Source organism: Pavona decussata, unplaced genomic scaffold (genome assembly GCF_977016875.1).
Source record: "Pavona decussata unplaced genomic scaffold, jaPavDecu1.1 SCAFFOLD_59, whole genome shotgun sequence".
In the NCBI taxonomy this organism is placed as follows: domain Eukaryota; kingdom Metazoa; phylum Cnidaria; class Anthozoa; order Scleractinia; family Agariciidae; genus Pavona; species Pavona decussata.
The window spans coordinates 893,647-959,016 of NW_028145481.1; the positions used below are offsets into that span (position 1 = coordinate 893,647).

Consider the following 65,370-nt stretch of genomic DNA (forward strand, 5'->3'; position numbering starts at 1 on the left):
CCTTGTCGCACCATGTGCCACATTGGACACATAAGAAAGATCTCAATTCTGGTCTGCTTTTAGCTACATGTAGCTGTGCAGCAATTCAGCATCTCCACCCACAACTCATTCTCATCACTCATAATGCATATCATGTTTTCCAAATAGCTGATGTATTAAAGACTTGAAGATATAGTTGTTATTAATTTTGATATGAGCACTCAAATACAATACAATACAATATTTATTTTGCCATATACAACAATTACATATGGGAAAAAAATGATGAAAATTGACGAAAGAAAATAAATGGCGAGAAAACCTGAAAGAAACCACGAGGCTTATAAAGTCAGGCTTCCTCACTTTTAAAAAATAGCTATCTTATATTAGAATTACAATATGGACTTATGATAATTAACTTTGACCGCGCACACGTACACACACACACGCACACACATATTAAGTAAGTTAGTTAAGTACCGTACCTGTGTTAGCATAAACAGCAATAATTACACATTCTTATTTAGATGTCTACTTCAAACTTCCAACATGTATCTAATTCTTTTATAATTATTTCCTTTTCATCTATGACTATTTTGATCATATGCAAGCGATCACTACCTTTGTTCTAGTACCACCATTAATTCTAATAAAATGAATCTAAAAATCAATGCTTTAAAATACTAAACTATCTTCACATTTATTTGACTCTTTTCTTCTGTATTAAATATTTCAGCCCAAGTACATCTTTTTAATATCCCAGTACACCCCACGTTATGCATGGTCTCAAAAGTTTGAACTTACACAGCCACAATAGCAAAACTATAACACCAAAATACCCAAAACAAATAATAATTTTTTTACATTGTTACCTATTTGTTTATGTATTTATTCAGGACCTCTCTGAAAACCACATCTAGTGACAAGGGTATCCTGACTAAATACAATAACAAACTTAAAATGGCCCTTCTAAGGACACTTTTGAACCAAAATATTAAAAAAGTTATTTAGGTTCAAAGTTGCCGTGGGCATTATACCCTCTCCCCCTCGGTCTACATAGGGTTAAAATGTGAGCCATTTCCAAAAGAGTAATCTTTTGAAGCTCACTAAGGTTGACAGAGCCTGGGATCCTCTCCATGTATTTATCCAGCCCCCTTTTGATGATGCCAAGTGCTGCTATAACAACTGGTACAGTCTCGTCTACAGCCCCCACATTGTGGCTATTATTAACAATTATTCACCGAAGTGGAGGTGAATAGTGATGGATATTTACTGAGCTGCGAAGCGGTGAGGTAAACATCCATCACTTTCACCGACACTGAGGTGAATAATTGTTTTAGTATATACCACACAAGCTGAATAACTAGCGGGCCAAAAAATTATTTTATTTCTGACAATATACCGACAAATGGTATGAAGTTTTAAAATCTTGCGCGCCAAGCGGTAAGCGATTTCTTATTGTAGAAAGTTCCGTCTCGCTTTCTTGAAGACAAATAAAACTTTTGGAGACACTTCTTTAGTTCCTACAGTGTCAATTTTTCTGTGAAATTCGTCTTGTTGTTGAAACCATGCTGAAAAATATTAGATGTTTCATTGTAATTTTAGTGCTCGGCAGTCTTCGTAATTATAAACAAGCTAGGGATGATATTTTCATTTTTTGCCTTAGAATATGTGGTTGAAAAGTTTAAATAACTTACCATTTAATCCCGTCAAACCAAACTTTGTTGCCATTTTGTATATTTTTTTTAACAGCCTTGATTATTGAAACAATTTCCTCTTAAGTAACCGTGGTGCAACGGGAAGCCATCTTGTTTCTCTTCGGCTGCTCGGAGGTGAATAGTACTTGGCTAATCACCTCCGAGCCAGCCAATCAGCGCATGCGAAAAGTACTATTCACCGTCTTGTGTGGTATATACTAATTATTATTATTGTGGTAGTATAAAATGTCTGGATACCTAGTTATTAAGTTGGGGTGCAAATGTAACCAACTTTGAGGTAACAATAGTTCTAAAAACAGAACACTAATAAAATCCCATCACCTATTAAAACTAAGGTGTAATATATAGGGTTAGTCGAATGTGAATGTGTTGGATATGTGTAACCATGTATTAAGTTAATACTAAAAGTATAATTAAATGGGAATAAATCATAATTATACTATTGAATAGTGATTAATCAATGTTAAACAAAAAAATGTTCTTGGAGTTGCTATTATTTAAAATTTTTAATTGCTCCTTATGTTATATTTTTACAGTATGATAGTTTTAAACTAGCTTTTTAATTTTATCCTTTTGTAACGCCACCTTTGGATGCCGCTTTGGATAATGGCACATTGTTATAGTTATTATTATCATTATCATTATTAAGGGCAGAGAACAGAGGGCCAGTGTTTCATTAGCATCATCTGTTAAGTGTCTCTGTCCATATTATTAAAGTCGTGATCATCATCATCATTGATGTTGTTGTGACTTTCTGCTAGTATGTAAATTGAATACTTTGATACTTAATTTATTTCTACACGTATGAATTATTATAATTATCATTATCATTGTCATCATTATTATTATTGCCAAGTACCTTCAGTTTTCCAAGTTTGAATATCTCTGGATTAAATTTGTACAGAAATTATTGTTATTAGATTGCCATACAATCACTGCATTTTGAACCACATTTATATTACATTGCAACGAACACAACTGGGGCCAATGAAAAAACCGACACTTTGAAATGTTCTTGTTTTTGATTGGTTTACAAACTACCAAGGCCAGACAACTTTGTTGTAAATGTGACCTGTGATTGGCTGATCAATGTTGGGTGGCAACGGTTGAGTTCATTGCACTCTAACTACATGTACAATTCAGAATGGTGGCCAATTCACACATAGTGGTTTATTGTAAATTATAAAAAACTGGCTCATGGTACAGTATGATGCAATTCTGGGGATTTGATTGGCTTAGCAGCCATGATAAAGGAGCCATTATACCATGCCCGAGAAAAAGAGACCATTAAATTGTCGGCAAATTGGCAAAATCAAGCAATGATTCTTGATTGTTTCTAATAAAACAATTATAATAATAAAAATTATTCCACTCATGCTTGCTGAATATGAGATGATTATAGCCAACTCGGCGCTATGCCCCTTGTTGGCTATCTATCATCTCACATCCAATGCGCTCTTGTGGAATAATTACAAATGTATTGTTACCGGGTAAATATTTTTAGCAAACAATGTGTTTTTCTTTTAACTATTTTTTTCCTGGTTTGCTTGTATTGTTTTAACTGACCATCTTGTATAATGTACATGACTGTATGTTATATGATTCAAATTTGCTTTTGCTTTGAAAATGTTATTTTCCTTTATCTTAAAACATTACCATAACCTGGAACAAAGGAAAACACAATTTCAAAGTGGTTTGAAAAGTAACACAAAAAACCACATACCGGAATTACAAATAGTTAACAATTAACGTTTGAAATTGCGCATTATAATTGCCTGATACTTGGCCGACGAGGCTGTAGGCCGAGTTGGCTAAAATCAGGGGATATAATTTCCGCAGGATAATTGTTTTATTATTCAACACATTGATAACAAAGCACAGTTTTAAATTTACAGAAAAGTTGGAGACGATCTCTTTATTTTGCCATTTTTCTACCCAACACACAAAATTATGACATTCCAGAGCTCTATCTGTTGACTTAACAGATGGCGGATATTCAATGCTCCATGATCATATTTGGGCCGTGTTACAATGTGTTGAATAATACATTCCAATATACCCATCCCTTTCTCTTTCAGTTCCCTGTGAACCTTTGTTCCTTGATTCCCAAACCATGCAGCTGCTCCTTGACTACACAGTGCTGCAGACTCGGCAACTGAGTTCTTGTATATACATGCAAATATTGGGGGAATACAAGGTTTAGTTGAGCTTCTTGCTTTCTTCCAGCTGAGGGCTTGCCACACCATTTGCTACAGCTTCACCATTTGCCTTACTTGGTTCCTGTTTTGTGTACCTCTTGGCAAAATAAGCGTGGATGTAGAAATTTGAAAACAGGACAAGGAAAGAAACCATGTACCCAATGAGAGAATACTGCATCCAAAGAGGGTAGTCACACTTGACGTAAAGGGACACAACACCATGACACAGAAGAAGGCAAAACTGTGCCTAAAATGTGACGTAAGATTAAACAAATTAAAACATTACTTATGGCATGTTCAAGATTTTAAATTATTATTGTATGTACACTGTAGCTGATGATTCACTTACAGCAACTGTCTGAATATAGCACAAGATTCAATAGCAAACATTTTATTCAAAGAGCTCTTGATAATCATCTTGCCACAAGAAAACATTTACTTTAAATAAAAGGTCTGACTGACATCTAAATTGGGTCAGCAAACGTTTTGACCTGTAGGGTTTAATACAGGAAAAAAAAATCTCAATTGTTGATGATGAAAAAACATAATATTATTTAATATACAGTGGAACCTCGATTTAACGAACCTCTATTTAACGAAGTCCTCGATATAATGAACGATATTCTATGTCCCGGCCAAAGTTACAGTGAAATGTATGGAATAGAACCTCGATATAGCGAACCTCGATATACATGTAATGAATTCTTCGATATAACGAACATAATCCGGAAGCCCAAACGTAAAATCTACCTCGATATAACGAATTACAAAGTCAACATGCGACAGAAGTTAAACGCTGAACAGATAAATAGTCAACAAATCCTTTAATCCTTACGGTAATTAGACAGCAACCTTTCAGTCAACGGCTTATTATATGTCATAGACTTTGGCACTATAGTATTTCGACATTAATTAACTTCTGCTCTATCTTCTTTGTCTCTTATTAGTTCTATTAACTTCTTCACTTTGGAAGGCTTCTTGTGATAAAACGAATACGTAGCCGGAACTTCTAGTCCATTATGCCCTCGTTTCTCCATTTGCCAGTCACTTCCACTTCTGGTTGACAGAAGTCACCTGTGTTACAAATCAATCATTAACTATGACCTCGATATAACAAACATTTTGGTCGTTTCCCCTCAAGTTCGTTATATCGAGGTTTTCGATATAACGAACCCTCGATTTAACGAACAACTTTGGCCAATCCCCAGCGCCTTCGTTAAATCGAGGTTCCACTGAATACAAGTTTTACTGCTTCAGTGTTTAAAAAATGACTATCCTACTGTAGCTCTAAATCCTTTCACACATTCACTGGAATCAATGAGCAGTCAACTTAGTCATCCTAGCTTATTAAATCGTCAAATCATATAACTTGAGCACTGTTTCTTGCAAAAGCAGAAAGTGAATAACCCTTCTCTGGATTATGAATTCACATTACTCAAAGCAAACATACCAACTGAAACTGCGTGAGATGTTTCTTCCACCAGAGATACTTCCTTAAATGTGGCACAGCTGACATACCGTAGTATGTGTACATGATGACATGTACAAATGAGTTAACCATTGCACTCAAAAATGCTGTTCAAGCAGAAAGAAAGCATTTATAGTTAACTTTTTATCATGTTGATTAATAGACAAATTTGTTGGTTTAATTTGCATGTCTAGTGGAAATTTTCAATTGGAGTGAATAAGCAATGAGAGAGATACCGACCTCTAGAGATATGAAATCTGGAGGTTAATTTCTTAAAGGGGAAGTGTCATGGTGTTTTTGACCTCTTTTCTAAAAAATAATAATAATTTTAGAACAACCACAGGAAAGAAATCAACTCAGTTCTTGAAACGAAGATCTCTTGATCTGTTCTAGTGCATTTTGGAAACAAAAATGTGAGAACTTGAAAAACGTTAGCATAACGTTTTTCAAGTTTCAATCCATTCCGACCTACTCTGTCTCTGACTAAAGGCACTAATCGATAGTTTTGTTTCACTGGGGTGATAATCTACATGTATAACAACACTAGACAACAAATATTATTTTCTTGTTTCTGTTGACAGACAAATGTTTTGGGTTTTCAAATGACATCAAATTCTCGTGATACTTCCCTTTTAAGTGCCAATCCCCCATCATCAAACCACATTGACAACAGATAAGGTGAAAGATACATGTACATGTAGTTGGAGATGATCCCCCTCCCCAGTGCCAACCCTTTTCACATAAAAAAAAGGTGCTGGTCTCTTAGTAATTGCCTTACTACCCCCCCCCCCCCAAACACCTTTATTGTACAGTCCCCAACTCTATCACAGGTGAAAACTAGGGAAAGTATCCAATCATACCCTATGCCTTTTTTCTGTCTACATGAGCTTGATGCATACAGTAAATTTTATCTGAGGCTTTTCAGATACAGTGCGTAGGTGGCAACTTGAATAACGCCCCAGTCCCTACCAAAGTACATCCTTCTTGTCTGAGTACCATAAAACCTCTCAAATCAGCCTCACCCTCCGTGGCTTATCTGAGTGCATGGCTTTTTTGCTTATTTGTGTTCATGGTACACATGTGGTGACCGCTTCAGTGTTAACGGAAATTCAAATGTAATGAACAACTGGAAAGTATTGGCCAAATTATTTTTAGAGAGAAAAACAGCAAAATGTACAACTGTACGCTAGTACTGTACATGAACATGCATGATTGACTTACACTGTCCACCAGCCACCCACTTAATACCAATCCACCACAGGCAAACCATAGATGTGTGATGATAGACATGCAGGAATGATACCTGACTATTCTTCTTACGAAGCAGGAAAAACATCTGTTAAGCAAGGAACAGGCCGTATTAGTAAGTTTCTGTTCTGTGAGCAGTCCAGAACATGGTTGTTCAAAGAATGGATAACTCTGTTCAGTGAATAGATCACTATCCAGCAGATAAAATTAATGTACTTCAACCAAAACATTTTTACCTGCAGGATAAAGTTATCTGCTCTTTGAATAACTAGGGCTAAGACTATGTAATTGAATTACAGCTCCAGTATATATATATATGTGCAGATTCTCTTCACTGCTCCTCATTTTTCTCTTGTTAACCAGTTGGGAGAATTCCTTTGAGTGTTAACACGTTAAATTTGTTTTTAAAATGGAACGAATGGCAGCTGTGCTATTAGAATTTTTGTCAAAATAAGAATGAGTCCAGTCACAAACTTAAATGGAAAAAATATAGACTGTATGCTTTAGATACTTCATAACGGTACAGGGCTCTCGTTTTTCTTGCTTAGTGAGAATCCGTAGAAAACTATGTATTTTTCTAAATACATGAAAATTATATGTGTTAGAAAAATGACTAGCATAACCAACAAAAGTGTTCTGTTTTAAAGTTAGTATTGTAAGTAACGTTACTATATTGTAAAATAGTTAAATGTAATTATATGAAACATATATTTGAACTCCAGATGAAAGATCAAAATAGAAGAAAGATCCTTGCAGTTACTACGCAACTTAAACAGTTGCAAAGAAATTTGCCTGAAAAAAAATTCAGGCTTGAACAGGATTTGAACCCATAACTTCTGCAATGCTGGTGCACTGTGCTCTACCAACTGAGCTATTAAGCCAACTGGGAGCTGGTCATATTGTGAGTTCGTAATATACCCGTGAAGGATGAATAAATAAATGTAAATATATGAAACATGTATTTGAACTGCGGATGAAAGATCAAATTTTTTTGAAAGATCCTTGCAGTTACGACGCAACTTAAGCAGCTGCAAAGAAATTTGCCTGAAAAAAAATTCAGGCTTGAACAGGATTCAAACCCATGACCTCTACGATGCTGGTGCAGTGCTCTACCAACTGAGCTATTCAGCCAACTGGGAGCTGGTCATATTGTGAGTTCGTGATATACCCGTAAAGGATGAATAAATAAATGTAAATATATGAAACATATATTTGAACTGTGGATGAAGGATCAAATTTTTTGAAAGATCCTTGCAGTTACAGCGCAACTTAAGCAGTTGCAAAGAAATTTGCTTGAAAAAAAATTCAGGCTTGAACAGGATTCAAACCCATGACCTCTACGATGCTAGTGCAGTGCTCTACCAACTGAGCTATTCAGCCGACTGGAAGCTGGTCATATTGTGAGTCCGTAATATACCCGTGAAGGATGAATAAATAAATGTAAATATATGAAACATATATTTGAACTGTGGATGAAAGATCAAATTGTTTGAAAGATCCTCTTGGGTATTATGCAACTTAAGCAGTTGCAAAGAAAGGCCTGGAAAAAATTCAGGCTTGAACGGGATTCGAACCTGCATCACAAAGGTCATAGGTTTGAATCCCGTTCAAGCCTGAATTTTTTTTCAGGCCTTTCTTTGCAACTGCTTAAGTTGCATAGTACCCAAGAAGATCTTTCAAAAAATTTGATCTTTCATCCACAGTTCAAATATATGTTTCATATATTTACATTTATTTATTCATCCTTCACGGGTACATGTATATTACAAACTTACAATATGACCAGCTCCCAGTTGGCTTAATAGTTCAGTTGGTAGAGCACTGCACCAGCATCGCAGAGGTCATGGGTTTGAATCCTGTTCAAGCCTGAATTTTTTTCAGGCAAATTTCTTTGCAACTGCTCAAGTTGCGTAGTAACTGCGAGGATCTTTCTTCTATTTGATTGTAAATAGTGTTACGTAATCTATTGCTTTCAGAAATTTAGTTAAAAATTATAAATAATGTTTACTTAGTATCTGAAATGAATGTGATGGTATATTTCCAGCCTGGTAAGTGAATGAGACTGATGTATTATTGTAGAAAGTAATTTTTATTCTAGAAAGTAATTTTTTTTCCGAGTATGCCTGTGTCACTTTCTAGAATAATACATCATTCTCAATGTTAGTATTGTAAGCAGAATTAGTGTTGTAAGTAATGTGTGTACTTAAATAAAGTAAAAAAAAACATTAAAAAAAATTAGAAATTTTGTTGACACCATAAGTGCAGGCATAAAACAGCAAGCTGGACCAACTACCCTGAACCTTACAAAAGATTGGCACAGTCAACTTATTTTTTATCCCCAACCATAAACATTTAGAACCCTAATTTTGCTATGAGGTCTCCAGCACTCCATTTGTCCCTTATATTGCCTAAAGGCTAATATTTTAGTGAGGGTGGCAACATCACAAACACACCATTTCAAGGTTTGCTTCACGCTTGGCTTGAGAGTATACTACATGTATATGGACCTTGGTCCATGAGGTGTGGTTCACAGGGAAGATCTACAGTCAACTCTCGCCTAACAATTTTATCGTTTTGTCACTCCATAAAGCGGACACCATGAACTCCGCATTTAATAAGTACATAAATTGCAGTCTGATGTTCATCATTTGTCAAAACACACTTCAAAAGATTTCTGGAATGTTTACTTTCGCACCGATCTCTTTAGTGGCTGTACAACAGACTCTGCGGTTTCACTTCAGCTTATGCCATTTCCTTACAGACTCTTTAGGAGAGACCAAACTCTCATCCTCCATTCTCAATGACTGCTTATCAGATTCACTACTGTTGATAAGCTTGTCAAGTCTTACAAGATATTTTGGGTCGCCATGTAACTCATAAATAACTGGAATCTCAAGCCCAAGGTGGCTCTGTTGATCCTCACACCCCGCTATTACAGACTCTCGCTATTATGGACACTAAACGACGTCCTGAGGGTGTCCGCTACAACAAGGGTTGACTGTATTATGAAAATGTGCCCACAGAAACTCCTTGGCTGTAAAATGTGGGGTACACTTGATGTCTTGTGTGCACACAAGGGTGTTCCATTTTTTTTTAGACTCTCATCAAGAACATCTTCTTGTAAATGAAGAATGTTTGATAAAGGCATGACGATTAACTTGTTTAATACTTTGATTTTAAAACATGAAAGAGGTTTATATACTTACAGTGTCAAACAATTCCACAATTTTGGAGAAATAGAACCACCACAATACACAGGCAATCTAGGAAGAAGAGTCACATGTATGTGTAAAAATAAAGTTTCGACTTAATGCCCTGCAACTATCAATAAGGAGTTAGAAAAGCTGCAATATTATTTTGTGGCACTGTAGGTTAGAGCTCCTATCGATGTCATATGTTTCCTAACTAAAATTATAATGTCAGACCTAAGGTTTACATCCACAGTACACTGCTGGGCTCACAAAGTTGAGTTTGAAATAAATGCCCTCACCATTAATTTGAGATGTACTGGCATTTATATTTTGAAGTCCATCATATAAGGTGAACTCTCCTTGAAAAAAGTAGATGATTGTGCATTTTTTCAACTTAATGTCAATGACTGTTACATAGTGTACCTGTTAGATCAGCTACAGTCAATGTCAATACCTTATACTAACTGAGTTCGATATCCATACTGTAAGTTATGGACCAACTTTTTTCCTGTTGATTTACGTGCCATCAATCAACAAGAAAAAACTAGGATCCATAACTTACAGTAAGGACCGAGAAAGCAAGGTTAGTAAGATATTGATTGTAATTATCTCTGAGGTTAATCCGGGGCATGGGAAAGGAAACTAGTTAAAGTCTAGTGAACCGTACAGTGAAATACGGCCCACAAAATTTGCCAAAAACATCGCACATACTAACTGAGAGATCATTATAATAAAACAATATATCAACCACATAAATTATCTGTAGTATTTGATTTATTTAGTACTTGCTACAATGTATGTCTGATGGGAACAGGAATTACACAGATAATGCAGAATACAAAACAACAAAATTAACGTAATTGCATCAAATGAATATGTCATAACTATAATAATAAACAAGTATTGAATAAGTGATGATTATTTTTAACTGAGATGTACAGCATCAAGCAGTATTGACCCGGAACATTTCTCAAAATGGAAGAACCATTATACTTTAATAAATACATGTATGTGCAGCCTAATGTGCGACGAAATGCTTTGATTAAACCCACAGCCTAATTTGTAGCTGTTTCTGTTGAGACTATAATAATATACATGTAGCTTACCCTAAATTCCTTGGGCTCATAGCTCATGTTCAGCTCCTGACAAGAATAACTATATCGAGCAGCAGTAGTGGAGATAAAAACCTAGTAACAGACAACAATTTAAACCAATTAACAAACATACAACACATGACAAGGCTGCTGCCTAATAAAAATTTGAAGGATTGTCCACAGGGCCAAAATATTAACTAAAGGCACTCAAAGCAATTTCTTGGGGTCACACCAGGCACCATGGGGAGGGGGGTCTCTCCCTTGTTAAAGGGACTGGGTTGATTGTTGCACCTTTAAGGGGTTAAATTCGTGGTTTGGTACCCTGTAGGGTGCTTAAGTCTAAAATGAATTCTGTCAGAGGTATGGTGGTACCTTGACAGCAAATTAATGTCCCTCAACCAATTTTAATTTTTGTCTCATTCGTAACTCCCTCTTAGGGGTTAAAATTTGTTTGGACCACAACCACACAACAGACTCACAAAACCAGCAACTCAACTTGTACCATGAATTGACAACAAGCATTAATTAATACTACTACAGTACAGTGACTTGATCCCTCCTGTATGGGATGCAAGTTGGACCATTGCAGCGTTGTACACTGTACATTCAGGTTTTCTTATAGTGGTCTGGTGCCTGTTAACCAGCATACACTTGGATGTTAAGAGAGAAAAAGTAATTAAGGTGAAAAAAAGTTCACTGTCTAAAGAAATAACATAGAGATTCTGACAGACCAGACTACTGCCATCCAACCAAACCATCAACCATCTAACCCAAATTCTGATACACTTCATCCTGGTTTGACATTGTATATCATTCTTGTCTTACAAATTATGTAGGACAGAACATTAGGTTACAACAAGGACCTGAATCACTAATTGACTTACATGTAATTCAGTATTAAATCATACATGATCAGCGCTGGTTGCACAGTGTGCTATAAAGCCACCGTTACACGTTGAAACTTTTAGCTGAAACTTGTGTGCAACGGCAAACAAGACAAGTTTCACGAAGTGGTGTTACACGGTGAAACTCTTGTTTTTTTTACCACTGCGACCGTTACGAGCCGTTGCAGAAGTAGAAAGTGGTTCTACTTTTCGTGAAACTTGTCTCGCAACGGAAGTTCGAAAAAGTTTCACGAAACCGACCATGTTACATGGCGCAACGCCTGCTGAAACTTGTTTCGCAGCGCCGTTGCACCCAAGTTTCAGCTAAAAGTTTCAACGTGTAACGGCGGCTTAACAGTGTAACAATCTGAGCATTCAAAAAGTCCTACAAAATCATTATGAGGAGATGATGACAATGATGATGGCAGATGATGATGATGATGATGATGATGATGATCTGATAAAGGTAATAGTAATGATGGTGATGATGACGATGACGATGATGACTTCCTTGGTAGGGCTGAATTGAAACAAAGTGAATGAAAATTGATTAAAATATTGCTGATCAATGACTTTATCACTGACCTATTATTTTGGATAATAAGAGTTTATCGCATTTTTGTATCCTAAATAAACTAAACTAACCTCAACGCATATGTACAAATTCAGAAGTGTCATAGCAGCATTGTATATAACTAGCAAGCTCGTCAACTGGAATGGCTCTCTATGTCTCATGACTCGTGGTAACAGGCATACTAGTAGCAAGTAAGTTACTACAATCGTAACAGGTGGGAGAATGGATGGCACAAATAACCATTTTGTAGTTCTTGGATCTGAAAAGCAATATATTAAATACATAATGTAGGTCACTGATGTTAATACAACAGGTGTGTAGTTGGTATACAACATTAGCAGTAAATGGTGCTACATCGTACATGAATCCAACAGGTTCAATTCTGTTATTTTTATTATTAAGTTATTTTTATCAATAGAGTGTTTCTGTCCAGAGATCATTGGCCAATAGTTGCCCCATGGAAATTTAATATTCTTGAAACAAAATTTATATTAGCCTGACAAAGTCAAGCTTTGAGGGTAATATGCTAGCTTTAAGAATGTCACATTTTTCAGAGGCAACTATTATGAAAACCAATCGTCTGAGACACTTTGTTGTTTTTATTGTTTACCAATACATTTTCTTCCCAAAAAAGTCACTAAAAATGACAGTTCAATAATTTGAACTTTAGGGCAAAAGACCTAATGAAAAACGTGTCAGTTTGTTAGTGAATTAGAAAAGTAATTATTGGTGGTTGGGGACCTTGAGAGCCAATCCTTGCAGATCAACTAACCAAATGTCCTGCTGTATGAATGCCAACCCCCCATTGCCAGGCTCATAACCCCTGCTGTATCTTAACACTTAACAATCATCAATGCATTGATCAATTCAAAACTTCAACATCCCTCACCACTCCCAGGCATTTGTATTTTTGAAGATTGGCTAATATTCAAATTCCCACCTGCGTTGATCCAAAAGCCATGCATTCAAATGCTCAGTACCCTTAACTGTTTTAACACCTCTCTTCAAGGGCAAATTTTTAGCTTCAATCATTCACTGTTCATGCTTTGCTGATAGGGATACATTAATGAAACCTTCAAAAACTATTTTGAAGCCCTTTTGAACCACCCATTCACTCACAATGGCGATTTAATCCTGTCCTTTATCAATATTATAATACAGTCGACTCCCGATAACTCAAACCCAATGCTAACTCGAACCTCGCGCTAACTCAAACCAATTTTCCTTTCCCTTCAGGTCATTTTCTATATGATTTTACCCTCGATAACTCAAACTCCTGATAACTCGAACCTTTTTCAATTTCCCTTGAAGGTCTGAGTTACATGTATTGGGAGTCGACTGTACATGTACATTTGTGGTGGTTGTAAGAAAAAACGATAAATTATTATATACCCAGTCCAATTAGTCCGTAAGTCCATGTTTTATACCTAAGTCTGTAGGCTGCACGCAGTCCATGTTTTACATGTAAATACTGACCGGTTTCAAGCAAAATATGGCAGGTGCATATTTGGACATATGCTTTTGTCACTGTTTAAGAGCTACAGTAGTCACCTTTTACTGTTATCCAGGGATCATGTAATGTTTCAAGGAAGGACTTTGAAAGTCTCTGACAAGTATAATAATTTTTTTTTCCATCAAGACTGGTTTGAACTGTTTGCCTTTTCAGTATAGTAGTATCAAAATAAAGATTTATTGGCAAAAAACATTCATACATGTATCATTGAAAACAATCTACAACAGAAGTTGAACGTTATCATAACACTTGCTTAACGAATTTTAAATTTTCTATGTACAGAATTATTTGGTCCTTAAATTTCCGTTTTCCGTTCATCTGCATGTTTGCAATTAAGACTTATACGGATGGAATCAGAGCTGCAACGGGTGAGTACCTCTACAATTGAAATGTTCATATTGTTCCTGTACTGACCCAGTCAATACATAAAAACAAACATCAAACTCTACTCAAAACACAACTCACCGCTGATAGAATCTGCCCAGTTGTAAAATTCGTGCAAATCTTTGACCCACTGCAACGCCATGTTTAACAGCCTGTCACGAAAGACAGATATATGCTTCAAAGAGTGCTTTACAAGGAAAACAATCACCTGTTGTAACCATGCCGGCTCGATCGCCGGCTCTCAACAGGGTCACGCAGACACGCATGTATATGATTAACTTTTCAAACTCTATAAACGCACCAGCTGCATTTTGACTTCTCATATCATCATGATCATAAGTGCATGAAATACCATTTCGAATTTTATTAGTAAAAGGTTAAAACAAATACAAATTTTTACGCTCCAGTTTCTAAATCTCTCACGTTTTAAATCTAAAATCTAAAACCAGCTATCTGCAGAGCATAAAAGTCCCAAGCCCGCTTCACTCTCACCTGTCAGTTAATATCCTCCTGCAAATTATAGGACTAAGAAACAGACAAAATCACTTCCTTTATCCTTTCGGGGGCAAAGTCTGAAGATAAAATGGGAGGGAAATGGGAAACGTGCCTTTTGAAGAGTCAAAAATTACTGCATTGACGATTTCACAACCATCGAGTTGTGTCCCACGTGCCTCCGTGCAAGATGTCAAAGTTCATTCGCGCCGAAAAACAACGAGAAGGTAGCCGCAGGGCTGGAAATGTCAAAACAGCTACAAGAACGATCCTGAGTTCTCCTGTGGAACAAATGTTTAAATTTAAGTTGCTAGTGCTTGCATTTTGTGCTAATCGTGAAGCAAAACGGGCAATTGCACGACGAATAATTAATCCGTTGAAATCGTGAATTCGAAGCTAGCGCGCGAGAGTTTCCGGTAAAGGCCGATATCGATATCATGTATACTAGGTCTTCTTTAAACATATCGATTCTTGCAAGAAATATCGGCCATTTTGACCCCTTTCGATACTGCGCACCATTTTATTAACGTTGTATGTGCTGTTGCATTGTACTTGAAGGAAGTATCACAAAAATTAAATTTGAAAAACTATTACGCTGTTGCTATGGCTGTGTGTTCTTTTTGTTCGATGTTTACCGATAACAAACATCACAGAAAGTCTTGGATGATACATCACAATATCGGCATCGAAGTTCATATCGAAAAAATGCCAAATATCGGTAAATATCGCTTTCGTATCGGATCGATTGATAAAGCTGTTATCGGCCCACCTTTTGTACCTGCTGACAAGGGAATTAATGCCGTCGCACCACTGTGAACCAACCAATCACATTTTAGCAACAAATTTATCTTGGGCTCCGTCCACCCGGGCTTTCTCATTCCACTTTCAAAGTTCGAGCGCGGGACTCGCTAGCCAGGGCCCGACTTGTTCTCCGGCAAAGCTTCTTGATAGTTCAGTCTGCAAAGTGGTGAGTCTAAAATTTAATCACTTCAAATTGTGCGGTTTTTAATATTTTAGACTGTCGGTTCATTTTCAGCTGATGGAATGAGTGAAATGCTGTAAACATGGGTCTCGTAAAGAAACATCTGATCTCCTCCTGATAGCTCTGATTTCAAATTCACGGCTGATTTCAAATTCGCAAATAATAACAATTTGTATTCTTACGGTTATATAAACTTCATTTGCAAAACTTTTGCAGCGGTATAACTCGAGTTCGCGAAAATCGAACAACAAATCAAATGAACGCTTTCACTCTAGTAACGAAAGTTGTGTTACGCAATTCATTAATGCTGTAAAGGTTATTCAAGGTTACGTTCTTTTGTCAGGCTTTTCTCACACGACATGCCATTCTACTTAAGGACTCATTGAATTTAATCTTTTCTGCAACGATTTAGTGCACAGTCAAACTTGTACATAATTTTTTTTGTACACTAAACTGAAGTATCGCTTATTAAGTGCGTTTGTTATTGAAAGCCTTCAATTCGATCGAGTTGATCTTCATGTCAGTACAACGTGCTTTCAGTTGTGGATAAAGTACGTATTGAACAGAAGAATTTTAATGAATCTCTTTTCTTTTTAGCGATTGATTACAAATTTCCTCCCAAAATAAGATCTTCAACAACATAATTTTGGAAGTCTTCTTTTGTCGATCTTGATCTAATTGGTGTTTCTGTTTTTCAATCAAATCGTGTATGCATAAATTAGTTTGGACTGCATATTTTTTTCAGAAACCTTTGAATAACGTCTAAACGTTTCTAAGACACGGGATTTTTACCACATATCAACTTTGAACTGAGTCCAATGTCAGAAAGACATTCTTAGTTGAACGGTGATGGATCAGTCAAGTATACAGTATATCCAATTTTGTTGTGTGACATTAAATTGATTAAAAATACACCTGTTCATCAATATCACTTCCTTTTCGTTGGGACCAGGCGTGCGTTTCTCAAAACTCCCAAGATTTATTTGTATAACAGATGCTTTGTTTTCTTATTTCGTTGAAGTGATGATTATCGTTAAAAAGTTCTGAAAAACCTTGTACAGAATGAATGTCTAGCTACCGCATGTAAAATCAACATTGTTTTGATTTACATGTAGCACCCTCACTGAGCTCCTCCTTTCAATTAAATAAGTCCATATATCCTTGGAGTGTTGTGTTGTTAGTGCCCCTAATGCTGTAAAGATGGGTCTTCCAGAAAGGACTGTAATGGCTTGTACGAGGGGCCCACATTATATAAAAGAGATACCTCCTCCCTCGTTTGCAATAATCACTGCTTCCTCACCTCATTAACGATTGTGAGTATAATTTGAGAAAGGATGCAAATGGGGTGGAATTGGTATTCCAAGGAACAGGGCCAAGGCAATTGTCTTTTGTTAGTTCTTAGTTCATTACACTTTGCTGAATAGCTTTTGCTAATACCAGAAGGACCTTTTTTGAAAACAACAAGATACAATGACGTGTGAACAATCACTTGGATCAAATCATTATGGACTATTCATAGGATAAAGTCACTTAATAATTAAATTTATGCGTAAATTTTCTTGAACATTCAACTTGGTCATGGTGACAACTTGTTAGCACTCGAACCTATGTCAACTTATGGTGACTAAGAATAATTATTTTTGGGGGATGTGATTATTTAAGTTTAGGAAGATGGTGATCATCAAAATTTTCACAGAAATATTTACCCATGTGGTTAATTACTGCACTAGTATTTGAACAACTGTTCAAAGTACAAAGTATTGCTTTGGGCAGTTAGCTTAAACATAGGAATATCTCATGATCTTTAGCATAGAAGTTTACTTGCATATCCTGTTGAATTCAAGTGAAGTTTACTGTGGAATGAGTTAACCCAATTTCGAGTGAGTTCTGCATTGATTTTGGGTTCAAAGATTTTGGCGCTTATTTTATTTAGTTGGCTTGCTTTGCTTTAGTTTGGGCATTGAACCAGCAAACCATGGCGACTGCCTTCAGATTGGACAAGTTATATCTCTCTAGCTAACAATTTAGGGAGGCATAATTTAGTATAACTGTAGTGCAGTGCTAGATTAATTCTAAGCAGCATTGCAAACTTATGGTTCAAACAGTGAACACAATCTCAGCCCAGTAGTTAGGTGAAAATTTAATTTAGACTTTGCTGTGTGAAAAATGGGTCATACAAGGAAAATGCTTCGAGTAATTTTTATATTTTTCCCATTGAAAAAGCAAAAGCTCAACATACTGCTGGGCCATAAGTTTAGCTCTGAAGGATGGTCCGAATTCAGTAGTCATAAAGTGTTGGCCTAATTAGCAGCTGGGCTGTCCCATTGAACACAATTACATGGCAAATTTTCAGCCTGGCTATTAAGTCCCTATAAGCAGTATATACTAATCCGCCCTGGTAAGATCTTGGCAAACTGACGGATAAGGGGGTTGGTTTCTAAAGAAACTGTGGTCCTACATGGGTGGGGAGTACAAGTAGAAAGAAATGTTTGTTTTTTCAACAGAGTTGATAACCAGAGGTACGTGTAAATTGGCTGCTGTAAAGAGATTCGAATGCTGACGTTTTAAGAGTTAGTCCAGTTCATCAGAGCTAATTGACGAGGGGCTAACGCTCGAAACGTCAGCACTTATTAACTCTGTTGATAAACCAAACATTCATTCTTGACAAACTGATCGAGCCTGGCTTACTGCATGGGCCATCCTGGCTCATGCAATCAGCCCTTCAGAACAAAGTCCATTACTGCAAATCCAGTGAGACTATAGGGGATATCCAAGGTGTTGAGTTTTGCACATTGAGTTATAGTCAGTTACACAACTCCCTTATCTCTGTATCATACGTGCCCTGAGCACTCCCTAATGTTCCAACGTTCACAGAAAAACTTTAGACTTCTGATAAGGTCACTTCAGGTCCTGACAGGCCCTTAGCGGATACACAGGGTAAGTCTTATCAGGGTTTCTAAGTATTGTACATTGTTTCAGAATAAATTAGATATACACTGTTAAACTCGGAAAGGCAATCTAAGCAAAACTTATTTGTCATTTTCCTCCCTTGCCTAGCTTATAAGTTATGTAAGAATTGTAAAGCTTAAAACATAAGGTTGTAATAGTGGGAGCCCAAATTGTAGGGGAGAGGTGTAGCAGACATTGAAAACTGAGAAATGTCGGAAAAAGGAATTGGTTTGATTTGGCGCCCCTACTCGTTTCTACACATAGTTACTTGATTACTGGTCATTAATTGCATGGTAAATTCGGAGACGAAATACAACGAGGCCGAGGAAACAAGCCCAGGCACGAAACGCGCGGGTGTAAATTGCGCGCCGCGCGGAAGTTCGAGTTCGCGCACGACGACTGTTCATATGAATACGCTTTCCATCCTACTATCTTGAAAAGCCTCATAGCGTTTGTCCCCAAACGATTCAAGAATTGAGGCGCGTGGCTTTGAATTTTGAACAGCATGTGAATTTTCTTTCTGCCTGAATGAAAAGGTCTGAAAACAAATTGTCACGTTTTCTAGCATATTGTAGAAGCGGCTCGATCTGAGGATTGATGGTGTTTGTTTTGTGTGGGTGGAAGGCGTCCGAACTCGAAATATTTTGGCTGCTTAAGATGGAAATAAGACGCAGACTGTCCGTTTTGTGCATTTTTGGCAGTGAATACTCTGCTTCTTGCAAATTACAGGTCAAACCTGTCACATTTAAAAACACCTGTGTTTATGTGACTTCTAATTGGCTCAATTTTGTAAACCATTCACGAGACGACTCTTCTCCAAATTAGACGGTCCCAGCGTGAAATTCAGTAAATTATCGGGAGCTGCCTGTGACTCTATAACGACCATAATTGATCAGGAGGCTTCCGGCCGGCTGGCGGGTTTTTTTTTTTTCATCGTTAGGAAAGTTACGGCGCGCATTCAAGCTTTAAGTTGTTGCAGGGCTTTGGTGAAGGTTTGATTTTATTGCTTTTCTTTCTAATGTATATATATACCATCGATAAAAATACGTAAATATTTTGGAAGAATTTCACGATACATTTTTAATTTACTTTTGCGCGTATGTGTTGGTTTATAAAGCTTTTGTCAAAGGATAATTAGTTCAGTATTAAAAATTCCTCTCGTTTGTCGTTGAAAATCGATCGTTTAGTTGTTACTTCAATTTTGGCCGTCATGTTTCGTTTCTTAGTTTGTTTACTGAAGTTTGACCAATTTCTTTCAAGCTAGCTATAGGGCGTGGTATGTCAAAATGCGTGAAATGCCAGGTGGAAATTCTAAATTGTCATTCATTTAATTCAGTTTTTCCATTCTAACTGAATATTTCTCTGTGATATGTGTTGCTTTAAATTGTAGGGTTTTTGATAGTGAGCACGAAACATCGCAGCATAGACACGTTTTACGGTTTTTTCACAAAGTGGTTATCTTGAAAATTTATTTAGTCACCGTCGATGCTTACTTGTTATTCGTTGCTGGAGAAGGTTACGGTCGCGTTGTTTTGAGATGGCGATACGTCAACGTCACGCAATATATAAATGTCACGTTTTTGTTGGACAGGAGCTAAATTCCCGGTCGAAACTACAAAGAAATGCATGGAAATAACTCTCTCATTACGGACATCAGTTCCTTCACGAGGTCCCAGACTAACATTTGTATTCAATATTGTTCTACTTTCGTTACAACAGACATCTTGGACTTGTTGAATGACATTTTTATATTCTTCTGTTGATCATTTTTTCACGACAGAAATGATGGCAAACAGAAAAATATCACTCTGTCATTCAATGCATCCAAGGTGTCCCGTTCCGATCTTCAAAATACTTCCTCTATACATTACTTTCATGGTATTTTAGTTGTTTCAGTTTTTCAATTCAATGTTCTTGACAGACTTACACCTTCATATAGATTCAGCAGTTCATATTTCTTTTTCTTCTTTGACTCATAACATTATAGTGACATGAAGTAAATGTGATGGTATATTTCCAGCTTGGTGAATGAATAAGAATGATGTATTATTCCAGAAAGTGACACAGACATACTCGAAAAACAGGAATCCGATTGCTCCCATCAGGAGTCGAACCTAAGACCTTCCGATTACTAGTTCGAATGTTCTACCACTGAGCTACAGGAGACTCGTGGGAGCTAAGGCCATTAAACTAGGTTCATGGGACAAATATCCTGCATACTGCTAGGGTTTGAATGTCGAACGTGTGGTATATGAAATAAATGTGATGATATATTGTGCAACTTGTGATAATTTCATCGTACCCTTCTATTGCCACCCATCTCAACAAAATTCGCACCGCCCAAAACAAATGTGTAAAAAATATATTCTTCGCTCACAAAAGAGAAAATGCCACTGTTTACTTCAATCTACTGGGAATTCTAACCATTGACAATGCATTCAAACTCAAGGTTGCCATTTTCACGTTCAAAATAATAAATGATCAAATATGTCATGTTTTTGCAAACTCTATTTCCACAGCATCCTCTCGGCACTCGTACAATACCCGATTTTCATCTCGACAAAATTTTAGCAGACCAAAAATACGTACTAACTACGGTAAACACACTTTTCAATTCGCAGCATCACAAATATGGGAAACAATAGACTGTAACATTAAGCAATCAAACTCCGCTTCTTCGTTTAAAACCAAATACAGGAAAAAATTGCTTATAAACCAAAAGTAATGTAGAGTTCTTCACCGTCGTCCGTTCGCTAAACACGCTCTTTTTCTTTTTCAAACCTTTCCAAATACACCGAAATAATTTTCTCTTCCATCGTAAGCAGTGCCCAACTCGAAAGCAGCATGCTACTTTGGGCACTGCTCACACTAAACCAAACAAATTTATTCTAATTCTTTTTAATCCTCCTTTGTAATATAAATGTTTATTGTTTTTTATGTAATGTATTGAATCTCGTTGAACCTGTGAAAAATAAAATTGAATTGAATTGAATTGCGGACTCTCGATAATTAATTCGGACACCAAAACTTTCCCTTGTTTGTCACCCAACGTTAACACCGCAGTTTTTAAAAATCTTTTTTTTTTCAGCCTGTGTTGTAGAAATGCGCACTGCTCAAATGAATTTTCGACTCAATCGATGTCCTATTTTTTGTTCTCACCGGTAGGTACAGCAGTGTATTTTAAAGAAAAAAATGACAACTACTGCGCAACGCTTAGTGGATTACTACCAGTGGGTTATTGAGAACGGTGGTAAGTATACGGATCTTTTACACCCTTACCTTTCCCAAAGTAGCCTGTGCAGTGTGCACACGTCTCTTTAAATTTTTTTACTTCTGAAGCAAAGTTAAGCAAGTGGAAGAAGTGCGCACGCAGGCTATTCCAAAGTCGCTCGATTGATCTATCTATCGATCCGTTCCTTCCTTTCTGGATTAAACTCCATTATACGTCACTAGTTTGGAAGATCAATAGAAAACAACCGAATTCGTGTTATCCAAATTCAATCAATCGATCGATCAAAAATGGGTTCGTAACGTTCTAGGGCAATTTTATGTACCCCACAGTAAAACGTAACAGCCGTATAGGTATACGATCACATAGTTAAGCACCGTTCACGCCGTTTTTCGATCGTGTTTAAGTTTGCAAATAGAGACTATCTTTCATCAAACTGGTTGGGTCTGCTGTCCACAAATATGCGAGTGGGAACGCTTAAAAAACAACCAAGAACGGAGATTTTTAGAAACGCTGCCTTCGATGACAATGATTTTCAGCGGGTCTCTAAAACGTGTGAAAATGCGACGGAAAACGTGTTTTGTTAAAAAAAAATCTCCTTATCCAGGGAAAGTCCACCAAAAAATGCTTTTGTACTGACCTAACAAACACCCAACGAGTATTGTTCTCTGTATTTCCATTTCAGACCCCAAGACTGAAGACTGGCCACTGATTGCTACCCCATGGCCCACAATCTCTCTTGTGGCCATGTATCTTTTCATCGTGAAAGTCGGGCCTAAGATCATGGAGAACAGAAAAGCTTACAGCTTGAGGGAAGTGCTGATTGTGTACAACTTCGCACTGGTACTTCTGTCGGCTTGGATGGTGTACGAGGTAAGAACGCAGAACAAGCCGCCTTGTTGAAGATGGCCGTTACACCGTTGTATTCGTGTTCCGAGGTAGTTTTCGTGTAATTGTCTTGACTAACATGTTTCATGTTTTTTGTGATACAGTTCATTGCAGCAGTTTTAGATATTCCCAACTTCAATCTTCTTTGTGAGCCGGTCCCTTACGTCCGTGACGACCCAAGGCAAATCAGGGTAGGTAACCATTTGTAAACAGTGACGGATTTCTGTCCAGTGACGAAAGTGTAAATTCGTTCTTGAATTTCCGATACGCATTGCTATTGGCTGAAAAATCTCTCGTCACTCGCTGAAGTAATTTATAATAGAACTAAAACACTTCTGTAGTTGTTATAGTCTTACATTATGCCGTAAATACGTTTAAAAATAAGTGAAGGAGGAGAAGAAACCATTCGAGGCAATGTTGCACGCGTTTTCCCGCGCTTGACGCCCGTTATATGTAAGGATGCTTGTTTTGCTTTTATTTGTCTGGTTTGTTGTTGATGTTGTTTTGTTTTAAAATTTTGTGTTTTTAAAAGAGCTATCCCAAACAGTTCTTTTTACATACTTTGCCGGGAATCTCCTCCAACCTTGAAAATATGAATTTTGCTAAACTAACTAACATGAAGTACTATTCGCCTTGAGCTTGTATCGGTTATTTGAATGTAAAAATAAAATGGAACTTTGTAAAGGCTAAAATCAACTATATTTGTGGGCTAATTTGTCAGCAGAAATTGGTACCTGAAAAAACTATCTTGATCGTTGACCGAATTCCTTTGAGCTTCAGTGTTTTCGGTCCGCAAAGGCCCCATAGCGTATAGTGGGTTCTATACTCGATCATTTAAAGCTTTCATATGACCTTAAGTAACGTAGGTATTTTTCGTCTTCACAGCTTGCTCGCGTTTGTTACGTTTACTGGCTCTCAAAGTTTGTAGAATATCTAGACACGGTGAGTTTTCCTTTTGTTGTATTGCATTTGTGAAAACTTAATACTTGGTGAAATAGGACATCTTGTGATCTGATTGACGATTTTTTTTCGTCTCGCAGTTTTTCTTCATTCTCCGCAAGAAAAACAACCAAGTGACTTTTTTGCACGTGTACCATCACGCTAGTATGTGTGTCTTGTGGTGGATGGTGTGCAAGTGGATTCCAGGTGAGAGGGGAGAGTGGAAGATTGGGGGGGGGGGGGGGGAGGGTAGACATTGTGTAGCTTCCAGGTGGTAGGGGAGGAGAACGTATAGAATGGAGGTGACTGAGGGTTTTTTCCCCCCATTGGTTTTAGTGAGATGGGAGGGGAGGGTGGAAATACGCAAGAGAGGATGTGAAGAAACAAAAGTGGAGGAAAGCCAGATATGTGCGACATTTACATCTCGAGAATGTGTTTACTTGTTGGGACAAACTTCTAAAAGGGTCTCCCGTGTGTTTGAAATGAGAAAAAAGAGGAGTCGAAAAAATAAATTAATAGTATATATGAATCACGAAGCTTTGAAGTTTCCTTTATCGATATATCTTGATGTTAAATTTTTGAAACTTGAGTTAAAATTATCACTGACAGTTTTTCGTTTTTGTTTCCTTTCAGGAGGTGTCTGTAAGTATCTTTCTTTTTAAACCTTCCTTGACATCGTCTTACTCGAGTTTGCACACCTTTATTTATTTATTTTTTAAACCTTTTTTTTGTTTGTCTGTGTTTTCAGCTTACTTCGGTGCAGCATGCAATAGTTTTGTCCACGTGGTCATGTATGCTTATTATGGTCTGTCTGCGATCGGTCCTCAAATGCGTCCCTACCTGTGGTGGAAGCGCTACATCACCAAACTTCAACTGGTAAGACATCTTTTCTCTGTAGCAAGACTTTCAAACCTTGAGAGCAGGCCAAACAACAACACTCAGATGAGCCGGCTACCGGTCAAATGTAATACGTTTTGTTTAATTCACCTGTTTTCTCGTGCGACGCAAATATAACGGACCCAGCTTTGCTGAGCCATCAGGGAATATAAGAGACACGAACGTAAAACATTACGATTAAACCGCTGGTTTACGTCGCGTTCTGTGATCGTTTTTGGGGGCTTTACAGTAGGGTTGAGAAGGCGCTTTGCGCGACTGCGGGATCGACAAAGTTAGTAGTTGCGTATAAGGTTCTTGTTTTAGAGGTTATATTTGTTTGTATTGCGCGACCTTTGAATGGAACTGAACGGAAATAAATGGAACGGATAAATGTGAAAATGAAAAGAGACGAGAAAATCAATCAGAAAAGGAGAGGTCCTGTTGCGTGCTGCTCTCTGGGTGTTTCGTTTTTGTTTTTGTATGTGAAGTACCGGTTAGTCGTTCCAGCATGACCTAAACGCTTGATTTTGAGTTTAAAGGTTCAACTGATTGCAGTTCTTTGGCTTGCTCTCGGTGAAGAAGGCTCATTAGAGCGTCTACTGTTTGTCCGGTGTGGCCGGTCTAAGGGACGACAGAAAAACAGTTTTTTCTGAGAAACCTTTTCCGGTCCACTTTTACTCAGAGGTCTCTAGCCAGCCACATTTGACAAGTTGTAAGCGCTCTATAACAGGCATAAGGGATCTTCAGATTTGACTATGAGTACAAGATTGAGTACGAGTACGACTTTTCAAATCTAGTTTGCGTGGTTTAGATAACCGCTTGTCACATCAATCTTGTTTCTAGGGTCTCCTTATTTGCTGGTAAACAACGGGAAAAGGACAAGAGTTCTGAAGATTTCACTAATTTGAAATTTGAAAGTCTTACTCGTATTCAACCTCGTACTTTGATCTGAAGGTCCTTATTGATTGATCACCTCCAAAAACAGCCTCGTTCTCAGTCCGAGTCCTCGACGGAGACGCGCCCAGGGCTCGCGCTACCGAGTTTGGTCCCAAGCCTTCGAAAATGAATCTCGGCGCGTTATACAAGCGCAATCAGGTTTGGGAACGAGGCTGGTGCAAATATAGTGGTTACTCTAGCCCGGGCACTTAAATTGTGAGTAGAGGAAGTCAACTCGGAATAGAAAACAGAGCGAGTGAATAAAGAGAGAAAGAGAGTCGCGCTAGCAATACCCTTTGTACCGTTTTTCTTCGCTCCCGTCACTCTAAAGGTGCCCTGTTACTGTCGTGTAACTGAAAATATAAAATATGAGGCAAGGACGGTCTTCTAGCTCTCTTTTCTCAAGGGACAGTCGAGCAAGTCAAACACACGCCTCGTGAAAACTCTCAGCCGACTCTCCTATCCTTATCAAAATGTATTTTAAGAGGAAGTAAGACGAATCGCGCGTGTAGCGAGGGCGGAACGCGAGTGATTTATTTTTTAACATTGCAAAAAGCTTGTTTTGTGTTGATGACTGTTAAATTGTTTTCCTAACCGTTGTGACAAGTAACCTCGCCATTACTATTCTTGCTATTCTTCTTTCACTTCTCATTCTGTAGATAAAATAGGAAAGCGGCGTACATCATTTTTACTCAACATTCATCAAAACTCACTGGTGATTGTATTAGCCCGTCAATCATTATCGTCGTTATATTATTCCTTTTAAAACGTTGTCGCAAACACCAAGAAAGTCTTTTTTTAACCAAATCTAAGAAATATGTTTCACCCCTCGTTCGGTCTTGTATTTGTCGGATTCATCCCGTTTCTAAATTCGTTGGTGATTTTGCTAGTAGATACTCGAGTTGCTTTGCTTTAAGCTTTAACATTTTTATCTTTAACTGCATTAACTGATAGCTTTAATTAATAACGATAACTAATAACCTTGATAAGGATTGTTTAATACTGAAATTGATTTTGTAAACATAACACTAACATGTAACTTCATTAATAAAGTTGGCCTGCCCTTTTGATCTGTGTCTTGGTCTTGTTAACATTATTTTTATACTACTAATACTTAGCAAGTGTTGGCGAAGTTACCTCGATAATTAATTAAACTTTATGTCTTAATGCACGTAATGGTTCAGAATGCTTATAACGTGACATGTGGAATGCAGACGCCTAAAAGCATCAATGTAACACTGATATCAAAGCTACGATGTTATCACAGCCTTGTTAACCCTTCTCGAGTTTATTATGGAGGTGCGAGTTACCAAACACGCGAGATTTTTGTACTGATGTAAATGAAATTTTAAGAATAGTTTAGGTAGCAAGCTAGACGAGTTGCTGTACGAACTCTGAAGCTCAAAAAATGTAGGAAGCGTAGCTGCGTTGTGGCTTACTTCTACTTGTGCCAGGTGTTTTGTTGACGATAACAACGGGAGTAATGTGTGATTAATTGTGGAAGGAAACGTTCCGATAAACAGTAGACCTGCCGGCTCTTTTTTATATCAATATGAAAGGCTTGATTTCACATATTTTCACTTTGTTTTCAATCCGAAAGACTTGTTTCAGTGCGGTTTCGTTTTGGTTTACTAGGCGCATACTTAGTAGTTTTTCCTATTTTATTGTACTCATGATCACTATAATAGATTCCTTTCAGTTTTTTTTAAATACTTTTCTGATACGTTTTCCTACTTGACTCGGTGGCTTTGTTATGTGGTAACCTGTAATTATACACAGCCTTTTTCTGCAATTTTCATCAAAACCTTTTATGGAACCGTTTCGAACACAGAAAATTACCTGTCCGTGGTATCTTTTATCACCTTTTATCTTTGCGCAAACTTTTTTATTGAACTTTTCTTTTCCTAAACTAAAGCATAATATTTGTCGTTTGACGGTTAATTCTATGTCTATGAAAAAATACTTTATTTTTCATTTTTGGTTAAATGTAAATTCATTTTGTTGCCAGTAACCTCGATTGAATTGTTGCAATAAGCGAGCCTGCATTGAAATTGTTTCATGACATTACATGCCGGTTGAGCTGCATAAATCATGACGAAAAGCACAACGTATCCTTCTCAAGTTTTAAATTCCCTTTGTACGGTATCTTTTTGCTTGTGTCCTAATCCTGTATACCAGCTTTTGGAGAAAGATATCTTGTAGTTTAGAAAAGTAAATAGCCAAATGAAAAGCATTTACTGAACTGTACGACAGTTTTTCCGCGAATAAGGTAGCTTCACTGTATTAATGTAGAGAAAGATGTAAAAATCACAGCGTTAATACTATAAAATGACAACTTTAAACTGACAGGTTTTGTGTACACAAATTGACAGTAAATTCATAAATAAGTTGATAAGTTAGTATTGTATTCACGAATCTCGGTGACATATTAATCAAAGATGCTGTAATTCTAGCGTTGATCATGGCAACCAAATTAAGAATAAAGACCATCTAAAGAATACTAAAGTGAAGCAACAGCAGAATAAAGCACATAGTGACCGGGACATGTGTGTCACAACAGGAAATAATTTTATGGCTACCCATCTGGGTGAGAAAAGAAAACTTAGGGTAGTGCTTTCAAAACAACGGCGTTCGGATTGCCTTCTGGTCAGTTGGTATGACATGAGATTCCACCTTTCTAGAGAATCTGGTTCGTGAGTGTTTCATCTGAAAATACAAAATCAAAAAAATTCATCTTTTAACAAATTTTTTATGATTAATCTTCTCCTCTTTCGAGCCGTTTTTAATCAACCAGTATTTTTAGGTTAACTTTGATGTCAGGTTAAGTCTGCAGCAAAACTGCTTCGCAGATCTTTAAGAAAGCTTCTGGTGGCTTCCGTTTTAAGCGACCAATCAAAATTAAGAACGTTTAGGGGCCTACCAGGTTTTTTGTTCTTTAATCCCAAATCTCAGAAATGCGGGGGATGTGGCTTATTCTACAGAGAGGGGAGACACTTGTGAGTTTTGACACTTCTGCCATGCGCATTGCATTTATGGAATACAATGGTATATCCGGCCTACCACAGGAGCACTTCTGCACAATGAAGACGGAGTATGGGTGGGGTTGGGGGTAACAGAGTTATAGAAATGGGGGACTGGTTAAAGATTCTGATTACTAAACGGACAACTACCGTGAAAGCTCAATGAAGCTCCCAGGTTGTTGTGTTCATCCTGACAATGGACAGCTTCCTTTCTATCATTTTGATTGGACGGATTAACGGAAGCCATCAGAAAGTTGTCGAAATGACAACTGCACCGGGTCGTCCCTCGGGACTTGCTTTGTGTCTCGAGTGGACAGTGCCCACCCAGATCGTTATGACCAAAATGTAACCGAGTTTTTTGTTTTCTTTTTTTCTTTGAACAGACACAGTTCGTGGTAATTCTGATTCACATTACCAATGCCCTGCGAACTGGGTGTTGCTCCATCAGTCGGAATCAGCTCTATGTGAATTGGATTTATCTCGTCACCCTGATTTTACTGTTTAGCAACTTCTACATCCAGTCGTACATCAACAAAAATAAAGAGAGACCCAACAATAGCGAACAAAAGAAATCTGAGTAAATGATATGACGTACACTTTTAGATCAGTGCTTTGTACGAGGACAAGGTAGTTGCAAGTTGTTTGAATGACATAGAGCTTACAAATGAAACGATTAGGCAATACTAAATAAAAATAACATTCCTTAATCAGTCGGAATCGATACACATCATTCAGTTTGAATCTTTTTTAATCACTCATTCATACATCTATATATACTTCCTACTTTAGGAATGGCGACATTTTAAACAAATAATAGCAGCGAAAAGAACACTCGTTGACATCTGAGATGTTTTTAATTATTTAATACAATAGCAGCAGTTTATTACCTGATGCGGCGATGTGTTCTCTAGCATTGCTGAAGTTCTCAGTAACAAACCTTTCTTGAACAATTGTAAATGGTGCAAATGTTACTCAACTGAACTACAAGATAGATACCATAAATATTGTGACAGTGGACGAAAAATGGCTTTAAACTTCTTTACAGGAGACAAATTCTTTAGTTAAGATGGCAAATTAATTATTTTTAGTTTAGCTTATTGCCGAACATGTAGTATTTTTAGAGAATTTAGTGCTTAGTCATACAATACGATGTCTCTAATTCATCTCTGTGGAAAATAAAGTAGTGACTTTATGCCTTGGTGCTTGGTTGTCTATCTTTAGTCAAGAGGGCCACGAGTTTATTAGCCATGCTGTTAACTACCACCCGTGTTTAATCATGATATTACTAGGGTCTGCATGGGGGGGGGGGGGGGGGTGGTTTTTTCTGCTACATCAGTTTAAAATTTAAGCCATTTCTCAGCTGTCAGTTAAGTTATGCTTGATCTCGGCTAGCTTTTACTTATCACGTGTTTTTGCGGTCGTGTATCATACTCGTTAGCCGAACAGTGTCGAGTATCATCCGAATATTTCCGAAGAACTTTCGAGTCGATTCTAATCTGTTTTGAAAAATTACGAACACTGCTTTATCATCTTCTGATGGCCTCACGACTTCTAGAAACAACTTGTGAGGAGTTCCGAGCTATCTTCGTCAGCAACTTATTCTCCAGACATTAACTACACCGTTATTGACAAGTTGCAAGTAAAATTCAAGCTATATTCAGGCAACGTTTCATCTCAGCTAACAGCTTTCTTAACGTTTCTCAGGTATCAGGTTAAAAAAAAATCTGCCATTTCTCCGCAGACAGGTAAAATTTTGCCCGATTGCCCCATGCAGACCTACTGCTTGCTTACTTCCGTCGTACCCTAAGGCGCTTCTCACATGTACGCGCTTGCCGACCTACATTTCAATTAAACTCAATTTCTCCACCAATAAAACAAATAACTTGTCTACAAGTCAAGTCAAGTTTATTGTGTACATACGCTTAGCTTTAATGAGACAGCTCACAAGCTAGTTTTCGGGTATTACACACGAAAATAAAATTAAAATAACTAAACATAGTGGCTATATACAAGTAACTAGAATAATACTACTTCGTCGAGTTTTTAAAAATGCATTCCTTCGGAAAGTGATGCGTTAATTTCAAATCTTTTCGCTCTTTTGGCCGGTGTTCGAGTAGCTTAGAACTAGGCTGAGTTTTATTGACACAAGTTAACAACTTTGAACCCTCTTGAATCGTCAGTTGCGCGCTACGTTACAAAGTTCGTTTAAGTTTAAACTTAAGAGAGCACATGGGAAATTCTGTAGGTCGTTTAACGGTTATCTCGTTACCAAGCTTGACTTCGGTCGCTGGTGCACTAAAGTTAAGTGAAACTGCCTGATTGATTTAAAGTTTGGTTTAAGTGCTAATCATAGATCTGTTTCCTTTATGTTTTAGATCCAATTCTTCACAGTTGTAGTGCACACATCCAATGCTATTCAAATCAATTGTGGATTCCCAAATGGCTTTCTGTGGCTCCTATCTGGATACATGTGCTCTCTTTGCGTTTTTTTCATGAACTTCTACAACAAAGCATATTTAGAAAAGAAGAAGGAAGAGTGATTTCAGTTTTTTAGTCCTTTAAAGGGGCAGTATCATGGAGATATCATGATTTTGGGCAAAATTTCACTAAATTTAAACTGTGAATTTTGTTAATTAATTTCTAAATTGCTAATTTAAAGCAATATCAATAGTGATTCAACTGAGACGAAAGGTTGAACCAAAATATAGTACAGCCAATTTTTAGTGCGTTACGACAGCGAAAATTGAAAACGTCGGCCCGACATTTTCAAATTTGAACCCATTTTTATTTTGGTCATCTGCCGGTTAAAATATCCGTGGATAGTTTCTTTGCATTCTGATAGTCTTTTAATGGAATTTTGGTCATTATATCTTGGCTGCTATCAACCGAATAGCGTCTTTACGATTTTCAATGTGTTACTAAAAATAGCGTGATACTGCCCTTTTAAGTCTTTAGCCTCGGTTGGCATCCCCCTTTTTTCTCAGTTTACCTGCGTTGGGTTTCGCAATTTAGCGGTCTTTCAGTTAAGGAGAGTAGGCCGGGAGTACAGTTAAGTTGCGTCAACATCGTCGCGAAACTATAGTTGTGGACACAAATGCAATGGACCGATGTTTTTGTAACGAGCTCTCCAAAATGCGCGGTGCTAAGACTACGTTGGGTGAACTCGGCTAAAGTCTGGGTCGCTTGGAGACGATAAACGGAGAAAAAAGGGATGGGATAATTACAAGCATAAGAGTTTTCTTGAGGTAAAAAAGCAACCTGTGAGAAGGCCGGCTTATTTGAGTTCTGTAGCACGGCTTATGGTAAAGCCGCTAATTGAAGCAAATGGAATTCTCGCCTGCAAACTCGTTACTTTTTACTGTCTGCATACACTAGAGTGTAACTCAAGTAGGGAAACTCTCTGAGCAAAGAAAAGGAAACACCTTGATCGCTTGTGTCGCAACTCATGCTTGTGTTAAGCCTTTTATTCTTTCTTTCTTTTTTCTGTGAAGTGTAGAAAGTTGTTCTTACCTCGGTTTTGCAAACGAGGCTAGAGCAACCTTGTAGCAATATTATATAACAATAATCAACTTATAAACGGGGAAATATTACACGGGGCATAGTATAAGTAATTTTTTATGATTCTGGCAAAAATGATCGTAGTTAAACGAAAGCTTGTCTTGGCGAACCGCGTGTTTATTTTTTGACTCTTTTCGATGTTTTAAACAGCTGATATTTTTTGGTAGAGTTGGCGTACTTGATACTTTATCTGCATTTATTTTTCGACACTTTTTAATGCTTTAAACGGCTAATATATTTTTTGTAGAGTTAGCTTAATGTGTATATTTTTTTATACATTTATTTTTCGATGTTTTAAACAGCTAATATATTTTTTTCTGTAGAGTTAGTTTAAGATGTATATTTTTTCTGCATTTATTTTTCGACACTTTTTGATATTTTAAACAGCTAATATATTTTTTTAAAGAGGCAGTTTAGTGTGTATATTTTTTTGCATCTTAAAGCTTGTTTTGTAGATTATTTTACAGATTTTTTTACGTTTTTAAATTTGAAAGTTCGAGTTATCGCCGGTAAATTTGAGTTAAAGGAAAGTAAAAAAAATTAGTTCGAGTTGGCTGATAGAAAAGGATTGAAAAATTGGTGTCAAATCCAGGGGAAATCAGACTTTGTTCGCGTTAGCGGGTACTTCGAGTTCACCGAGTATAGTATATTATATTAATTATTAAAAGCTCATATAAATTGATTTACTGAAATTTCGGTATCAAACAAATTATTTTGAAGTATGAAGATGTAGTATTAGTTTAGCTTATCCCCTCTTGTTGGGATAGGTATTGAAAGATAGTACAGTATTCTAAAGAGCATATATTTTTATTAAGTTTTTGTTGTAAATCTGTTTATGTAATAAAAATGCCCCGAGTTGCTTTCAGTTGCCTCGTGATTCGTTAACATAGGCTTGCAATGCGTACATACAACTCCGAAGGATGGAGTGTAACAAACGACTTAGTGCGCGTGCGCGAGATTCACGATACCACGTAAATCTAGACTTTCCAATATCTGTGGTGCAGAATTCCGAGCAGTTGATTTTGCAATCGTTTGCGATCGTATGTCTTCTTTGAGAATTCTTTAACTCCGAGAACATAGATTGCATGCCTAATTAACTCTTATTTGGCTTTGTGGCGGCGTTATATACTGAAAATTTACTGATCGAATTTGAGGGGTGGAACTTTACTAGAAATTGACAACATTTCAACTCAGTCCTCATAAAAAATGTACGGGAATAATTCACCAGTTTGTTGTCTGTAGAATACAAGGGTTCTACCAAACTAGTGAATTGAGGAGGAACTAAAAAATAGAAATATTCATCAATAAACAAATTGGAACAATTATTTTTTAAGTTCGAACAAATTTTGGTGTTCCCTAACAGTTGCGAAGACGTGGTAATGTAGTGGCTAGTGCGCTGGACTTTCAATTAGACTGTCGAAGATCAGAGGATCGCTATTTCGAGGCCAGGTTGGTCTCTTCATTGCTGTGTTGTTTCCTTCGACAAGAAACTTTGCTCCACTTTGTCTCTCTGCACCCAGGTGTATAAATGGGTACCGGCGACATACTGCTGGGGGTAACCCTGTGATGGACTAGCACCCCATCCAGGGGGGAGTAGCAGTGGTCGTAGTTGCTTCATGCTACAGAAACGCAGTTGAGCTCCAGCCGTGTGGGACACTTAGGCTCGAGTGCGACTTGCTCTGCTTCCCTTGTTCCCACTGGTTTTTTAAATTGTTGATTGGACACGCGTGAGAACGTCTCCTAAATGGCAACGTGACGACGTCTACATCATTTAATACAACATAGTAAAATACGAATCAATAGGTTATTTGAATTAGATTTCGTTGTACAAATATACGCGAAGTGAGAACGACGATCAGGGCGTTCGACGGTCATTCTTTAAGTTCGAGACCAAGAATAAAATTACCATGAATGTATACGATTGTGTGTGAAAACCACTGAGATCAGCACGAGGACGTCTCCACTTTGCGATAAGCAATACATGCGCAGCGCTACTCACGGAGTTCTTGTGCTTACATATCTCATGCCGGCTCGCAGTTTGCTCTTTTTCATGTGCTCATCGGGCAAGTCTGAACCAGACTAATCGGTCGGGGCCTAGGACGTGGAACATCGAGTTTAGCTTTGCAGCACATTATCAATCAGATCAATTCTAAGCCATTTCCTTGTAAAATATCGATGTTTAACTTAGCACCGTTTGACGACAATATTACGAAGGGTAACGAGAACGTCACAAAACAGTAGGATTTAATGAGAAAAACAAAGGCCCTGCACGTGCGTTTTAAATTTTGCTTCAATTCTTCGCCGTCCTCGGCTAAAGGCTGGTTTCCATATGATCGCAGATCGCAATAAGGTCTGCGATCGTCTGCGATCATATGGAAACTACTTCTGCGATCGTCTGCGATCCTGCGATCGTGATCGCAGACGATCGCAGAAGATAGAACCATGTTCTATCTAAAGGCTGGTTTCCATATGATCGCGGATCGCAGATCGCAGATCGCAAACAATCGCAATTAATCGCAGACGATCGCAGGAGATAGAACATGGTTCTATCTTCTGCGATCGTCTGCGATCACGATCGCAGGATCGCAGACGATCGCAGAAGTAGTTTCCATATGATCGCAGACGATCGCAGACCTTATTGCGATCTGCGATCTGCGATCCGCGATCATATGGAAACCAGCCTTTAGATAGAACATGGTTCTATCTTCTGCGATCACGATCGCAGGATCGCAAACGATCGCAGACCTTATTGCGATCTGCGATCCGCGATCATATGGAAACCAGCCTTAAACGTGAAATGACCAAATTCACGCGGGATTTCACGTTCTAGTCCTGCAGTGACGGCAAAGAAATGTGCCAAAAAGTGTAACGCACGTGCAGAGTTGTTGTTTTTGTTATTAAGCCTATTGTTGTTGCTTTTTTACGTTCCCGTTTTAAAGCTCTATAAAGTCGCTATTAAGAAATTTAGAAGAGGTTTTGAAATGCTTAGCAAAATTCGCCATTATGTTAGTCAAAATTTTTTGTCAAGTTTATATCATGGTTTAGTACATCCTTTTCTGTCTTTTGGACTGATATCCTGGGGTAATACTTATAAGTCTTTTGTCAACCCAATATATATTTTACAAAAAAAAAATAAAAAAATAGCAGTTCGATCGAGTGATGACATTTTCCAGCTTTGATCATCTATTTAGTCAGCTATTTAAATCTCTAGAGATAGTTAATTTCCTGATCTTGTTACTTCTGCCATTGCCATTTTTATCTATAAATTTCATAATCAACTGTTATCCTCTGCCTTTCAGTCCTTCTTCACTAAGCTAGATACTGTTACAATACCAGGCATACTGCAAAACAGTCTTATTATCTTCCCAAAGCAAGAACAAATAATGGAAAATTGAACGTTCGATTTCAAGGCCCTAAGATATGGAATGATATTGACTATGACATAAAGAACCTGTCTATTTCATTATTCAAAGATGAATTGAACAGAACTTTCTCCAGAGCTTCTAGTCTGCTCTCCCACTAACATAATACCACTGTTTATTTGCAATGTCCTTCCATCTGGTGTATATTTTAGTTTGATATTTTCTCATATTCATATTAAACTTTTACTTTTTTTTGTCCTTAATGTAACAGTTTACTGGTGTGATATTTGGGTTCCTTTTTCTTTTTTTCTTTATTATATTATATTACTTATGCTTGTTTGTGAGTATGTGTGTGTGTGCATCCGACCACAACCAGCATAAATAATTTGTTTACTGGCAACCTGGCATTTTTAACCCAATGGTTATTTCACTGGTTGCCAGTACACTTGCTTTTCTATCTAAGCTGTTTTGTTTTAATGTAAATGCCTGAAAAAAAAACAAAAAAAAACAAGGGTAACTAAATAAAGTGCTGTTGTACCATTTTACCGTTTTTTCACTTAGTGAACTGGCCTTGGATTGGAAGCGAGGCTGGGGGTGACCCTTGTTTTAATACAAAGCTCAGTGCTTTTCATTTGTAAAAGGCAAACCAGTTAGCATAAGAACGGCATGATCTACATATGGCCACCACCAGCCTCGCTTCCAATCTAAGGTCAGAGGCCCGTTTCTCGAAAGTGCCGGTAACTTACCGGGCCCGATAATTAAAAACATACATATCGGGCCCGGTAAGTTACCGGGACTTTCGAGAAACGGGCCCCAGGTCACTAAGCACACAACTGTCAATGGCCTACCATTTGCAGGTTTCTGCACCCATTGCGTGCCTACACCTTTATGAGTACTGATGGTTTTGTTTTCATGTTTCCCTGTAGCTGCAGTTCTTGGCGATTCTGACTCATACAACAACAGCGTTACTTATGGGATGTGATTTCAGCCCAAGGTTGCTCACTCTGTTGTGGTGTTACTGTATCAGCTTAATCATCCTGTTTGTAAACTTCTACATCAGAGCCTACACCAACAAAGACAAAAAGACGGAATAAGGAAAGTGTCCCTCAAACTGAAAAGAAACGTTTGGTGTTGTTTTTCACAAGGAATATTTTATGTACTGACCTTATTTATCCTGAAATTCGAATAGTACCATAGTCACTTTTAATAGTTGTTTGCTTCAATATTACCCACACCTTTCGCTCTCAGGGCTAAAATTAAAGAGCAGAGCAACTACAAGTTGCTAAATCGTGAAAAAACAAAACAAAAACAAAACAGCACCACAGGAAAGTACTGCTCAGTTAAGCGATCATTTGAATGATCACACTTCTTGATTTCATCCACAGACTCAAAAGTTAGAAGCACCTTATGCAGTATAATTAATAGCACCACAGGAAAGTACTGCTCAGTAGCTTTCATTTGAATGGTCACAGTTTAGGATTTCATCCACAGACTCAAAAGGTAGAACCACCTTGCACAGTTTAGGATTTTATCCAAAGCCACATTTCCATGGCCTGAGGGCGAAAGGGACATATTTAACAACGATTTAATTAAAGAATTCTGCGAGCTGATAAAAGGAAGTCGTTATAAATGAAAGAAAAACAGTTGTTGGAATATATGGGAAATTCGAATTCAATAAGATTAATATATTTCTAAACAAATTAATTACAAAGTGTTTCTACCGTATTTTGTACATCAACTAAAAAGTTGTTTGTAAATTCACAAAAACAAATCATAAATGACATAAATCTCAACTCTAACTTTTTTCGGTTTAATTTGTATTTTAAATAGTGTGGGTGTGCGGGGTGGGTTGCGGTGTGGGGGGAGGGTGTTGGAGGTGTTGGGTGCTCCTCTAGGGCAAAAAAAGGCTCGAATGTTAGGGTTAAATTCACCGACAAATATCATTCAGTTTTATCAGACTGATCTTGTATTTTTCTGTAAACTAGTGGTGTGGCAAGGCAAAGCCGTTTAGGCATTATAACATTTTGCTGTTACGATGATGCGGCATGATTTCCACAAATTATTGACCTGTGATCAGAGAAGTGTGACAAGAACACTGTTTATTGTTTTGGTTTTGGTGCAAATAAGTGAAAATGTTTTCCATAGTTTTGTCTTATTTGGTTTTATCTTCCGTGATTCAAATCTACCCACTGAGTTTGTGCAGTATAATAACGGTACAATCACAATATAATTTATTGCACACAAAGTGCCAACCCTGTATAAACCATAAAACAATACACTAATTATGGCTGGCAATAAAAACTGACATATTTAGTCTTAGCCTTTGTTTTCTTATTTGTTTGTTTGATCTATTGCAGTATTCCCAATCATCAAGCAAGCCCCCTAACCTTAACCTTAACCCTAACTCTAGCGCTAACCCTGGCCACTAATCGTACCCTAACATTTGGTAATTATGTATCGTGGATCTATAACCGTTATTCTTTTATCTCTTGGCTCAGACATTGTACCTTCCCAAACACCGCAATTTAATGATAATCGTTGACTGAACTCAGAAAAGTGCGGTCGGTAAGATACCATCAACAGGCTAAATTTGAGATTTAAAATGGCCGTACAGCTTTATGCTGTTTCCTGGGGCGCTACGCGTTGCATGGGGTAAGATTTACAGTAAGATTTAAGTAAAAGGCAACACTTGTTATCTTTGGCATGAAATTATAGCCTTCAAGCAGACGTTCTGTTTGTCTTTTTCTTGCTCCAATCCCGGCTCCTTTCGCTCGGCGGGCTCGTAACTCACCCCTTCGTTTGCGACACAAGAGCGCCTGCAGGCTATTGAAAATGATTTACCTAGTTCCTAGGCCTCTCTCTGTAATCCGTTTAGGGTCCCGGAGACGTCACCGATACGAATTGACCGTGAAGGTCTGGGAGAAAGCCGTGGCAATGAAATGATCATGTCTGGTCAAGGGTCTATCATCTATTATCATCCACGCAAGCGCAAAACCTAGAATTTGGCTGGTGGTTACATAACTTTTTGTATACCTGCAAAGCCTTTCCAATGCATATTATTGCGTAATGGAGACAAAGGTTTTTAAAATACAGGTTAAACTGTTTAAGCGTTTAGTTTATTTTTGCAAAAAAGTAAAAAATAAAATTAAGGACGTTCCAAGCTTGAGTCACGGCTAAACTTTGTAACAACAAAAAAATGTTCTACATCAAAGTACACATCACTCATAGCAGAAATTCCTCTCATTTGTGTATGCCAGACTAATATTGTTCATAAGGGGAAAAAAAAGCAAGAAACAAACAACTTTCGGAAAATGCAAAGAAACGTTCTTAACTAATTGTCCATTCTATTATTCATATCGGTTTTTCGCATGTACTAACATTTAATGTTCGCTATTTTTAGTGTGTTTTCGCCTTTTCAAACACCGCGTTTCGTTTCGTCTTTACCGCTTTCGAAGTTTGTTTGGAATGCAGTTTTTGCCATTCGCTTTTTTGTTCCGTAGACATTTATTTAAAGAGGTTTTGATATTCGCTATTTTCGCTTTCACTGTTTCATAACGTCGAAACAAACATGACTTGGTAAATATTAACATCACGAGAAACATATCCCACCCGGCTATAATGGTGAAAAAATTAACACCTTATATAACACCTTTTTTTCTGTCTCATAATCGTATTCATAATCTCGTGATCGAATGTTTTGAACAATTTGTCAGGCTGGTCATAAATCCAGCTGGAGAATTTTTTTTTCCTCAGGACGAAGACTTTTTAAAAATGTAAGGTATATTTCAAAGACCTTTGTTTTTATGAATGAGTTTTGAGTGCTGCAATATTACTTGTTATAACAACACGGCCTGTTATTAAAGAGTTCAAGCAGATGCTGAAATTCTTATGTAACCAGCTAGCTCCCCATATGTTACATGGCATTAGACCAATATTTCTTCTTGGATGAACAAACACATCACATTTTCAAATTTAGCGTTATCAGGGTAGATAATGTTAAGCCTGAAAAATGGAGGGGAAAGGTAGAGTTTATTTCTCCAAGGAAATCATGATACGTGAACTGGAAGATACAGCATTCTCAGAATATTACACTAGTTTTAAATTGCATTGATAAGCTTTTATCCCCAGGCTTATGCAATAAAGGACAGTTCAGGCAGGCATACACGGCGAATTCGTTAACGTTTGGTTACATAACCATTTCCGCAACTGCTCGCGTTAATGACAAGCTTGCAATTAAATAAATGATCTTATTTTAAGGAAATGAAAATGAAAACAGGTTTAAAACTTATTCGACGCACTCTTCCGAGTTGGATTTAAAACATATATATTTAAATTCCAGAACATTTTTCTTTGATGTAGAGCCTGAAAAATCGGTGCGATCGCGAAAAGCTGATTGTTTACAATTCGCCCGGAAGTTTTGAAAATTATTTTAAGTAAAATTTCGTGAGTCAAAAAACAATATTATTCTCTAAGATACTTTGAACTGGCACAAGCTTTAAAGTCTTAAGGCTGGAATGTTTCACGCGGTGTACAAACTTTACCTCCCAACCAGATACTTACAAACTAACGCCGACAGCGAGAATTACCGTTTACATAACAATTTCAGCAGCTGCTCACACTCTCTAATAATAACAGGCCGTGTAGTTATGAAAAGCAATATTGCCGCACACAAAAGTCGATCTTAAAAACATAAGTTTTTTTAAAATAGCTTAACATTTAAAGTCTTCGTGTAGAGAAAAAACTTAATTTCTCCAGCTAGATTTATGGTTAACCCGATAAAACTTTCTGAATACGATTATGAGGCAGAAAAAACATTGATGCGACAAGGTGACTTTTTGCACCATCAGCCGGGTAATTCTCTTCCTTGGAGTGCGCCCAATTCAATGCGATGTGTTTTTCGTGGTGTTTTGTTTACAAATATATTTTGGAATGTTTTGCTAATTTCACAAGAGAATGTACACTATGTTACGTGTTTTAAAACTGTAGAAGTATTTTAAGCGTGCTTTGTAAGGCGTCTCACTAGGGTATTTAACAGACTCTCTCAAAGTCGCTCGCTCGCTAGAGCGCTGACGATCGCGCTTCGCCCTTCTAAACAAGGCCCCGATCGCGCTTCGCCCTCTCTGAGCTCGACTTGTAAGCAAGTCTAGGTATTTAAGGTTTCTTAAGTTGTGCAAGAACCACTCGAGGCATCTCTGGCAACTCAACTTTGCTATATTTTTTATCTTGACTTGCTGCTGATTAGTCACAAAATATTTTATAATCGTTTCAATGTGATTAGAGTATATGTCATGTTACCCTGACAAACGAAACTGAGAGAAATTTCGGTTATGAGTCGGTATGTATTGCTTTTTCCTCTTGGAGAGGCAGAAAGTCACATAACAATTGAGCACGAGTTTGCGGCCGTGCACAAACTGAAAACTTGCTCTTAGGGATCTTTGTCGCGCGAAAAGATTAATATTGGCAAAAAGGGCCACATGCTGGTATATATTCTACTGTCAAATTAAATCCAGTGCGTTGTAGAAAGCAAAACAGCTTATCGGCCCCGTAAGTTACCGGGTCTGTCGAGAAACGGGCCCTAGGACATCTTAAGGCCATTTAAGGTAATGAGCTCAGTATCTCTAGCTGAAACATTAAGGTATCTAACACATAAATGTTGAGAATGGTTTGTGAATGGTCTCATAAGTGATTTGTTTTCCTTCCAATAGTTTTCATGGGGCTTTTAACGTGCAGATAGACGTATTTCGATTAGAGGCGCACACTTTGATGATGCCGCAATCTGCGCAATTTGGTAACGAAAAACAAACAAACTAAATAGAAGAAAGACCCTCGCAGCTATTTACGCAACATAAGCAGTTACGAAAAGTAAGGCTTTCACCGGCAGTTCAAATATATGTTTCATATAATTATTCATATTCAACGACAACAAAGTAATTTTGGTGACAAATGTTTCTTAACAGAAGTCAATTTTTGTTACCTTTGAATACTAAATTTTAAAATCTTATTATTCTATGAAAACATTGGCGAAGTACCATGTCTGTAATCGTTGTGTAATCGGCGAAAAAACATTTAAAAATATACTTACAGGGCCCGATAAGTTACCGAGACTTTCGAGAAACGGGCCCCTGAGGGGATATCTCTTGGTCGCGTGCCGAATTCACGTGCAGGGAATGTAAAATATCGTGAATTAACAATGCAATGTTCTCAGTACTCGTTTAATGTTTTTCCTGATCAGCTAAATTTCTTTATTGTTCATCGAGTTAAGAGATTTCTTTTGAGGAACATCGATAATATTATGGATTAGTATAAATCTACTAGCGTTCTATCACGAATAGTGCTCTCTTGTTGGCTACGCTACTCACTATCTATTCTGTTGTAGATAGTGATTAGAGCGAGTAGCCAAACGGCGGCCGCTTCTTCGGAGGGGGTACTTCTTGGAAATTTTAGCGTTGCATCTTGAATTGACAATTTGTAACTTTGTATAACGGATGAATCCATGACGAGATAATCAAATGCGCTTTACAGTATGGAGACTCTCTCCAGACCGAATTAGAATTTGGAACTATTCGTTTTTGAGGATAGGGGGAAACCGATATACCCGGACAAAAACCTCTCGGAGCAAGGACGAGAACCAACAACAAATATTCGTGGGAAGCGAGTGCTCTCACCACTGCGCCATTCCTGCTCCCCTCCCCGAAGGAATCCCAGAGCCGCCCTGTTCCATAAAAAAGTAAGGGATACGTATATGGTAAAGCATTTTATTAAGAATTTTCTAGCTTTACTTTTTCCAATTTCAAATTCAACTTCAACTTAATTATTTTCTCATATTTTTACCTGAGTTCTAATCGAGGCCTGCAGCAAGTCATTATATAGTACCAAATGCTACAGATTACAAGAAACGTTTCCTAAGAAGCAATCAGTAACAGTGACATTTTGTATATTCTCATACAGACTGTTATATTTTCGCCGTGACCACTGTCTTAGGAGAGCCACAACTTGGGCTTGAATTGGCTGTAGAGGTATATGTGCCCGCCCGCCCGCCACTCCCTTCATTTACAGGTACACTAAACGTACCGAGCTTCATAGTCAATTGCATAACAATTTGAGCACCTGGTCGCAACTGATGTCTATCTACCCAGACTATCTAATTTGGTTTTCTACTGTCTCAAACGATAGTATACAGTTGCAAAAAACACTTTAGCCCGCATTTGTGTTCAAGAAGACAATTTCCGTAGCTAAGTTTGTAACAATGAAGACAAACTTATTCTATAGTTTCAAAACATGTTGTACACACTCGACCGGCAAAAAATTTCGTTTCTGCTGAGACAAGAAGGCATTTAACATTTTGACATTTTTTAAATTTATACTTTCCACTCTTACCGTTACATAAGCGCAAAATACAAAAGTTGGAGGTATCAAAAACATAGGCTAACACGCAGCTCAAAAATACAATTCAAATAGGGGAGAGGAGAGTAGAAGAGCACCTCTAGTAAAACTTATACTGTGCCTCTTTAAAGGAGGGAAATTGATAAGAAAAGTAACTAAGTAGAATAGAAAAAATAAGCAAGATATAGCAGCAGGAAAACAAAAACAAAAACAAATTAAGAGAAACGAAGGCATTTCCATCAATTCACCGATCCCATTCTCACTTCACGTGCTAACGCCACGTGCACACAAAGTGCCAACCCTGTACAAACCATAAAACAATACACTAATTATGGGTGGCAATAAACACTGACATATTTAGTCTTAGCCTTTGTTTCTTATTTGTCTGTTTGTTTGTTTTATTCCCAATCATCAACCAAGCCCCCTAACCCTAATCCTAACTCTATCGCTCACCCTAGCCCCTAATCTTACCCTAACATTTGGTAATTATGTATCGTGGATCTATAACCGTTATTCTTTCATCCCTTGTGTTCAGGCGTGGCACCTTCCCCAACACTGTAATTTAATGATAATCGTTGACTGAACTCAGAAAAGTGCGCTCGGTAGATACCATCAACAAGCGAAATTTGACTTTAAAATGGCCGTACAGCTTACTGTTTCCTGGGGCGCTACGCGTTGCATGGATTAAGATTTACAGTAAGATTTAAGTAAAAGGCAACACTTGTTATCTTTGGCATGAAATTATAGCCTTCAAGCAGACGTCCTGTTTGTCTTTCTCTTGCTCCAACCCCCTCCCCAATCCCAGCTCCTTTCGCTCGGCAGGCTCGTAACTCACCCCTTCGTTTGCGACACAAGAGCGCCTGCAGGTTATTGAAAATGATTTACCTAGTTTCTAGGCCTCTTTCTGTATTCCGTTTAGGGTCGCGAATACGTCACTGATACGAATTGACCGTGAAGGTCTGGGAGAAAGCCGTGGCAATGAAATGATCATGTCTGGTCAAGACTATTATCATCTAGATCTATCATCTATTATCATCTAGGCAAGCGCAAAACCTAGAATTTGGCTGGTGGTTACATAACTTTTTGTATACCTGCAAAGCCTTTCTAATGCATATTATTGCATAATAGAGACAAAGGTTTTTAAAATACATGTTAAACTGTTTAAGCGTTTAGTTTATTTTCGCAAAAAAGTAAAAAATAAAATTAAGGACGTTCCACACTTGAGTCACGGCTAAACTTTGTAACAAGAAAAAAAATGTTCTACATCAAAGTACCAACCACTCATAGCAGAAATTCCTCTCATTTGTGTATGCCAGACTAATATTGTTCATAAGGGGAAAAAAAAGCAAGAAACAAACAACTTTCGGAACATGCAAAGAAACGGTCTTAACTAATTGTCTATTCTGTTATTCATATCGGTTTTTCGCATGTGCTAACATTTGATATTCGTTATTTTTAGTGTGTTTTCGCCTTTTCAAACACCGCGTTTCGTTTCGTCTTTACCGCTTTCGAAGTTTTTTTGGAATGCAGTTTTTGCCATTCGCTTTTTTCGTTTCGTAGACATTTATTTAAAGAAGTTTTGATATTCGCTATTTTCGATTTCACTGTTTCATAACGTCCAAACAAACATGACTTGGTAAATATTAACATCACGAAAAACATATCCCACCCGGCTATAATGGTGAAAAAATTAACACCTTATATAACACCTTTTTTCTGTCTCATAATCGTATTCATAATCTCGTAATCGAATGTTTTGAACAATTTGTCAGGCTGGTCATAAATCCAGCTGGAGAATTTTTATTCCTCAGGACGAAGACTTTTTAAAAATGTAAGGTATATTTCAAAGACCTTTGTTTTTATGAATGAGTTTTGAGTGCTGCAATATTACTTGTTATAACAACACGGCCTGTTATTAAAGAGTTCAAGCAGATGCTGAAATTCTTATGTAACCAGCTAGCTCCCCATATGTTACATGGCATTAGACCAATATTTCTTCTTGAATGAACAAACACATCACATTTTCAAATTTAGCGTTATCAGGGTAGATAATGTTAAGCCTGAAAAATCGATGGGAAAGGTTTTTTTATTTCTCCAAGGAAATCATGATACGTGAACTGGGCGATACAGCATTCTCAGAATATTTCACTAGTTTCAAATTGCATTGATAAGCTTTTATCCCTGGGCTTATGCAATAAACGACAGTTTAGGCAGGCGTACACGGCGAATTCGTTAACGTTTGGTTACATAACCATTTCCGCAACTGCTCGCGTTAATGACAAGCTTGCAATTAAATAAATGATCTTATTTGAGAAAGTGAAAATGAAAACAGGTTTAAAACTTATTCGACGCACTCTTCCGAGTTGGATTTAAAACATATATATTTAAATTCCAGAACATTCTTCTTTGATGTAGAGCCTGAAAAATCAGTGCCATCGCGAAAAGCTGATTGTTTAAAATTCGCCCGGAAGTTTTGAAAATTATTTTAAGTAACATTTCGTGAGTCAAAACAATATTATTCTCTAAGATACTTTGAACTGGCACAAGCTTTTAAGTCTTAAGGCTGGCTTGTTTCACGCGGTGTACAAACTTTACCTCCCAAAAGAAACTCACAAGCTAAGGCCGACAGCGAGAACTACTGTTTACGTAACAATTTCAGCAGCTGCTCACACTCTCTAATAATAACAGGCCGTGTAGTTATGAAAAGCAATATTGCCGCACACAAAAGTCAATCTTAAAAACATAAGTTTTTTAAAAACAGCTTAACATTTAAAGTCTTCGTGTTGAGAAAAAAATTAATATCTCCAGCTAGATTTATGGTCAACCCGACAAAACTTTCTGAATACGATTATGAGGCAGAAAAAAAATTGAGTGCGCCCAATTCAATGCGATGTGTTTTTCGTGGTGTTTTGCTTACAAATATATTTTGGAACGTTTTGCTAATTTCACAAGAGAATGTACAGTATGTTACGTGTTTTAAAACTGTAGAAGTATTTTAAGCGTGCTTTGTAAGGCGTCTCACTAGGGTATTTAACAGACTCTCTCAAAGTCGCTCGCTCGCTAGAGCGCTGACGATCGCGCTTCGCACTTCTAAACAAGGCCCCGATCGCGCTTCGCCCTCTCTGAGCTCGACTTGTAAGCAAGTCTAGGTATTTAAGGTTTCTTAAGTTGTGCAAGAACCACTCGAGGCATCTCTGGCAACTCAACTTTGCTATATTTTTTATCTTGACTTGCTGCTGATTAGTCACAAAATATTTTATAATCGTTTCAATGTGATTAGAGTATATGTCATGTTACCCTGACAAACGAAACTGAGAGAAATTTCGGTTATGAGTCGGTATGTATTGCTTTTTCCTCTTGGAGAGGCAGAAAGTCACATAACAATTGAGCACGAGTTTGCGGCCGTGCACAAACTGAAAACTTGCTCTTAGGGATCTTTGTCGCGCGAAAAGATTAATATTGGCAAAAAGGGCCACATGCTGGTATATATTCTACTGTCAAATTAAATCCAGTGCGTTGTAGAAAGCAAAACAGCTTATCGGCCCCGTAAGTTACCGGGTCTGTCGAGAAACGGGCCCTAGGACATCTTAAGGCCATTTAAGGTAATGAGCTCAGTATCTCTAGCTGAAACATTAAGGTATCTAACACATAAATGTTTAGAATGGTTTGTGAATGGTCTCATAAGTGATTTGTTTTCCTTCCAATAGTTTTCATGGGGCTTTTAACGTGCAGATAGACGTATTTCGATTAGAGGCGCACACTTTGATGATGCCGCAATCTGCGCAATTTGGTAACGAAAAACAAACAAACTAAATAGAAGAAAGACCCTCGCAGCTATTTACGCAACATAAGCAGTTACGAAAAGTAAGGCTTTCACCGGCAGTTCAAATATATGTTTCATATAATTATTCATATTCAACGACAACAAAGTAATTTTGGTGACAAATGTTTCTTAACAGAAGTCAATTTTTGTTACCTTTGAATACTAAATTTTAAAATCTTATTATTCTATGAAAACATTGGCGAAGTACCATGTCTGTAATCGTTGTGTAATCGGCGAAAAAACATTCAAAAATATACTTACAGGGCCCGATAAGTTACCGAGACTTTCGAGAAACGGGCCCCTGAGGGGATATCTCTTGGTCGCGTGCCGAATTCACGTGCAGGGAATGTAAAATATCGTGAATTAACAATGCAATGTTCTCAGTACTCGTTTAATGTTTTTCCTGATCAGCTAAATTTCTTTATTGTTCATCGAGTTAAGAGATTTCTTTTGAGGAACATCGATAATATTATGGATTAGTATAAATCTACTAGCGTTCTATCACGAATAGTGCTCTCTTGTTGGCTACGCTACTCACTATCTATTCTGTTGTAGATAGTGATTAGAGCGAGTAGCCAAACGGCGGCCGCTTCTTCGGAGGGGGTACTTCTTGGAAATTTTAGCGTTGCATCTTGAATTGACAATTTGTAACTTTGTATAACGGATGAATCCATGACGAGATAATCAAATGCGCTTTACAGTATGGAGACTCTCTCCAGACCGAATTAGAATTTGGAACTGTTCGTTTTTGAGGATAGGGGGAAACCGATATACCCGGACAAAAACCTCTCGGAGCAAGGACGAGAATCAACAACAAATATTCGTGGGAAGCGAGTGCTCTCACCACTGCGCCATTCCTGCTCCCCTCCCCGAAGGAATCCCACAGCCCTGTTCTATACAAAAGGGATACGTATATGGTAAAGCATTTTATTAAGAATTTTCTACCTTTACTTTTTCCAATTTCAATTTCAACTTCAACTTAATTATTTTCTTATATTTTTACATGAGTTCTAATCGAGGCTGCAGCAAGTCATTATATAGTAACAAATGCTACAGATTACAAGAAAAGTTTCCTAAGAAGCAATCAGCAGCAGTGACATTTTGTATATTCTCATACAGACTGTTATATTTTCGCCGTGACCACTGTCTTAGGAGAGCCACAACTTGGGCTTGAATTGGCTGTAGAGGTATATGTGTCCGCCCGCCCGCCACTCCCTTCATTTACAGGTACACTAAAAGTACCGAGCTTCATAGTCAATTGCATAACAATTTGAGCACCTGGTCGCAACTGATGCCTATCTACCCAGACTATCTAATTTGGTTTTCTACTGTCTCAGACGATGATATACAGTTGCAAAAAACACTTTAGCCCGCATTTATGTTCAAGAAGACAATTTATATACTCTCCACTCTTACCGTTACATAAGTGCAAAATACAAAAGTTGGAGGTATTAAAAACATAGCCTAACACGCAGCTCAAAAATACAATTCAAATAGGGGAGAGGAGAGTAGAGGGGCACTTCTAGTAAAACTAATACTGTGCCCCTTTAAAGGAAGTAAATTGATACGAAAAGTAACTAAGTAGAATAGAAAAAAATAAGAAAGATATAGCAGAAGGAAACAAAACAAAAAACAAATTAAGAGAAACGAAGGCATTTGCATCAATTAACCGATCCCATTCTCACTTCACGTGCTAACGCCACGTGCAGAAATATACATTCTCGTGAGTAGTTATTAAATTATTGTGCTTGTTTTCGCTCCATTTATGTTTTTGTTTCATTAAATTTGTTTCTAAAGCTTCACGGACTGTGAACTGAGCATTCTTTGTCAGATCCTTTTATACATCAATGCCCGTACTGAACGGTTCTTTAGCTATCTTCAGTTGAAAGATTCCAATATCATCTTTCCTTCTGTTGTGTAATGTTCAACTAGGTCTGGACGTTCCTAGGGATCGGTGAAGTTGTTTTCCCACGTCATTTTCACGCGATATATCCCCGCGTGTGGTGTACAGCTCAAAGAGTTCGTCCCACGGCTCATTAATTCCGCGGATATTTTCAAAATCCAGTTCTTCGGATCGACCGTTTATTTTTTTCATCAAGCATTCGAGTCCGTTCTGCAATAATTGCACGGCATCGCTGTCCAAGAGAACGAGCATTGGGTCCAAAGCTTTGTCTTTTAGGTGTTTTATCTTTTTCTTCCATCGACTTTCTGATTTTTGTGGTAAGGGAACAAAATAATGTACCACCTCTAGCTCGACCGACCACCGAACTTTTCGGCGCTTTTCTGGAAAATCCTCCTGTGCTTTAAACCCAGTCTGGCCAGTTGTTTGATTTGAGAACTCCATTATTTGCAGCGGTCCACAATACGTACAGCAGGCCAAAAATTGAGAAAAAAGAAAACAATTCAAGCGACAACACTTTCGACGAAGTTTGGTCGGTTTTATCTACAAGAGAATAGCGCAGAGCTTTTAAGTTATTGATTTTGAAATGACTTCCTGTGTTCACAAACAGCCGTGATAGGCTATGAATGACAAACAACTGATTGTAAATGGTTTGATGCAGTCCGTAATAGACAATGAATTTTAAAAGCATGCAAATGGTTTTAAAGACGTCTTCCTTTCCAGCTGCTCTTAGTGCGGAAGACAAGGCCATATGACGTAAAGTTTTATTTTTATTTTTTTCTATGTTTATATTTGTGATTTGCTCGTGTTTCAGCGCGAGCAAGACCAGATCATCCTACCTTGGCACTTCAAATACAGCAAACTTCTTGTCTCAGTCCGCGCGGGAAATATAACCAAATACAACCGAATGAGAATTTGTAATTAAAAATCAATTTTTTCGCGATTATTCGAGTTTAATATGTTTCGCTATAGCAGTGCAACTCAAGTGACCTGGGCCAACGTCACTTTTTATTTATACCTCTCCTTTCTGAACATTGATTTCTGCCGACAAGTGATGGGCAATTTCAGATTGTTTATTTACATGGAAATTATTGCCCTCTGGTGAGGGGAACTACATCTTGAACTTTAAATTAAAATGAAAATCTCTGTCAGCTTCCGGCAAAAATCGTATTGGCCGATCGATGTTTGAGTGCGATTTATAATGTTGCGTTTTGGTGAAAGAAACATTTTGGGCTTTTGGGCTATTGAACCGACAAAAATGTACTCAGTAAATTTTTGAAAGGGAAACTATATCAGAATAAAATAAAACTGCATGGATTAAAATTATTTTTCACTCAGAATGAACTGATTGTTGAATGAGGTTAAAAAAAACAACAAATTTTAATGTGTTTTGAGGCTTAAAAGTCATACTGAGGTAAGACTCAGCTACCAAGGGCCTGAAAGGACGAAGATTGACCCGATCAAATGAACGTGCAGTAAAAACATTTATTCCAAAAAATCTAGAAATTAAACGTCTTTCATCTCATCACATTTCCTCGTCACAGTTTACTATCTCATATGTGGGCCTTCATTTTTTTATTCTTTATTTTCATGATTTTTCTGAAGTCAAAAAATGACCATGGCATGTTCTGTGAATTTTCTCTCTCGGGCAAGTTTCTTGTGATGAATTATTTTATTATTATTATTTTTTGTTTTTCTGTTGTTGTTTTTGTTCTCGTTTTGTTTTTTTATTTTTGTTTTCATCTTCTTCTTCTTAAACAACAGTGTTTCTTTGCCGATTGTTAAACCTTATTTAAATCAGTTCAGTTGTTTCATTGTCATTTCAAATCGTTGGCAATTCTTCTATCTTAACCGGTGGACGTGGAGAAAATTACGGCTTCTGTTTGCTTGTACCCTCTTTCTAATCACTTTTCATTGTTGAGGCGTATAAGCGGTTATTATTTTAAATTTCATCGCATAGAGGGGGCGTTGATTCAATTAAAGATGCTAATCGAATGAGAGCAATTCGCACAAATTTTAGTGTTTTAAATTTAGAAAAATTACATCATGTTGTATTGCTACAGTTTTACAATGACTTGGTTCCTCAAAGCTATATGTACGTAATTTCATCTTGTCTGGACCAGTTGAAGCAGGAAGTCACGTTTTGATTCTCTCAGGAAGAAGTGTCCTTTTCGGTCTTGCAGCTGACCAATTCTTTATCAATCTGTAGTCTTGTAAAGAAAGAAATTAAGTTCGACTTCCATGAATCTGGGAAATCGGAGCCTATTATAGACTATTAAAATAAATAAAAAATTGCCATTTTCCAAATTTTAGATTCCTTGAAGGACAAGGGTAAGTACAGACAAAAAGTGTAACAGATCCTTGAACAAGGAAAATGTAAATAAAAGGACAATGTATGCGCTCGCTCGGATTAAAACTTCCGCAGGAAAATTGCAATTTTCCTCGTAAACAACGGAACAAATCTCCTACAAACCCTCAAGGTCTCTTAAATCATATTAAAATATATATGGTTTATCTTCCTTTTTGTCCCATGTTCAGCAGACACGAGTGACTTCATGCACGAAATGCACTTCGCCGCTGGCATAAGGAGTTCTGAGCATTCAGTTCACTCCGTCGTACACTTCAATGCTGGCGCAAATGTGTTTTCCATCCGCGTGGGTTTTTATTTTCTTAAGTTTTGGGATCTTTAATGGCTCAAGTTAATTATCGCAGGGAAGTGTAATCCACAAAAAGGAAATTTTGCAGCGTTTTCACAGAACCGAGTGTTGCAGATCAACGTGGTCTGATGCTCTCGAAATCTCATCGAAAATAACACGGTTTTCAAATTTCTGTCACAGTGAGGAATATTTAGTTTTAGTATAAATAAAGGCAATGAAACCATCAGAAATCAAAAGTATATCAATTCAGTGTTTCGCAGATTCATAATCTTGATCCTGTTTGAGATGTTTCGGTGGTGAAAAAATAAAAACAACAGCGAGAAAATAGATTTTTTTTTTGTATTTTCTCAAGTAAGTGTAATGTGAGAATGGTTTACCCTTACAAGCTGTTTTGTCTCCATAAAGCAACAAAAATTTATAACATTTTAGACTGCAAAACAGTTGGTTTTTTTCCTATTTTTTTTTTTCTCTAATCGAAAGGCGCAAAGTACCAAAAGCTTGGATCCTCGCTCGCATAGCGCGCGCGCCTCACAAGCGTGTGAGGCGCTTCCCACCCCAGATCTTTTGTTTCTTGTTTTTTTTTTAAGAGCGCGTGCATTCTTTGAAAGACCAACGCAAAAAAGGACTGCCGAGTTTTGCAGTCTAATTAAATTTCAAAGGAAAATATTTTTACTAATCAGGAAACTTGCATGGGTCGCGTGACAGCCGTAATTTTATTTTGCAACAGTTATGTATATGATTTACAGGGAAAAGTTTTTTTACCCACTAAAAAACGGTTCTAGCGGAGATTACCCAGTTTAATAAGCCTATACTCATAAATGCGACGGGTAACTGGGATGATTATTTCACTAAAAGCGATGTTACACGGCACAATTTTAATTTTATTCAACATTTTCTTACGCCTTGTTGCACGGCCACACCTTTAAACGCAACAACATGAACGGTACGTGTTGCGTTAAAAATTGTACCGTATGCGTGTAACATCGCGTAAATTTTCAAATTAAAAAAAAAAACTGATGGCTGATAGTTTGAACCCCATTCATACTGGCGATGGGGTCCATCAGTGAGCGAAGAGATCGTAGATTGCTTTGCAAACTTGCAGGGTTGAGGAGGCTGGAGAAGAAGTACGCACGCGTCTTAAAGGACCATGCTCAATGAAGAGGCATTGCGGGCGAGCACACCACGGGCGCCATTATTTTCTGCAGTCAGACAGAAAACACAAGATTTCGTTTTGTCTTCAACATTCCAACTGTATTATTACAATCTCAACGCAAAGGCCATTTCGGTTTTTTTTTTCTAAAAACTTCTTCAATATTTTGACGTTTGTTTCCTGGTGTTATTTGCGTGTTATTTGTGTCCTAAAACTGATATGAAGCGCTCAATATTCCAGAGACCACATGCCTTTGGCCAGCGCGGCTAATATCGAACTTCAAGAACGTACCACAGCAATAGTTTGCTGTGCAAGCAAGTAAGTCTCTCTCAGTCCAAGGCCCGCTTTGCGTTCGAAGCTCGATACGATTTAATATATCAGAAGGACGTTACTAACACGGGAACGGGGCCTTCATTTATTACTCTTTACTTTCATAATTTTTCTGAAGTCAAAAAATGACCACGGCATGTTCTGTGAATTTTCTCTCTCGGGCAAGTTTCTTGTGATGAATTATTTTATTATTATCAGTTTTTGTTTTTCTGTTGTTGTTTTTGCTCTTGTTTTGTTTTTGTTTTGTATTTTTGTTTTCAGCTTCTTTTTAAACAACAGTGTTTCTTTGCCGATTGTTAAACCTTATTTAAATCAGTTCATTTGTTTCATTGTCATTTCAAATCGTTGGCAATTCTTCTATCTTAACCGGTAGACGTGGAGAAAATTACTGTTTCTGTTTGCTTGTACCCTCTTCCTAATCACTTTTCATTGTTGAGGCGTATAAGCGGTTTTTAATTTAAATTTCATCGCATAGAGGGGGCGTTGATTCAATTAAAGATGCTAATCGAATGAGAGCAATTCGCACCAATTTTAGTGTTTTAAATTTAGAAAAATTACATCATATTGTATTGCTGCAGCTTTACAATAACTTGGTTCCTCAAAGCTATATGTATGTAATTTCATCTAGTCTGGACCAGTTGAAGCAGGAAGTCACGTTTTGATTCTCAGGAAGAAGTGTCCTTTTGGGTCTTGCAGCTGACCAATTCTTTATCAATCTGTAGTCTTGTAAAGAAAGAAATTAAGTTCGACTTCTATGAATCTGGGAAATCGGAGCCTAATATAGACTCTTAAAATAAATAAAAAATTGTCTTTTTCCAAATTTTAGATTTCTTGAAGCACAAGCGTAAGTACAGACAAAAAGTGTAACAGATCCTTGAACAAGGAAAACGTAAATAAAAGGACAATTTATGCCCTCGCTCGGATTAAAACTTCCGCAGGAAAATTACAATTTTCCTCGTACACAACGGAACAAATCTCTCAGACAAACCCTCAAGGTATTTTAAATCACATGATATTAAAATATATATGGTTTATCTTCCTTTTCGTCTCATCTTCAGCAGACACGAGTGATTTCATACACGAAATGCACTTCGCCGCCGGCATAAAGAGTTCTGAGCATTCAGTTCACTCCGTCGTACACTTCAATGCTGGCGCAAATGTGTTTTCCATCCGCGTGGGTTTTTATTTTCGTTATGTTTGGGATCTTTAATGGCTCAAGTTAATTATCGCAGGGAAGTGTAATCCACAAAAAGGAAATTTTGCAGCGTTTTCACAGAACCGAGTGCTGCAGATCAACGTGGTCTGATGCCCTCGAAATCTCATCGAAAATAACACGGTTTTCAAATTTCTGTCACAGTGAGGAATATTTAGTTTTAGTATAAATAAAGGCAATAAAACCATCAGAAATCAAAAGTATATCAATTCAGTGTTTCGCAGATTCATAAGTTTAATCCTCTTTGAGATGTTTCGGTGGTGAAAAAATAAAAACAACAACGGGAAAATAGATTTCTTTTGTATTTTCTCAAGCAAGTGTAAGGTGAGGATGATTTACCCTTACAAGCTGTTTTGTCCCCATAAATCAGCAAGCATTTATTACATTTTAGACTGCAAAACAGTCGGTTTTTTCTCTTTTTTTTCTCTAATCGTAAGGCGCAAAGTACCAAGAGCTTGGATCCTCACAAGCGCGCCTCACAAGCGTGTGAGGTGCTTCCCACCACAGACCTTTCGTTTCTTTTTTTTGAAGAGCGCGTGCATTCTTTGAAAGACCAACGCAGAGATACGACTGCCGAGTTTTGCATTCTAATTGAATTTCAAAGGAAAATAGTTTTACTAATCAGGGAACTTGCATGGGTCGCGTGACAGCCGCAATTTTATTTTGCAACTGTTACGTATATGATTTACAGGGAGAAGTTTTTTAACCCACTAAAAAAGAGTTCTAGCGGAGATTACCCAGTTTAATAAGCCTATACTCATAAATGAGACGGGTAACTGGGATGATTATTTCACTAAAAGCGATGTCACACGGCACAATTTTAATTTTATTCAACATTTTCTTACGCTTTGTTGCACGGCTACACTGTTGCGTTAAAAATTGTACCGTGCGCGTGTAACATCGCGTAAATTTTCAAAATTTACCGGTTGCAAATCGACAATTTTCAAAAAGCAATCTTGAATGACAAAATTAACAAAAAAGGAAAAGAAAAGAAAAGAAAAGAAAAACATAACAGCCTTCAAAAAGGCACGTGGGATAACAGAAACTGCATTTGACAATTCGTCTGAAAACTGACACAAGAAAAATTAAAGATTGGACGTGACTCAGTATCAGACGAAAATTTTATTCACATAACCACTGGTTTGCTTCTTAAAGCAAGATGCATTTAATGTACGCTTCGAGAAAGACAAGGATAGTTCTTCGTAAGCAAAAAAATTCCGAGGTACGAATTCTTGTTTTCAATAGCTGATTTGTCTTTTTTTTTCTTTTCAAACAGACTGACAATTTAATCATCAGTGTAGCCCATCAAATTCTACTTCTGAGAGGCGGTCGAGTGTTCTTTAACATTTTCAATTCTTTTTATCATTTTCGTCTTTTAAACGGCATTTTTAATCTCGTGCCCTGATCTCAGTCGGTTCGGGAATGTCGAAGTGTGAGGATCTCCCCTCCGCCTGACCGTGGGAGATCTGGGTACGAGATTACGGCATTTTTTCACAGGGAAAACCAAAAAATACAGTCTTGAACGTTTAAGCGTGCACGTGGAACCGGTCCATTTTATTTCAAGAATGGGGCAAAAAACACTTCCTTCTAGGGCCTCATAAGATCTAAATTGATAGCTGATAATTTGAACCCCATTCTTACTGGCGATGGGGTCCATATGGGCGAAGAGATCGTAGATTGCTTTGCAAACTTGCAGGGTTGAGGAGGCTGGAGAAGACCTGCGCACGCGTCTTAAAGGACCATGCTCAGAAGAGGCATTGCGGGCGAGCACACCACGGGCGCCATTATTTGCTGTAGTCAGACACAAAATACAAAATTTCGTTGTGTCTTCAACATTCCAGCTGTATTATTACAATCTCAACGCAATGACCATTTCGTTTTTTTTTTTCTAAAAACTTCTTCAATATTTTGACGTTTGTTTCCCGGTGTTCAGTTTGCGTGTTATTTGTGTCCTAAAACTGATATGAAGCGCTCAAAATTCCAGAGACCACATGCCTTTGGCCAGTGCCGCTAAAATCGAACTTCAAGAACGTACCACAGCAATAATTTGCTGTGCAAGCAAGTAAGTCTCTCTCAGTCCAGGGCCCGCTTTGCGTTCGAAGCTCGATACGATTTAATATATCAGAAGGATGTTACTAACACGGGAACGGGGCCTTCATTTGGGCCTTCATTTATTACTCTTTACTTTCATGATTTTTCTGAGGTCAAAAAATGACCACGGCATGTTCTGTGAATTTTCTCTCTCGGGTAAGTTTCTTGTGATGAATTATTTTATTATTATCAGTTTTTGTTTTTTGCTCTTGTTTTGTTTTTGTTTTGTATTTTTGTTTTCAGCTTCTTTTTAAACAACAGTGTTTCTTTGCCGATTGTTAAACCTTATTTAAATCAGTTCATTTGTTTCATTGTCATTTCAAATCGTTGGCAATTCTTCTATCTTAACCGGTAGACGTGGAGAAAATTACTGTTTCTGTTTGCTTGTACTCTTTTTCTAATCACTTTTCATTGTTGAGGCGTATATTAAGCGGTTATTAATTCAAATTTCATCACATAGAGGGGGCGTTGATTCAATTGAAGATGCTAATCGAATGAGAGCAATTCGCACAAATTTTAGTGTTTTAAATTTAGAAAAATTACATCATATTGTATTGCTACAGTTTTATAATGACGTGGTTCCACAAAGCTATATGTATGTAATTTCATCTAGTCTGGACCAGTTGAAGCAGGAAGTCACGTTTTGATTCTCAGGAAGAAGTGTCCTTTTCGGTCTTGCAGCTGACCAATTCTTTATCAATCTGTAGTCTTGTAAAGAAAGAAATTAAGTTCGACTTCCTTGAATCTGGGAAATCGGAGCCTAATATACACTCTTAAAATAACTAAAAAATTGTCATTTTCCAAATATTAGATTTCTTGAAGCACAAGGGTAAGTACAGACAAAAAAAGTAACAGATCCTTGAACAAGGAAAACGTAAATAAAAGGACAATTTATGCGCTCGCTCGGATTGAAACTTCCGCAGGAAAATTACAGTTTTCCTCGTACACAACGGAACAAATCTCTCCTACAAACCCTCAAGGTGTTTTAAATCATATTAACATATATATGGTTTATAATCTTTTTCGTCTCATCTTCAGCAGACACGAGTGATTTCATACACGAAATGCACTTCGCCGCCGGCATAAAGAGTTCTGAGCATTCAGTTCACTCCGTCGTATACTTCAATGCTGGCGCAAATGTGTTTTCCATCGCGTGGGTTTTTATTTTCATTATTTTGAGGATCTTTAATGGCTCAAGTTAATTATCGCAGGGAAGTGTAATCCACAAAAAGGAAATTTTGGCAGCGTTGGCACAGAACCGAGTGTTGCAGATCAACGTGGTCTGATGCCCTCGAAATCTCATCGAAAATAACACGGACTTCTGTCAAACTGAGGAATATTTAGTTTTAGTATTAATAAAGGCAATGAAAACATCAGAAATCAAAAGTATATCAATTCAGTGTTTCGCAGATTCATAATCTTGATCCTGTTTGAGATGTTTCGGTGGTGAAAAAATAAAAACAACAGCGAGAAAATAGATTTTTTTTGCATTTTCTCAAGCAAGTGTAATGTGAGAATGGTTTACCCTTACAAGCTGTGTTGTCCCCATAAAGCAGCAAACAATTATTACATTTTAGACTGCAAAACAGTCGGTTTTTTGTCTTTTTTTCTCCAATCGAAAGGCGCGAAGCTCCAAAAGCTTGGATCCTCACTCGCAAAGCGCGCGCGCCAGACGTTTTTTTCAGTTTTTTTCTTAAGAGCGAGTGCAATCGTTGAAAGACCAACGCAAAGATACGGCTGCCGAGTTTTGCAAAAGGTTTTGGTATATTGTAACGCTATTAAGTTCGGTTGATATTCACCGACGTTTTGGTAGTGCTGCCTTGTTCAGGGTGAACTTTCAACATGCCACCCTGAAGAAGGCAGCACTACCAAAACGTCGGTAAATATCAACCGAACTTAATAGCGTTATAGTATACCAAAACCTTTTGTATCAAATGAACAAGACGCTACGCAGTTTTAACAATATTATTGCCGAGTTTTGCAGTCTAATTGAATTTCACAGGAAAATATTTTTACTAATCAGGGAACTTGCATGGGTCGCGTGACAGTTATGTATATGATTTACAAGGAGAAATTTTTTACCCACTAAAATGCGGTTTTTGCGGAGTTTACCCAGTTTAACAAGCCTATGCGACGGGTAACTGGGATGATTAATCTCAGTGAAAGCGATGTTACACGGGACAATTTTAATTTTATTCAACACTTTCTTACGCCTTGTTGCACGGTCACACCTTTAAACGCAACAACATGAACAGTATGTGTTGCGTTAAAAATTGTACCGTGCGCGGGTAACATCGCGTAAATTTTCAAATAAAATTTACCGGTTGCGAATCGAAAATTCTAAAAAAGCAATCTTGAATGACAAAATTAACAAAAAAAAAAAAAAAAAAGAAAAGTAAAACATAACAGCCTTCAAAAAGGCACTTGGGATTACAGAGACTAAATTAAGAAAATCGACTGAAGACAACACAAGAAAAATTAAAGATTGGACGTGACTCAGTATCAGAAGAAAATTTTATTCACATAACCACTGGCTTGCTTCTTAAAGCAAAATGCATTCAACTTACGCTTTGAGAAAGACAAGGATAGTTCTTCGTAAGCGAAAAATTCCGAGGTACGAATTCTTGTTTTCAATCATCGGATTTGTCTTTTTTTTTTTCTTTTCCAACGGACTGACATTTAATCATCAATGTAGCCCATCAAATTCAACTACTGAGAGGCGGTCGAGTGTTCTTTAAAATTTTCTTTTTATCATCTTGGTCTTTTAAACGGCTTATTTTCATAGGGAGAACCGAAAACTACCGTCTTGAACGTTTAAGCGTGCGCGTGGAACCGGTCCATTTTATTTCAAGAATGTGGCAAAAAACACTTCCTTCTAGGGCCGCATAAGATCTAGACTGATGGCTGATAATTTGAACGCCATTCTTACTGGCGATGGGGTCCATATGGCCGAAGAGATCGTAGATTGCTTTGCAAACTTGCAGGGTTGAGGAGGCTGGAGAAGAACTGCGCACGCGTCTTAAAGGACCATGCTCAGAAGAGGCATTGCGGGCGAGCACACCACTGGCGCCATTATTTGCTGTAGTCAGACACAAAATACAACATTTCGTTGTGTCTTCAACATTCCAGCTGTATTATTACAATCTCAACGCAAAGGCCATTTTGTTTTTTTTGTTTTTCTAAAACTTCTTCAATATTTTGACGTTTGTTTCCCGGTGTTATTTGCGTGTTTTTTGGGTCCTAAAACTGATATGAAGCGCTCAAAATTCCAGAAACCACATGCCTTAGGCCAGCGCGGCTAAAATCAAACTTCAAAGAACCTACCACAGCAATTTCTTGCTGTACAAGCAAGTAAGTCTCTCTTCCAGGGCTCGCTTTCCGTTCGAAGCTCGATACGATTTAATATATCAGAAGGATGTTACTAAAAACGAGGAACAGGGAACGGGAACCGGGAACGGGAATCTAGGAACGAGTGTACAGCGATTATCCCTATAAGAATTCAAAATAGGCCGTTTTTAAAATGCAACTAAAAGAGTGCCTTTGAGGTTTACTTTAAATTTTCTTGGCAGATATTCATGATCAGGGTTAAGTTTCATAACAGGAATTAAGAATCTCGCCTCAGGAAAGATTTGAAGCTTTTGTGAATAATCTCACCCCCTTCGTCGAACAGTAAATTAGTTTTAAATTTTAGATTAAACTTTAAGATTCAAGGCAAAAACTCGAAATTCTATTCTGAAAATTTATCTCCTAACGACTCAGTTTTAAATCAGAGATACGATTTACTGGAGGAAATTGAAATATTCGACGTATATTTCTAAAACATATTAACCACATCATATAATAGGTCTGTTTTTGTATGCATGTCCTGTCAACCAGTTTAGTGGTACGAGCAACCCACCCACGTAACCAACTAAGCCTTCAAGGGCAGATGTGTTCCATTAGGCTGGACTTTCAAAAGATTCTGGTTTCCGTTTTTAAAGAGAAAATGCGACTTTGATCCAAATTAATCACGAACTAACTTGATCCCTCAAAACGTTTTCGAATACAATTTGGTGTGGGTGACAAACGTTTCTTGGATTTATTTTCGAATAGATGGGCCTGCAAGAACGTGTGTAGCAGTTTGCGTGTCGGCAAAAATTTTGCGCTTTTAATGACTGCCTCATTGGTGTTCAGACTTGGTCTGCTGACAATGATAATGATGTTAGGCTACACAAACACCTACATATTCAAACTTTGTCAAAACATGGCAAATTTCAGCAAGGAAAAAAATCGTCTAAACAAATGGTAAACAGGAATAGTATGCTCCGTGACTTCGCCTGGACGACATTAAAAAAACATGCAGAGCGAGTCGTCTAGCGTCTAATCAAACGGCGACCTAGCGTTAAAAGCTTCCCTTTCATTTCAGTATTAAACAACTTATTATTATTATTATCATTATTATTATTATTATTATTATTATTATTATTATTATTATCGAATTTTTATGCGATCACTTCTGCGCACTCGTTCCCAGACTCCCGTTCCTCGTTCCTCGTTCCTCGTTCCTCGTTCCTCGTTCCTCGTTCCTCGTTCCTCGTTCCTCGTTCCCCGTTTTAGTAACATTCATATCCGAATCTGATATAGAGGATGACAAAAAAGATTACACCAGTTATTTGAAGTCTCTCTCACTCTTTTGTTTGAATTTTTGTTTTTGAATCAATTGAGCTCTCTGCTATTAGGGACTTTAAGCAACCACGGCGGCAACGCCAGCCAAAACGTCATTTGCATTTATTGAAAGGTAGGTAGGAACGGCGTTCAAGTTGTGAAAGAGAAAGTTCTCCGTCATGTGCTCACGTTCTCCACAAAACCTTAAATTTAGTCATTTGACACATTTGACATTGTTGTTTCGCCGAGGATGGCGGAGAAATGTACCAATATTTATAGCACATATACAGGACCATTGTTCTGCTCTTTAAAATAAATCCTATTGTTTTATGACCTTCTCCTTGCCATCGACGTCGTCGTTTCGGCTTAAACTTAACACGGGAGACGCAGATACTGATTCATGCTTTAATTTGCAGAAATCGTTTAAGATAGTGTTTCGCGATTTAATTATATTTTATAGTCAGAGGCAGATAGCATTGGCTAGCGTGGCTCAGTTTCCAGTTATACTCACAGAATAAAATTGAGTCAACTATGACCGCAGTTCTGGCTAAATTGACCGCGCAGTTGCAGTGCAAATAGAATTTATGAACGTGACCAAGCAAAGCGTCATGAGATCTTGTTACACTTTTGTTGAAATACCATGACTCATCACCGGTGAAACACGTTCATATGTTTGAATCAACAAATTCGATTCAAGCTGCAATTGCCGATCAATTGTATGGTGAATTTAGCCATAATTTGACTCTTTTGCGCACTTCAATTATAATACCATAGGATTACAACTCAATAGTGGAATGAGATGGCTTCTATTAGTCCATGACAAAACTCAAAATTGACTGAAATCGTACATGAGTTAGTATGGTAATTCTAATAACGTCAAGTAAGCAGTAATTTCCTGAGCTGCTGGTTGTCTTGCAGTGTTAATGTTTAGTACTGACTATTAAACTTTTAAGTTTGCGCTATATTCTAAACGAGCGCCATTGAGCAGCATATCACTCCTGTTTGGCGTCGGCTCGTTTCTCAAAGCGATGTCGGCGTGTGTGTCATTTAATAATTTTTTTGTTTTAGTTCTGGAATAGATGTTATCGAGACTAAAAGGCCCATAAAACACAAATTTTCATTTTGTACTCGGCACACCTCTTAAGATTTCGACATTACGTGTCATGGTGTTCGCGGCGCTGATATTAGTGTCAGATTCAAATCCAATTTTGATGCTGATTCAATACCACAAAATTGTGTGTAAGCGAATACTTAGTTCCGGTTCATTTCTTCGATGTTTCCAGCTTGCCATTAAAGGAATATGTTTTCTATAATTTTGTTATCCTTGTTATGCCACATGACTTTCAAGGCGTGATTTTAATTTAATTGCTGAGGTTCGAGCTAATGTTAAAAACATCACATGAAAATTTTTACCTCCTCACTGAAATCTTTTCATGTAGTCTTATCATTTTAGATCATAAGGGCTTACGGAAATTATTTCTTCTCATCTGTTTTTTTTCTTTTTCTTTTTTTTACCCGAAGACAACGGCCGCGACATTCTGCTATATCATGGTTACCCTCCAACTGTTTTGTTTTGTTTAGTTCATAATACGTGACTCTGGCAACGCGAATCTTCGTGACCGCGATCGAGAGCCAGAGAGCATGAGGAATATTTCGCAACTATAAATAATTCACTGAGAGCAACCACACACGTTAGCATTAACAATATAGTTTACACTGATAAGACTATCATAAGAGATAACTCACGACTCTATATTTAGTGTTTGAAATTAAATGTTGAATGTTTCGTCCCATGGTGTTATCAAAGAAAGAAAAAATTGTGAGCAGACCTTCGCCATAGAATCGTCTATGTGCACGTGGTCGTTTGTTATAACAACTTTTGTATGAACCAGAGAGAGCAAAAAGAAATTTAGTTGCTACTGCACATGCTTTTCCTATCAGTTTTCGGCATGGTGAAGAGAATAAAAAACCTTTTGTTGCTGACCGAATTTTTTATTCATTGCTAGAAAATTCAATAACTGAGCCATGTACAACAGTTGTTACATAATTCTGCAAACTTAGGACGATATCAAGTGTTTCACGCGTGTGGAAATTCGTGATGCCGGCCGGCAGGGGAAGTTATCGAGGTTATTTTTAGACCTCGTGGTATTTAATTTATGACAGATAAGGGAAACACGAATTAATTAGCCTCAAACATTATAAAAGCCGCTGTTCCACCCGATAACAATTTAATAGAGGAACTGCTAAGGCAGACGACGGATCGAAGAGCATTCTCGGTTGACGCAGTCGAGTCAAGCAAAACACAATTTCGTGTAGAGTATAGTTTTAATTCTCAACAAAACAGATGGCAAGAAGATCCTTCTCGCTTCCAGGTCGGCCTTCAAGGCTTACTGTTATGGAAAGAAAAAGAAGTTTACCATTACCTCAAAGAAAACAAGTTCACTGGTCCACTGATTTAGAGGAAGTAATCTATTTCGCTCCTGATAATCTTACAATGCGAGAGCTAGACGATGGATTGGCGATTAGACCCTTCGACCGGAGACTAAAAATATTACGTTCTCAAAGCACAAAAACGCTAAGCAAGTCGAAGAGACGGCCACTCAAGGCGACGCAAACACTAGCCAAAACTATCAACGACGCCAATTCAGTTTTAATTCGCACTGGCATGAATCTTTTATCACATGATTTTGACAGGTTCAAGAACCGCAGAGAAAACTTGGAAATTTTTGATGAACAAAGCAATAAACGATGGAAAGAACTCCTTGCACACTACCATCAGCGAATTAGGAACCAGCTTGAAGAACAGGAAGAAGAGTGGGTTTGAGGAACTTCATGAGTTTAATCACGAGCCCACTTCAGTTGAAATCATGCAGCTTGTCGAGTTCTAGCCTAAAGGCCGAGCGAAATTGTAGCCAAGGTGGGCAGTGTTTTTTACATGATCTGAAAGGAAGTTGTCGGATGTGCGTGGTAAATGAAATTCAGAAGAAAAGAAAAGGAACACTACTCAGAATTGTATTCGCGGGTGAGATTGATCGACAAAAGAACTGCGCATGCTTAAAAGCAACCAGCTGAAAATAGACTGAACTTTGCCCCTCCTCTGTTTGAATAATTCATCCGCATCAGTTTTAAAAACGTGATTTTTTATTAGTAGAATAACAGGGAAGGTTTGTGAATTGTTTTAAAAAAAACTAGTCGTTAGCCGTTATGCTGAACTCATTACGTTTTAATATGTACCAGTTTTTCGTCAGTAAGCTTTATAAACGCCTCTTGTGGAAAAAAATAACACGTGAATTAGGTTTATGATTTTATTCAAATATTTGCAAGACATTACATCTAATGTGTATAATAGTTTTTGTCTAGGTACATGAGCCGCTCTTGTCGTAAAACTTTTTAACACTTGATTACTACTCGTGTTACGCCTAGATACATTTCTTCTTTCTCGATCGTGTTCTTTGCCTAAAACGTTTTTTTTCAGCCTTTCATACATGTACATAAATAATTACTTTCACGCTGTGTGCGAGCATAATGTATAATTTCCGACCAATGGCACAACACGAACTAAATTTCTGTTTTCATAGGCCGTCTTTTAAAAATGAATTGCAGGGGCGCTTTATCAGCCACCGAAGGATCTACTTTATACGCATTCAAATGAGGTAACAACGCCGCAGTGACGAAACTTTGTGGCCACGTGAATTGTGATGTCAATTAATGAAAGTAAATTCACTATGCTTTATAGCTGAGCAATGTAAATTACATTTTTTGTGCCAGAGAGAAAGAATTAATAAATTATTTTGAATGCAGTTCTGTCAGATGTGTGTTTTAGAATCTGAGCCAGAAGGCCTTTAAAATCAATCATGGGAAATTTATTTCCCAGCCAAGATTGATAAATGCATCAATAGTAATGTTTCACGGGGCAATTTCGAACGCAATATGGCGTGCGGACAACTTTTAAATTTGAAAATGTTGAAAATTCAAATTCACACTCGGCGGTGTTTTCACGACCGTACGTACTTGGTAAAATATTTTCAGGCTTTTTTATACAGTCAGTGGGGTTTCCATTAAGATAAAACTTCAATTTTAGCATGTTTAGATATTTTTAGGCTTTAACCTCGTCGAAGGTCGTCGTAATAAATAATTTCTGATTACATAAGTGGGTAAGATAGTAAGCGTTTTTCAGACAATCGATCCTGTTGGCGTTTTACTGCACAATTACATCAGCTCTCAGCATGAAAGGGGCGTAGGGCTGCTTGTCTAAAGTTGTAATTTACAGGTGGGGTTATGAAACACATTAACGCTTCAATTAAGCTGTTCAGGCTAGCAACCTTCTGGTACAACGTGAACAATCCGAAAATGAGGCTTAGGCAAGCGTACAGCTCTCTCACTCAACACCCCACCCTCCCCCCCCCCACCCCGTACTCCCCTATCTTTAGGTAAAGGTCGAGTCAATTTACTTTTATACATCTTAACGGAAAGATTGAAAAGTTGGTCATTGAGGGTCTGCAACTTTTATTCTCAGGGTGCATTGTTTTCATTTTTAAACCAGCATAATATAAATGCTACAAGAAATCGGTTTTATGTTATATTATAATCATTTCGTCGGCATTTCCGTCATTGCGGCGTATTTTACGGGCTGAAATGGAGGCTAATGGGGGCCATCTTGGATCCGCCATATTGGATTTCTGGATTTCTCCAAGACT

The 65,370-nt window shown here is 37.6% G+C and overlaps 3 protein-coding genes across 3 annotated transcripts; 2 read left to right on the forward strand and 1 right to left on the reverse strand.

Annotated features, from left to right (window-relative positions):
- Positions 1-203: 203 nt before the first annotated feature.
- Positions 204-15,139, reverse strand: LOC146479310 (very long chain fatty acid elongase 4-like). Its single transcript, XM_085110943.1, has 8 exons — positions 14,744-15,139; positions 14,333-14,403; positions 12,426-12,613; positions 10,909-10,989; positions 9,818-9,874; positions 6,585-6,699; positions 5,346-5,470; positions 204-4,142 (listed from the first exon to the last, which is right to left on the reverse strand). Exons 2-8 carry the CDS (start codon positions 14,391-14,393, stop codon positions 3,897-3,899), a joined length of 873 nt encoding a protein of 290 aa, XP_084967069.1. The 5' UTR covers positions 14,394-14,403; positions 14,744-15,139; the 3' UTR covers positions 204-3,896.
- A 425-nt stretch (positions 15,140-15,564) lies between these two features.
- LOC146479311 (very long chain fatty acid elongase 4-like) lies at positions 15,565-29,754 on the forward strand. Its single transcript, XM_085110980.1, has 9 exons — positions 15,565-15,710; positions 21,840-21,924; positions 22,589-22,776; positions 22,896-22,982; positions 23,677-23,733; positions 23,832-23,937; positions 24,364-24,372; positions 24,479-24,606; positions 28,946-29,754. Exons 2-9 carry the CDS (start codon positions 21,867-21,869, stop codon positions 29,141-29,143), a joined length of 831 nt encoding a protein of 276 aa, XP_084967106.1. The 5' UTR covers positions 15,565-15,710; positions 21,840-21,866; the 3' UTR covers positions 29,144-29,754.
- A 33,092-nt stretch (positions 29,755-62,846) lies between these two features.
- On the forward strand, positions 62,847-64,473 carry LOC146479312 (uncharacterized). The gene has a single exon (XM_085110836.1). It carries the CDS (start codon positions 63,018-63,020, stop codon positions 63,495-63,497), a length of 480 nt encoding a protein of 159 aa, XP_084966962.1. The 5' UTR covers positions 62,847-63,017; the 3' UTR covers positions 63,498-64,473.
- The last annotated feature ends 897 nt before the right edge of the window (positions 64,474-65,370 follow it).

Bases quoted from the DNA above. Each gene is read 5' to 3' on its own strand.
- LOC146479310 (XM_085110943.1), bottom strand. From the start codon at position 14,393: ATGGCGTTGCAGTGGGTCAAAGATTTGCACGAATTTTACAACTGGGCA. The intron at 5,471-6,584 runs GTAAGTCAATCA...CTGCTTGAACAG, and splicing joins GTGGGTGGCTGGTGGACAGT to CATTTTTGAGTGCAATGGTT. The intron at 4,143-5,345 runs GTATGTTTGCTT...GTCACATTTTAG, and splicing joins ATCTCACGCAGTTTCAGTTG to GCACAGTTTTGCCTTCTTCT.
- LOC146479311 (XM_085110980.1), top strand. From the start codon at position 21,867: ATGACAACTACTGCGCAACGCTTAGTGGATTACTACCAGTGGGTTATT. The intron at 23,734-23,831 runs GTGAGTTTTCCT...TTCGTCTCGCAG, and splicing joins TTGTAGAATATCTAGACACG to TTTTTCTTCATTCTCCGCAA. The intron at 24,607-28,945 runs GTAAGACATCTT...TTCTTTGAACAG, and splicing joins ACATCACCAAACTTCAACTG to ACACAGTTCGTGGTAATTCT.
- LOC146479312 (XM_085110836.1), top strand. From the start codon at position 63,018: ATGGCAAGAAGATCCTTCTCGCTTCCAGGTCGGCCTTCAAGGCTTACT.